The sequence below is a fragment of the Phacochoerus africanus genome, chromosome 1, assembly GCF_016906955.1.
Source record: "Phacochoerus africanus isolate WHEZ1 chromosome 1, ROS_Pafr_v1, whole genome shotgun sequence".
NCBI classification, from domain to species: domain Eukaryota; kingdom Metazoa; phylum Chordata; class Mammalia; order Artiodactyla; family Suidae; genus Phacochoerus; species Phacochoerus africanus.
The window spans coordinates 117,512,502-117,584,590 of record NC_062544.1 but is presented as its reverse complement, the minus strand read 5'-3'; positions in this window follow the sequence as shown (position 1 = coordinate 117,584,590).

Below are 72,089 nucleotides of genomic sequence, written 5' to 3'. Positions count from 1 at the left end.
ACTGAGTTGCTGTAATCACATGATGAAATTTTCATAAATGAGGAGTTGCTTCTTATGGGTGAGTAAAGAAGACCATCTCTTGTGATGGAACCTACTCCTAGTGAAGATGCTGTGAAAACTGTTGAAGTGATAACAAAGAATTAAGAACATTGCATAAACTAGGTTGATAAAACAGCAGCAGGGTTTTAGAGAGTCCAATTTTTAAAGGAGTTCTTTGTAGATAAAATGCCTTCAAATAGCCTTGCAAGCTACAGAGAAATCATCCATCAAAAGGGCAAGCTGCCACAGACACCCCAACCTTCAGGAACCACCATGCCAATCAGTTAGCAGCCATCAAGAGCCAGGCAAGACCCTCTACCAGCAAAAATCAATTGACTCTGAAGGCTCAGATGATGGTTAGCATTTTTTAGTCATAAAAAATTTTATATTAAGTTATGCACTTTTTAAGGACACAGTGCCATTGCACACTTAATAGACTACTGTAGAATATAAACATAACTTTGATATGTACTGGGAAACCAAAAAAATTCCTGTGACTTGCTTTACTACAACATTTGTGTTATTGCTGTGATCTGGTACAGAACCTGCAGTTTCTCCAAGGTTTGCCTGTTTTGTGACTAGACAAGGGCTTTTGGATAATTCACTTGGGTTTGAAGCCTCAATCCACCTCTCAGAGCTTGTGAGCTTCAACAAGGTACTTCTAGATTTAATGAGGTAATGTTTGCAAATCCCTTTACTTGGTGCCTGAAACAATACATAATGGCAATTATAGTGATATAGACTCCTGAAAATTGTGGTCCCCAACCTTGAGCGCACACTAAGATCTGCTGGGGAATTTTGAAATCCTGGTACTTGGGCTCCACCTGGAATAATACAATCAGAAGCCCTGGAAGGTAGGGCCTGGGCATAGGTCTTTTGCAAGTTTCCCTTGGCTAAGTATTTTTAAAGCTCCTCATATTCAGCCAATGTTGAACACCCTTTGAAATACATTCAAATAGAAAATTTTTTATTCCCATTTTACAAAAGTAAAACATTGGCATTTCTGTTATAATTAGCTTGGCAACTGGCTCCCTGATCCAGGGCACACACCCTGTAGGGGCATTAACTTCAAGTCACACACAAGCCACTCTCTGTCTCTCTGGACCAAGAAGAAAACCAGACAGCACACTCTGCTCTCAAGATAGAAAAGGCAATGTGGTTCCAGAAGCTTTAGCGATATGAACCTATTTCCCCCCCCCTTTTTTCCCTGTCTTTTTAGGGCTACACCCAAGGCATATGAAAGTTCCCAGGCTGGGGGTTAAATCGGAGCTATAACTGCTGGCCATGGCCACAGCCACAGCAATGTGAGATCCAAGCCATGCCTGCAACCTACACCACACAGCTCATGGTGACACCACCAGCTCCTTAACCCACCGAGCGAGGCTAGGGAATGAACCCACATTCTCATGGACACTAGTCAGGTTTGTTACCTACCACTGAGCCACAATGGGAACTCTTGAATCTGCCCCTCTCTTGAAGGGAAGATGAAGAGAGCCAGGGAGAGATCATGGGAAAACATTAACCACAGCAAAAGATACCTGGTATTGTCCTATGACAACTGCATGTTACCTCATTTCCTCAGGGTGCATTTTCACCAGGTCTGTAGATGTAATACACACACCCACTTGCTGATACTTTTTATTTAACAACAAAAATAATAAATCAGTGAGACCAAAGAAATGGTGAGGTACCCTCCAAATTTCTAGAAGTTTGACAATTAAAGCAGCATATTAGTGGGTGAGAACTGATATAAGCAAACGTATCTCAAAGAACAAGTACTTCCAGGAAGGAGAGCTGGAAAATATGAGGGGGTTTGGTTCCATTTGTAGGTACAAGAGCTGTGACATGCATCAGTGACTCTGAACGGTCCCTGGACCAGCAGCATCCCATCACCTCAAACTAGTTAGACCTCCAGAGCCCAGCGCTGAGGGTGGGGCCAAAGCCCTTCCAGGAGATTCCGATGCTCCCTCAGATGTGAGGCCCCTGCTTCTGAGAACTGGCACGAGGCTCTGGGAGGGGTGGGGCTACAGAGACCTGGAAACTTCCCTGGCCTGTCTCCTGGCGGGGCTTCCCTGTGAGAATCCCACAGTAGCTAAGATGATATTTCCAGGAAAGCCCAATTTTAGGATTTGCAATGAAATTCCCCATTCAAAAACACTGCAATACTCTGCTGGCCCAACACCAAGCTGTCAGTGGATCTCACATTTGCCAGCCTCTGATTCTGTCAAGTTTTTCTCCCTAAGTCACAACTCTCAACAGAGATAGATAGCTTTTAAAAATCATCACAGTTGCCATCAGGCTTTTCCAGCCTGAAACAAACAAACATTTAAATCCTAAGAAGAAAACGAAAAGATGTGGTACATATATACAACAGAATACCACTCAGCCATAAAAAAGAAAGAAATAATGCTATTTGCAGCAACAAGGATGGACCTAGAGACTATTAGGTCCATCATGATATTTCATGATTATCCTCATACTTCATACATAGGAAATAAGTCAGAAAGAGAAAGACAAGGACATGATATCACTTGTATGTGGAATCTAAAACAAATTATACAAACGAACTTGTTTATGAAACAGTAGTACATCCACAGACATAAAAAACAAACTTATGCTTGCCAGTGGGAAAAGGGGTGGGGGAGGGATATTCTAGCAGTTTGCGATTAGCCGATACAAACTACTATATATTAAATAGATAACAGCACAGTCCTACTGTACAGAACATGGAACTACGTTCAATATACTGTAATAAATTATAATGGAAAAGAATATGAAAAATAATAAAGTGAATAATTTTGCTGTGTACACCTGAAACTAGCACAATATTGTAAATCAACTACATTTCAATTAAAAACAAGAATAAAAACCAAATAACCACCAACAAGACTCTCTTCCTAACGCTAGAATCAGTGTTTTTCATCTTCCCAATGCAACTTCATATTACATGGGTAAAGTCGGGATTTGCAATACCACCTAATCATTTCTAAGAAATTAATTTTTCTTGTCACAAGCCAGTGTTGTCTAAGTTTTGGTATACTGTAAATAATCCTGTTCATGTCATATAGCAACCAGAGATTTCGTAAGCCACTTACAACCCTGACATGTATTTTTAGCTTTCTGTGAATGGAATTTCTCATTAACACATATTCATCCTCTTTGGACTTTTAAAAAAAATTTCACTTTCATACACATTTTAAATAATACAGTACACACAAATGTATGAGATTGTGATTTCTTGCTGTTTTCAGTGGTTGATCATAGAGGTGGTGCTAGATGAGGTTTTTCCCTCCTATTCTATGTGGAAGAGTTTGCTGAAGAATCTATTCACATAAGTAGATTGTATGGGCTATTTCATCCTATCTAAGAGCTGATTTTCGGACTCAGTTTAGTCACACTGTAACCTGGGGGAGTGGAAGGAATGTAGACACTGGAGCCAAGTGACTTGGGTTTGAATCCTGGCTACACAGCCACACCCAAGTGATCTGGGTCACTCACAAACCCTCTCCAAGTCTCCATCTCCCTGTCTACAGAACTAAGAATAGCGTTATTTTGTAGGATATAAGATTTAATATGGCATTGCATGTGAAGAATAGGCTACCTGGAACCATCCAATATATATTGGTATGTGCTTCCTCCTTTTTCTTATCTGTTCCATAAAGCAAGGCTATTCAAACCTCCACACTATTTATTTTGCTGGCCACAAGTTAGAATCACAAATTGCAGTTAAACATACTAATAGTGCATTTCTTGAAAACAAATGTCTAATTCCAGCTGATGTCCAATTGAATAGAACATTTCTCCTACTCGTTCCCGAGCACCCAGGTTTATTTCATACCCTCCAGAGCACACCAATAGCTCAGGGATATAAAAGAATCCATCTAGAAGCCATTTTTTTTTCTTCCCAAGCAAGGACATACCAAAACAGCTAAGAGAATGCACTTGAAAGCAGAGGAAGAAGTTCTTTATCAATGGCACCTAGGAACCAGTTAACAACCAGCTCCTTTTCAAATTCAGCCTTCTTTGTCCTCAAATACCAACACACTGTGGGTCAGGACTTCAAAATATGCATTTGTTGGAGGGGGGTACTTTAACATTTAGTTCACAATACCTACGCTTACCTCTGTCTCTCTGTCATCATCACAGCATCTTCGAGAGCGTCATTGGAGACTAGAGCTGGGAAGCCACGAACGGGCCAAGGCACATCTTTCGTATTCCAGGAGCTCACAGCCTAGTGGAGAGAAGATTGGGTGCTTATTAAATACCTATTAATACCTATAGCTGTTGTTTATTGAGCACTCACTATATGGTATCCATAGGCACTATTTTAAATGCAAACCCTGTACCAACTCACTTAATCCTCATGATAACACTTATATAATCACTGGCATCTTACAAGTAAGGAAACTGAGGCACAGAGGAATTAAGAAGCTTGCACAGACGTAATTAAACTAATAAGCTCTTGCACAGCAAACAAAGCCATAAATAAAATGAAAGGACAGTCTACAGACTGGGAGAAAACATGTGCGAAAAATTCCACCAACAAGGGATTGATTTCCAAAACAAACAAATAGCTCATACAACTCAGTAACAACAACAAAAGTCAAAGAAAAAATGTGCAGAAGACCTAAACAGACATTTCTCCAAAGATGGCCAGTAGGCACATGAAAAGATGTTCAACTTCACTAATTATTAGAGAAATGCAAATACAAACTACAGTGAAGTATCATCTCACACTGGTTACAAAGGCCATAATCATAAAGTCTACAAATAATAAATCCTGGGGAGGATGTAAAGAAAAAGGAACCCTCCTACGCTGTTGGTGGAAATGTAAGTTGACACAACCAGCATGGACAATAGTATGGAGGTTCCTTAAAAAACTAAAGGTAGATGCCATATGATCCAGCAATCCTACTCCTGGATCTATCCAAAGAAAACTCTAATTTGAAAAGATACACACAGACCAATGTTCACTGTAGCACTATTTACAATAGCCAAGACATGGAAACAACCTAAATGTCCATTGACAAAGGAATGGAAAAAGAAGATGTGGTACATATATTCACAAAGGAACACTACTCAGTCATAAAAAAGAATGAAATGATATCATTTGCAGCAACATGGATAGACCTAGGTATCATCACACTAAGTGAATCAGAGAAAGACAAATATATGAAATACAAATACTGTATCACTTATATGTGGAATCTAAAATATGATACAAATGAAATTACTTACAAAACAGAAACTCTCAGACTTAGGAAACAAATTTATGGTTACCAAAGGGGAAAGCGGGTAGGGTAGGCATAATTTAGGAGTTTGGAATTAACCATTAACCAAAAAAAAAAAAAAAAAAAAGAAAAAGAAAGAAAAGCTTGCACAGTCACACACTTTGAAATGATACAGCTGAGATTCAAACCTTGGTCCATCTGTGCTCTTCTGACAACCAAAAAGAGGAGTGTGCAAGTTCAGAGTGATTTTTGGTGTTAAGCAGTTTCCTCTATCATGCTGAGCCTCAGTTTCTTCATCTGTTAAAGGCGCATGATTGCAACCACCTGGAATCACTGCAGGGATTAAACCCTACAGGTGAGTATGCTTGATGAGAATCAAAAGACTGCAGACAAGGGGCCTTCTCTCTGCACCACCAGGAAGGGCTTTTGGAGTTTTAAAGGCAAAAGAGCGCACGTGGTTAAGCTGATGGAAGGGAAGCCTGGGGTGGTGGGAGAGGGCCTTTGCAGGAGGCAGAGCCCAAACTCTTGGAGGAAGGGCAGTCAGGGACAGGCTCTCCAGCACAAGAGCTCCTTGGAGGGGAGGAGTGGTGGAAGCAGGGAGTATCCAGTTGTTGTCACTCTGCCCCAGTGTCAGTGCCAGACAGGGATACAGCCCAGGGGGTGGGGGCGGAGGCTGGGCTTGGTGAGCCCACACTTGTTGGGCATTTGCACTGGGGTGATGTGGGTGAGGTCAGGCAGCCACTGGCTCTAGACAGAGAGCAAGCCCAGGCCCATGTTTCCTGCACCCCAGGAGCCAGCAGCTCATTAAAGAGGAGGGAAGGAGCAATTACCTGCAAACTTCAGAAGGTAAAAGACCAGGAGGAGGGTTGTTCTCAATGTGGGGCCCCGGCACTATGCCAGGAAGGCAGAGGGGATGAAAGGAGGATGGAGAAGCCTTCCGGGGTCACTGGCTGAGGTCACAACAGGGCCAGTGAATCAACTAAGGTGGCCCAGAAGGCTAGGGGGAATGGCTTAGGCTTGATGTGATCTGTAATGGGGAGCCCTGGTGAGCACTGGAGCAAGGCGGGGTGGGGGCAGACTTCCACAGGAAGAAGGTGCTGCTGGTGACTGACCCAGAGGGGCTTGAGTGGTGAGGGAGAAGAAACACCAGGGCTGCCTGTGCCCTCCATCCAGGGCGATGCCATTAAATAGAAATATAATGCCAATCTCCTGCATAATTTACAATTGCCTGATAGCCCATCAGAAACAAGAAAAGAGGTTAACTCTAATAATATATTTAACCCAGTATATCAGAAATATTTATCATTTCAACATGAAATCAATGCAAACATCATTATTGAGCTAACTCACATTTTTCTTGTGCTAAATCTTCAGGATCTTGGGTGTTTCTCAGCCAGGACCCAGATTCAGACTAGCTGCATTCCAGGAGGCACAGGTGGCTTGTGGCTGGGGTATAGGACTGTGCAGGTCTAGACTGAGCAGAAGTTGGGGTGAAGTTGGCTGCAGATGTGACCTTTCTCAGGTTTCCTTCCTGTCCCCTTTTAGCACTGCCCCAGCTTGAGGACTGTGCTGTCTTTTGTCCACGAGCCACAAGCAGGGAAGTGGCCCTGGCTGGTCTCCTCTCTGCTCTGCCAAGCCCCAGCCTGATCTGGTCTTCACTGCACGCCCTGAGTTAAACATTAGCCCTGGATTTCTCAGGGGGTAAACCAAGAGAAAGAAGTTGTTTTAGAAAGTTAATTTCTCTTTATTCTTAAGTGCTCCCATCTTCTGAGGCTGGGATGGGCTGAGGAAGTGGGGTTTTGAGTCTGCTTGAGCTGCTCGCGCCAGGCTAACATGTGGAGAGATTGTTGGAAATTTGATGGGGGAGCTCTAGCCGAGGGAGAGAAGGCTGAATTTAAAACAGGAACTGGTTGTTAAGGGTTACCAGGTGCTGTGGATCAAAAGTTTTCCTCCACTTTCAAGCGCCTTCTCTTAGCTACATTTGCACCCCCTTGATTTGGGAGAAAAGGAATTGCCTTCTAGAAGGTTCTTTTACGTTCCTGGGCTATCAGTGTGCTGTGGAGGGTATAAAACAAGTTTTGGTGCTGGACAATGCTGGGTGTGAGTTTCAGCTTCCTGACCCTGAGAGAGTTGGGTCAGCTTCCCACCCCTCAGTTTCTTTATCTGTGAAGTGGGAACAGGAAGATGCAGGATAGGAGGGTAAGTGGGAGAGTGTGTATGAGGTTCTTCACCTGGAATGTGGGGGCTCAACAGATGGGAAATGATTTATGGGTTCTGATTACTGTCATTGCTATTACTGCTCATGGAGCAGGGCCTGGGCTGAGTTTGTGGTTTGCGTCAGGAGAAGCAACAGGAGAAGGATGGGGGTGGGGTGGGGAGGGGCGCTCAGAGGGATGTCTCCTTACCAAAGCAAGTCTGAAAGGGGGTCTCTGAGGGATGAAGGTACAGCTAGAGGCCTCCAGATGGGTAAGGTGGGAGTTGGGGAGGACATGGAGGCTTGTCCTGAGCTGGCAGGGGAGCAGCACTCTAGCCATAATTGTGAACTCTGTCTGGGGGTCATGTTCTTCCCCACAGGTTTCCAGCTCCACCTCCCATGTCCACAGTTACCCAAACATTTTCCAAACCAGTCTGACCCCTTTCTAATGGGTTCCAGATGCATTTGCAAGAAATTGGAAAAATGCAGAGCCAAGTGGGAAGTTGCACATTTATAGCACCGTGTTGGGCCTAAGATTTTGTGCCAGGGGTGCCTGTTTGCAGGGGACGAGTTGCCTCTCTTTTCCTCCTCCCCCCTCACCTCCCCCAGGAGGAGTTTCCCACAGCCCCTTCCCGATGGGCAGCATTTAGAGCTGCCCTTGGTAAGGTGGGGTTTGTCTTCGGCGTGCACTTGCCCCTCAGACCCATCAGTAAGGCTTGAGCTCATTCATTTTCTGAATATTTACTGAGCACCTCCTAGGATTTGCTTTACATGTTTTAAAAAGTGAGATAAAATAGACACATAACATTGTATTAGTTTCAAGTGTATGATAATTTTCTTAATAATTAATCATTTAGAAAAAGAGTTTTAATCTCACAAACTCCCTGAAAGAATCTAAGGGACCTCCTGGGGGTCCAAAGATCATACTTTGAGAACAACTTCTTTAAAGGAAAAGAAGCTCTCAGGGGGCCATGAGAGCTTGACAAGGCAACCTGACCTAGGTTAGCGGGTAGGAGACTAGATTAAAAAGGGGGACATTAGAGTACGTTTAAGACCTGGACAAAGCATGTAGAAAGGCCCAGTGGTGATGGAGAGCATGGTACCCATGAAGAACTAAAAGAAGTACTTACGAATCCTCTGCTTGGGGTACACTGGGGCTACTGCAAGCCCCCCCACTTTAAATCCATGTAACTAAAAATTTATCTAGGTCCTGTGACATACCAAGGACCAAGATCATCTCTTCTCTCTTGGAGCTGACAGTCTGGAAGGGGGCAGTATGTCCCTCTTCCCACCCAGCATTCCTGTGGCATGTGCAGAGACGGGGGAGCTGGGTCTGATACATATGCGAGCAGGAGGGGCACAAATGTCAGATTTGGAAAGCCTAGGTGCAGGGAGATTTTAAGTTCAATCTTGAAGGGTGAGTAGGGGTGATCCAGGAACAGGGGATGGTGTGCCTGTATGAAGGAGAGGAGGGCTCAAAGGTCTGGAAACAAGAGACCACATGGGCTGTGGTGGGAATGGGAAGTTTGCACCATGGAGGGGTGAGGAGACCGGGAAGGGCAATGGACCAGTGTGTGAACCAGACAGGTTGACTCTGAGCTCTAACCCAGTGTAGTTGTTGGTAAGATCACAGGCTGATTCTAAATCATGACTCCATATTTTGTGTGCAGGTCACTTCACCTCTTTGGACCATTTTCCAGAGGTGATACTGGTTGGAATTTAAGAACAGAGATTCTGGAGTCTCTCTGCTGGGCTTGGATCCCAGCTCTGCTATAAATGACTTGTGTGACCTTGGATCAGTCACTCAACTTCTCTGTGACTTAGCTTCTTCCTCCCTATAACAGGAATATTACTAATATCTACCATATATGGTTATTTTAGAGAATCAGTGAGTTATATGTATAGTTATAGGACTTAAGGATTATTCTTGACAAATTCCTCATCCTCAAGAGGGATGTTCATCCCAACTTACTCACCTCAGGTGATGCTGGGGAAGCAGCACCTCTTAGCATTGGCAGCAGCTCTGGAGGTTTATCTGGTTCAAAGTCCCATGTGATTCAGGTGATATCCAACATCCCTGTCCATCTGTGCATCCTGGACAAGTGGCTCTTTGGACTGTGATCATGCACAGTTGAGAGAGCAGGTACTCAAGCGCATGACCTTCATTCCTGGTAAGGAAGCCAGCGGGGAAAAATGCAGTTAGAAAAGTACAAATTTCACATTGGTGCTGCTTTCTTCCACTGTATGGAAGGTGATGTAAGTGTGTTTCAGCCAAAAAAGACAAGACTTTCCTACGCATCTTGACTCCATTCATTCTCCAAATCACACTGCTGAGTGAGAGCCAAAAATGGAATGAACTGGAAGACCAGCCATAACATAATCCAGCTCTGAAGAAGGAAAAAGCCACCAGAAGAAAGACAACACAGATGGGTGGACAAGCTGTAAATGATGCTGATTCTGTAGTTTCAGAGAACACAGCTGTCAGTTTCAGTGAAGAGGGCAGAGCCCTCCTACCCTGGCTGCTGCTGGGCTGGGGAGGACAAGCTGGGCACAGCCCTTCCCATCCAGTAAAACTTGCTTTCGTAGGGTTTGCAAAAGTGGGGCCCTCCCCAGACTTTGGCTGTGCTGGTCACCCAACTTGATGTCGCCTGAACTGGTGCAGCTGACAGAAGATTGTAGCATGAAGATTCCGGTGTTTTCTCACTGGCCTTCTGGGGTGCAGAGACCCCTGGGGAGGGAGGCATTCATGTTACCGAACCAAACTTGAGTCCACTAGCCAGTGTCCAGTAAAGCCAATAAAGTCAAAAATTTTTTTTCATTGTCCATTCCTCTGTTGATAGACATTAAGCTTGCTTCCATGTCTTGGCTGTTGTAAATAGTGCTGCAGTGAACATTGGGGAGCATGATCTTTTCAAATTGTGATTTTTCCCCAGATAGGTGCCCAGGGGTAGGACTTCTGGATTATATGGTATATTATTCAGCCATAAAAAAGAATGAAATAATGTCATTTGAAGCAACATGGATGAACTTAAAGATTATCATATTGAGTAAAGTTGGGCAGAGAAATAAAAATATGATATCACTTATATGTGAAATCTAATAAGATGATAGAAAAGAACTTATTTATAAAACAAAAACAAACTTTCTTTCCTTGCTGCGTGATGGAAATAATGCCTCCTATGCTTTCCTGAGGCCTGTTTTATTACAACATTGAAAAGGGGGTATGACAGAATAGCTTGGCAAAGAAAAGCGTTGGGCATCTGGGGCTGGCCTGCACAGGTTCAAATCCTGCCTTCACCAGTAAACAGCTAAGCAAATGGGGCAAGCAACTGACAATGATATGCTCATCTGAGAAGTGGTATAATAAGATCTTCCCAGGAAGTTTTTAGTAAAAGTAAAAGCACTTGGAATAGTCGGTGCTCAAAAGATACTTGCAAGGGTGCTGTTTGTCAGGTGGTGTGCTCAACCCCTTATGGGTGTCACTTAGCCTGATGAGGGTGCCACTGTGATTGTTCCTATTGGTGGGTGTCAGGTCAACTGCCTAATGTCACATAGCTAGGAAGGTCCACACCCAACTCCAACTGATTCCAAAGTTCATACTCTCAACTGGTTTCTATGTTGCCTCTGACAATCAGTGATTTCCAGCCCTCACATTGTTACTTTCTGCCTGGGAGACCTTGGTTAAACTGGTTCCTTCATCTGAGCCCTAGTGTCCTCCTCCATGAAAAGATAATACAAAGCCTGAGATTTGCAGTGGAGAAGAATGGGACCGTGAGGTTGGAATGACATTGAGGCCTGGATTTGCCTCATTCTTGATATGTATGTGTCCTTGTTGGATATGTTGCTTAGTCTTTCTAAAGTTCAGTTTCCCCATCATTAAAATGGGGTAGTAAAGCCTCCTTCACAGGATTGCTGAGGAAAAGGAGGTCAGTCATGTAATGTGCTCAGCGCTGACCACACCACGCATAGCATGTAAAGGGATGACTGTGGCCTTGAACCGTGTGCCTCATTCAGCTTACACTCTATAGTCTCCTTGAGGGAGTAGGTAACACTGCCTACCAATATTTGTATCCCCAGAGCCTAGCACAGCATCTGCCTGGGCTCATCAAATAGCTCTGAAACAGGGAGTAAACTTCCTATTACAGATTAGGAATCTGAGCCTCAGAGGGGGGAAAGTCTGTGCCCAAGTTGCCAGCTGGTGGAAAAAGCAGTATAGGAACCCCAGTTTCTAGGTTTGAGCCAGTGGTGTATCCATGGCAATGCATAAAATATGGAATTTTGTCAAGACAAGTCACTTGAAGGTTTTACTTCTACTTAAAATGTCTTCACTTAGCACTAGCATGGGGTGGGGATTTAGTGCCTTTAGGTCTGCCCTTGACCTTGGGAACTGGTAAATGCTTCTGTAAAACTGGTTCTGATCATTATATGTGGAATACAAAATATGGCACAAATGAATTTATCTATGAAACAGAAAAAAGCTCACAGACACACAGACATAGGGAACAGACTTCTGGTTGCCAAGGGGGAGGGGGTAGGGAGAGGGATGGAGTGGAAGGTTGGGGTTAGCAGATGCAAACTATTATATAGAGGATTCATAAACAACAAGGTCCTACTGTATAGCACAGGGAAATATATTCAATATCCCATGAAAAACCATAATGGAAAACAATATGAAACAGAATATATATATATCAGTTTTCTGTAAGCATAAATTAATACAACATTGTAAATCAACTATACTTCAATAAAATAAACAACAACAACAAAACAATTGATTTTGGGAGATCCTTATAGCCTGAAAGAATGCAGAGGAGATCTCTGGGGTGCAAATTGGGGATTTTATGCTTGCATACTTTCAGGATGGGGCTTGCCGAGGAAATGGGGCCAGGGCTGATGCCTGCGTTGCCTGAGAGGTGACCTTGCTAATAGTTTTTCAGTGACCCAAACAAGTCCAAAGGCTTGAGGAAGTCCGTAGAGCCCTCCTGTCTACCTAACTGCCCTGGCATTTCTAAGCTGAGCAGGTGGGTTTTCCAGGTCCAGAGCTGCTCCATGTGGAGCAGGAAGCATTTTTCATGAGCCCCGTATAATGAGGTGTGGTGACCTCTTGTAAAGAAAATTCGTCTTCTCTCTAGGGATCCTGTTTCATGCCCAGGGACAGTAGGCGCTGATGGACGTGTGTGACTTGAGGAGATAAGGGGACTAAAAAGATGCTCATACACGTCTGCCAGATGACCAGATGGATGTGCATGTAGCATCCCTCTGGCCGGGAGGGGTGGGGCAAACTTATAGCATCTGGTTGCTGGAAGCCATGGCAGCCCCGTGGCCCCTGGGCAGAGAAACAGCAGATTGACCAGTAGGATCTTCAGGGTGAGACTTTTAAACACACAGTCTCAGAGAATGGGCTTGTCAGTTTTCCTCTTTCCACCCCTAACCTTTCCCCTCAGTTCCACTTTCTTAGCTCCAACCCCCTATTTGACGTTTCTCCTTGGGTGTCTTAAAGACAAGTTCTCTATCACCCCCACTCCCAAATCCTAGGCAAACTGAAACTCTCTGGGCTCTTCATCTTCTCAATAGCGCCAACATCTGTCTAGTTTTAGCTGGACATCCAGTTCCCACCCTTCACTCTTTCCTTTCCCCTCATTCAATCCAGCGCTGAGTTTTGGGACTCCGTCTCCCAAATATATACCGATTCTCATAGGACATCGATTCTTAATCTATCTTTAGCATCTACATTTCCACACTACCACTTTGGTCTGAGCCACCTTCGTTTGTCTCCTAGGCTCCTGGAAGGGTCAGCTACCCTCTGTTCCAGCTTTACTCCTGTGTGGTCTGAGTGATCAGGTCCTGCCTAAGTCCCATCTTAGGCACCCCTGCCCCCATTTCCACCTGCTCCAACACAGGCTGGTTTTCTGAGTCTTCATACCCCAGGGTCTTTGTACTTGCTACCTCTACTGCATGGAATTGTTTTCCTCATGGCCCTTCACAGGCTACGTTTTTGTTCTCCTCGAGGGTCTCAATACAAAGCATGTTTCTTTAGTGATGCTTTCCCTGACCCACACCATCAGCCCAAGGATGTTCTCCAGAGTGTCTTGCTTAGTCTGTAATCATCTTATTTTCTTGTTTAGTCTGTCTTCTAGAACAGCAAACCTTTTCAGGAAAGGGACAGAGAATATTTTAAGCTCTGTGGCCATACTTTAAGCTCTGTCACCATGATTCAACTCTGCCCTTTTAGTATAAAAGGGCACCATTGGACAATGTGTAGCCTGTGGAAATTTGAATTTCATATAATTTTCACCTGTCCCTAAATACTCTTTTCATTAAAAAAAAAAAATCTTCAAAAATTGTGAAAACCATTCTTAGCTTCTGGACCTTACAGAAATATGCAGTGGGACAGGCTTGGCCCACAGCCTATGGTTTGCCAACCCTTGTTTTAGAATGTAAGTTCCACGAGGCCAGGGCCCAGTCTGTCTTGTCCATCACACTATCCCAACTATATAACAGTTCTTGGCATGTAAAAGATGCTCACTAAATATCTGGAGAGTAAAAGGCAGAGGAGATGACACCTGGAGCTTATTGGACACGTCTCAAAGAGGGGGCCATCATGTTTCCGAAAACAAGGAGTAAAAAAACAAGGATGAAAAGGAAGGATGATCATGAGGTACACATCTGTCAACAGGAATCTCTGGGCATCAAATCTACCCTTCTGCTTCTAGCCAGGACAATAATCGACCACCCATGATCTGTATTTTCTAGGCCCAGAGATTCTTCCAAGTCAAGCAAGAAGCCACTGCTCCCTGTGAACAATCCTCTGAACTGGCAATACGGCCAGGCTGTCAGAATTCTAACCCCTGGAAAGGTCATGGACATTATGTCCTGGCATGGGCAGTCACCATCTGAACAAATTAATACTTATGTGCTTTTAGGAGGAAAGTTATTCTTGATCTTTCAAAAGGAGAATCAACCTTTCAATCCCACCTGGCATTTGTATCTTTCTATCTCTTTTAGTTTTCACTCTGCATACAGGCTCAGAATAAATATTTCTCTGATTTTTTTTTCTGATAGTATTTGTTCCCTCTGCTATAGCTTTGAGATGAAATACTTTTCTTAATAATACTCTCAGAGGGAAAATATTTGGCTCCCTCCTCCATAATTTTTGATGGAACCTGTTTATTGCCTTGTGGTCATTTCACTGGCGGTCATTTGATGCTCTGGACTGCTGAATGAGGCCCCTTTTGGGCTGTGTCTCTGGACACCAGCAGAAACATTTGGAAAGTTTAAAGAAAAGTCAGACAATTGGTTGCCTTTGGGAAAATATAACTAGATTCTACCTCTCACCTCATATCAAAATCCTGGATGAGTTAAAATTTTACAAGGAGAAAATATGAATGAACATTTAAAATATAAAATCTGGGATACGAACATCTCTAAACATGTTACTAAAAGCAGAAACATAAGCCCCCCAAATCTCTTAAGGAATATCTTGAGAAACCACAACCTTATAGAGTTATTTGGTAACAAAAGGTCAATTCATTAAAATTGTTTTATTTACCCATTTTTTTTGGGGGGGGATGAGAAATTCTGCCTTCTTAGCATAGTTCAATTATAATATTTCAATTACAATCCAATGTTACCAACTATAGTCACCATTAGATCCTCGGACTTACTCATCTTGTAACTGAAACTTATACCCTTTTACCAACCTCTCCTTACTGCCCTCACTCCCAGCCCCTGCCTGGCAACCACTTTTTCACTCTCTGTTTCTATGAGTTTGACATTTTTTTTTAATATATCACATATAAGTGATACCATTCAGAATTTGTTTTTCTCTGTCTGGTTTATATCACCTAGTACAATACCCTCTAGTTTCATCCATGTTGTCACTAATGACAATGTCACTAAAGCCCTGATTTATCTTTCAGGGCTGAATAATAGTATATATATATATATACACACACACACACATACTCATGTATATATGATATATATGATATTGATGATCTCTATATATGTTATACATTGTCATATATATCATACCATGATATATAGATATATAGATATAATTTTCCTGATCCATTCATCTATTGATGGACACTTTGTTTCCACACCTTAACTATTGTGAATAATGCTGCAATGAACATGGGAGCACAGCTGTCTCTTCAAGATGGTGATTTTGTTTCCTTGGGATGTATATCCAGAAGAGGGATTGCTGGATCATACAGCAGTTCTATTTTTAATCTCTTCTGAGGAACCTCCATACTGTTTTCCATAGTGGCTACACCAGTTTACATTCCCACTCACGGCTCACAAGGGTTTCCTCTTCTCCACATCCTTGCCAGCATTTGTTATCTTGACCTTTGGAAAACAGCCATTCTAACAGGTGTAAGGTGATATCTCAGTGTGGTTTTGATTTGCACTTCCTTGATGATTAGTTTTGTTAGGCAGGTTTGATTTCTTTAATATGTAAAATGGTCTAATCATTGAGGGGATAAAAATCACCATTGAAAAATGTGTAGAGGCTATGCTGAGTTGTATATATAAGGATGTTGGAAAAATGATTCACAAGATACGTTCAACTAGTCACAGATATTTGAAAAAATGTTCAATCTTATCAGTAATTTAAAAAGCCCCATCAACCAACCCTGAGTTACCTTCTCCCTGACAAATTGGGAAAGATAAAGGAGTTCCCTTGTGGTGCAGCGGGTTAAGGATCTGACATTGCCACTGAGTGGCCTCAGTCACTGCTATGGCATAGATTCAATCTCTGCCTTGGGAACTTCCACTTCCACATGGGTACAGCCAAAAAATAAATAAATAAATAAAAAAGAATGATGGGAAGGAAGTGTTTGGTGGACTGTTGGTGAGGCAGTACGGCTATCTGTGTCCAAAGTTCCCAAGTCCACAGTCCCACTTCTAGAAATGAGGATTTACACAGTATTTGGAGCGTTTTGTCAACTTCCATCCCCATTCAGATGGGGAACCTGTCTGACTTAGTCACCACCTGTGAATGCCTCAGAGGGGCTCGGTAGGGACTGGTTGAATGCTGGATAATTGAGTGAAGACAGAAAGCCGTACCAAGGACGTGGGAGTGCTCTTCTCCATGTTCACCATCGCCATTGCTTACCATCATCAACTGTCTCAGTTGCCACATGCCTAGGAATTTAACCAGTTACCTACCAGCTGGTTGACTAAATGGACATGAATTCAGCGAAAATGATGCCCTGGGGGAGGAGTGCTATGTCTCTATTCAAGTGTCCATGCCAGGGACACTACTGTTGCTTCTGTGTTGGATTGAAGTCTAAGCTTATGAAACACTTTCTATGTTAAAGGGTTAAATATATTTACGATCACCGCTGCTGGATTTCTAAAGGCCTAACACACCAAGTGTAAATGTGCCTTTCTTCCAGCCTCCTCTGGTGTCAGGATCTTGTAGAAAATACTTTCTTCGACTCTAGCAGGCACCCACCGCAGACACGCTTCAGTCCTGGAGTTACATGCCGGCATCAAAAACCTTGGAGAATAACATTCCTGCTTGAGGCAATCTAATTAAACTTCTCCCGTCAACTTGAAGTGGCCCCCAATGGACAGATCCAACCTATTTTTAGGTTCCAAGTGTTATAAGAAGAAATATTTAATTAGAATGGGGGATGTTTAAAATAGCTTTCTCTCTTAACATCAGTGCCTGCTGGCTTGTTTTCCCTGATGTCATTAATCACCAGCGAGCGGATGTCAGAATTCACAGCTATAGCTCCTGCTGAAATCTGCCTTCTTAGGGTAGTTTGTTCCATAAGTCAAAATGCCATGTCTCTCCGGATTTGGGCACTTTCCTGCAAGCCCGTGGCACTGAGCGCTTGAGACAACTGAATGTTGAGCATTTCTTCAGAAGAAGAACCCCAGGCAGGGTATTTCTTCCATGGAGCTCTGTGGCTCTTGGTGTTCGTGGAGAGACGGTTGTGTTCAGACCAAGGAGATAGGAAATGTTCCATGATCCTGGGACCAAGAAGGGCTTGACGCTGCCTTGGGACCTACATGAAGAACTGAGCCATACAGAAAGTGATGGAAGGGAGATAACTCGAGCTCCGTCAGGGTTCAGATCTAATTTTGGGTATGCCTATATACTTTTTCTGGATCACCAGGTGAAAAATCGTTAAAAGTTAGAAAGCTAGATATACTTTGCTTTACCTAGGAGTCATACTATCTAGAAGATTATATAGATTAGACGTGACTTAGAAAAAAAAATCACGTAATTAATAAATGACAAACACTGTTCTAAGTGCTTTATGTGTTTTTAACTTGCCTTGTCACCACAACAGCCCTTTGAGGGGGTAGTATTATTAGTCCCAATTTACAGATGAGGACACTGAGGTGCAGGAAAAATAAATAACTTTCCCAAAGCCACTCCCTAGTGGGTGGCAGAACCAGGATTAAAATACAGTCAGTCTGGCTCTGGAGTTGGGTGCTTAGTCATGTGTTACATTTTATTACTTTATGATTAATGAGGAGTTTTGTTTGTTTGTTTGTTTGTTTGTTTTTTGCTTTTTAGGGCCGTACCTGTGGCATATGGAAGTTCCCAGTCCAGGGGCTGAATTGGAGGTACAGGTGCTGGCCTACACCACAGCCACAGCAACTTGGGATCCAAGCCATGTCTGCAACCTACACCACAGCTCACGGCAACACCAGATCTCCTAACCCACTGAGTGAGGCCAGGGATAGAACTTGCATCCTCATGGATACTAGTCAGATTCATTTCCACTGTACCACAATGGGAACTCCAAGAGTTTTTTTTTTTTTCTTTATTCCTGACAGATTTTAAGTGGTACATGTCTCCTAGACCCTCACCTGCTGGCTTCCTACAAATTATTGTCCTTCTCTCAAACTGAAAAGCTATTAGAAAGTCATTATTTGTAAGAAGAAAAAGGCACTTTTATATGGCACTTGTGGGAGTATAAATTAAATGTTTGACTTTAATCCAATGCTTCTACTTCTATTTTTATTTTATTTTTTGTCTTTTTAGGGCTGCACCCATAGCATATGGAGGTTCCCAGGCTAGAGGGTCTAATTGGAGCTGTAGCTGCCAGCCTATGCCACAGCCACAGCAATGCCAGATCTGAGCCGCGTCTGTAACGTACACCACAGCTCACGGCAACGCTGGATCCTTAACCCACTGAGTGAGGCCAGGGATCGAACCTGCAACCTCATGGTTCCTAATCGGATTCGTTAACCACTGAGCCACAACAGAAACTCCCCAATGTTTCTACTTCTAGATGTGGATCTAAGATGTATACAGAGAAATCGGTGTTAATTAAGCAGACATCTTTGTCCATCTTGTTTCTAGTATCATCGAACCTAGAACAGTTTCTGGCACATAGTTGGCATGTGGCAAAGCATTTTTCAGTGAACAAATGGCAAATTACAAAGAACAAAGATACAAACAAAACCTCAATGTCCACCCAGAGGATGAAATAATACTCTATCTGTATATGGTATGCTATACAGATACTAGAAATCATGTTTGTAGAAGAAATTTCATCAAATGCACCCTTTACATAATCTATTAAGTGAATAAATTAAGCCTCAAAAGATGAAGGACATTATTTTCTTGGGTTTCTATAGTACAACTCCTAGCAGCAAAATAGAGTGTTACCGGGTTTTTTTTTTTTTTTTTTCCAGTTCATAAATCATTTATTCACTGTAAGAGGAATGTTTAAAGATTATTCACATTTTACACTATATTGTTTTAATATGTTTACAGTTTAAAATAAGCCCATCAAATTCATTCCAAAGCATCATTAATAGTTATCTGTGGTTGGGAAGTTGTGGGTGGCTTTGGGTTTAGAATGTTTCTCACCTTTTCTACAATACACATGTACTCTTGTAATCAGAAGAAATAAATATTTACAGTTTTATCTTTCATGGGGTCAAAAGGAAGGAACAAAGATAACTAAGGACTGAAAAAAATAAGTGTTCATAGGAAAAAGGCCAAAAAGTTAATAGTGGTAGTATTTACTTAGAAGGATTAAGATTAGCATATCACTTCTTTTAATTTACATGTGCTTTCCAATTATATACTAATGAATATATATTATCTAAACAATATAAATTTTTTTTTGTCTTTTGTCTTTTTTTGTTGTTGTTGTTGTTGTTGTTGCTATTTCTTGGGCCGCTCCCGCGGCATATGGAGGTTCCCAGGCTAGGGGTCGAATCGGAGCTGTAGCCACCAGCCTACGCCAGAGCCACAGCAACGTGGGATCCAAGCCGTGTCTGCAACCTACACCACAGCTCACGGCAACGCCGGATCGTTAACCCACTGAGCAAGGGCAGGGACCGAACCCGCCACCTCATGGTTCCTAGTCGGATTTGTTAACCACTGCGCCACGACGGGAACTCCAAAACAATATAAATTTTTTTAGTGGAAAAAGTAGGGTGTGGATGGGGGAGTTTTCTTTTTTTTGTCTTTTTAGGGCTGCACCCCCGGCACATGGAGGTTCCCAGGCTAGGGGTTGAATCAGAGCTGTAGCTGACAGCCCTCACCACAGCCACAGCAATGCCAGATCCAAGCCACGTCTGCGACCTACACCACAGCTCATGGCAACGCCGGATCCTTAACCCACTGAGCGAGGCCAGGGATTGCAATCTCATGGTTCCCAGTCAGACTCGTTTCCACTGCGCCATGATGGGAACTCAGATGGGGGAGTTTTCGAATTGGCTCCAGCATCTGCCACTGGTTAGAGAGTTTCACTCTGGTTTCCACGTTTGCCACTTGTCTCTCAGGTCCCCTGTCCTTATGATCCTGCTGACCAGTTGAGGACCACCATAACCCCAGGGCCTTGGCATAGAGAGGGTGTTCATGTTTGTTTAGTGACCTAACTAAATAGCTGTGGAATGAAATATTAATTTAATATTTAAAGATGTGTTTAATTTGCTTTGTAAGGCTTGGTTTTCTTACGGTGTCACTCATCTCTAATTGTCACCTGTCTCCAGGGTCGGACATCTACTTCCTGGTGGATTTCAGGTTGCCATGAGTGATGTCCTCTTCACGTACCAAGGGTATTGGGAGCATGGGCAACCCCTGTGAGAGAGAAGCCTTTGAACCACCTGGAGGATGGTGCGCTTTCCCAGGAGACATTGCTGTTAGGCTCAGGTCCCTACCTTCTGATGGTGTCGAACCATCTATGCTGGAATTTGGGGTGGTGGGGTTGGGGGTAACAGTTAAGGCTTAAGAATAGTCACAAAGCTCAGAATGGCCACTGGGGGTCAGTCTTAGGCATGGTAGGTGCCACAGTCCCCAGCACCCCTCCTCTCCCAATATCTTCCCAGCTCACAAACTGGTCACTGAGATTCTGCCACAAGACAAACCTATTTTTAGTTTAAGATTTCTGGCAGGGCTGATAGTCAAATATTGTCAAACACTGACACTTTGGTGTGACTGGAGATTCTAAAAGCACGTTGCATAGGAAAGGGTTGGGGATGGCCTATTGCCTATTCTTTGTCAGGTTTTGTGTTAGAAGCTTTAGAGAGTGACCATGGAATTTATCCTCCAAACAGATGCTTTTGAGAGTGAAAGGCGGTGCTAACTGGATGGTTGAGGTGCCAGGGCCACAGGCAAAACCTGGGAGTGTCCGTCTTCAGCAGGCTTGCATGTTTCCTTATGTATGGATATACCTTGTTATGTTTATAGCAATGAGAAATTGTCCTGCCCATTTCAGAAACATGAGCAAACCTAAGGCTCAGAGAAGTCAAGAAAGATGTCCAAGGTCCCCGGTTTCAAAGGCCGTGTGCTCTGATATTCCCTTAAGGCTCAAGGTCAGTGGACTCCTAGAGTCAACAGGAAAGGGACATCACTGAGAGGAGAGTGGAAGAGGCTTTGAACAGGGTAAAATGAGGAACAAGCCAGTGGTACTTTGTTAACTTTGTGACTGTGCCAGGATGCAGTCTGGAAGGTGTCTGGGGTAAGGCTCATGGCTGAAGAAGTCCTCTGACTCACGACTGCTCTGCCTCAAACGTGCCTTGTCACCAGGTGTCAGGCCACCTCTCTGGGAACCCTGTGTCTCCCGTGGTGCTGTGTGTGGCCTGCTGGGAGGCCAGAGCCCTGCTTCCTGTGTGTTATTTTACCTCCATGCTGTTGCCTTTCTGTTTTGCAGGTCAAGGGTACAAGTGGGAGGGGCTCTCACATAGCTTGCCTGGTAGTTTAAGGTTTTTCTTATATTGTCAGGTTTTGAAAATTTCCCTGGGACTTTGCCTTACAAATGAGGGGAAAAGAGGAACTGGAAAGATTTTTGTCATAGATAGCCAAGGAGAGTTCGAGATCACCAAAGAGACATGACCCAAGAGGTCCTGATTGTACTAGGCCAGCCTTTTGAGAAAGTCCAAAGCTCTCACTGATACCTCTGTTCTTTCTCGGGGGCTCCCTTCCTCAAGGTCACAGCTAGACCTGAGCTCCTTCTTCTTTTGAATTTATTTTTTTAGAATGTATTAACACCCTGACTTTTCTCATTATCCCACTTTGTTCTAGGTCTAACCAGGTATGGGGTTCACCCATTTCCTTGATTTCTGCCAAACAAGACAAGACCCAATTCTAGGTTCTTTCTGGGAGCGTGGCAGCAGATGCATCTTTCTTAATCTCTCCAAATTCCTACACACAGACAGGACAGCTGGATAGCAAAGCCATAAACCAATGGTCAACACTTACCAAATATCCCAACCGCCTCTCCCAAACCAAGGTATCCCTACAAACTCCCAAATGGAAGGAGTGAGGATAAACCAGCAAGAACTGCAAGGCTCACATAGTATCAGCATCTCTGTAGCAGAAGCAGAGGGTAGCAACAGGACGTCTGATGGGCTTGAGAACCAGGGAACTTGAAAATATCCCCTAGGTGTTCCCTGGGCAACATGGCTGGCCAATTCCAGAGCAGTAGCTAAAACTGGAGGTGGGGCTCATGCTCACAGGCAGATGCTAATCACAGGTGACAGCCCTGAGTAAGGTTAAAGGGGCGGGAGCAGCCTACCCTCTGAACTCCAGAAATAGATCCAGGCAAAAACATCAGTGGCCCCTTAGTGTGTAGAGTGTTAGTCCTAGACTTTTTTCTTTCAAAAGGGAAGACATACAAAACCTGTCATAGTTTCACCCAAGCATACTTTTCCAGTATAATTTCCATCTGCATCTTTCAGTTTGCCCTCTATGCCAACTACCCTGTTCTCAGTGGTTCCATTTGCCTTCTCCAACATCTTGTGTCTTGCATTTCACACAGCCCTGACAATACGGTTTGGGTGAGTTCTGGCTAAGATCACTGAAACATGCAGGCCCAAGACACAGGTGGTGGTCCTCAGTTAACTTTTGGCACAAATTTTTTATTCATACAGATTCCTTTTGGAAGAGAATATTGCCTCTGACCAACAAAGTTTACTTAGTTCCACAAACAACAGCAGGACTCCCCTTGCTGTAGTTCTTGTTACAACACACAAGTCTCCCTTGACTTTTGACTAATTTGAAATAATTAAATAATGTGTTTATTAAAAAAACCCATCCCATATTTGGAAAAATGCTTGACTCCTGACATAATGACAGGGCATTTCCAGTTGCCCAGAGAGTGCCAGCCATGTTCAAGGTCCACACAAGGTGCCATGGAAACTACAATGGTGCTGCACACCAGTTGTGAAGATTCCCTGGGGAAATGGATGCCCATGTAGGAGGCTCTAGACAGTAAATTTGATGTCAAGGGTCCTCTGGCTGGTGTCTCCGGCTCTGCCCTGATCCATGGCCCCCGTGGAAGGTGAACAGAACTGCCCTTGTTGAGAAGGCATGGATGCAATTTATTTTCCATTTTTTTTCCATCGAATGTGAGTGTGTGGTGGGAGGCAGATTTTGATATGCAGAATCCCACCACATCCTCAGTCAGAGAAACAGATGGACCATATGATTTTGAGTGTGGCACCCAGGATTTGGGTCTAGTTCAAGCACACAGCTCATAAAAGCCCAGACAATAAAAAGTGAAGATGCAAAAGATAAAAGGGTTGCTCTCAGATGCCATAAAATATTGCTTAAATTCATTCTTAACCATAGCGTTCTAACCTTTACATTTCCATTTTTATGCATGGAAAAAAAGGGCTGTTCAGTATTTGTACTAACCGAGCCTCAGGAAACGAATATCTTCTGGCCATTAAAAGCAGGTTCTACTAGTTTAGTAATGGCCTCTGAATCCCTCTCTTTGCAATACTGGGGCTTGCCATCATATATTGGAATGCATTCATTTCCTTGTGCCCAGGACCCTGCTAATGTTTTAATTCCTAAAGGTAAATCCTATGGGAAAAAGTAATACTGCATCTGAAATTTCTGACAAAAATACATGCAAGTTTTTTTTTTTTTTTAATAACTTGAGAGGTTTGTTGTAACTCATTAAAGATAGCAACCATTGTGGAGACCTCTTGAATATAATTATGGTTAGACTTGAAACTCTAAACATTTAGTTAATGCTATTTTCCATGTATCATTTAAATTAACAGCAGAATAATAATGATATTATTATGTACTTTTTGTGGATTAAACCCTGTGCTTTTAAATGCCTTGGTCAGGTACTGATGGACAGATCCATTTTATAGGTAAGAAAAGTGAGATTAGAGGTAAAATTAACTTGCTCAAGGTCAAACAGTGCCAGAATTTTGTTCCAAATCTGTCTGGCTCAAAGGCCCAATTTCCTAATCACTTTTGATGTGTTGTATTTTGCCCACTTAAAATTTTATAAGATGCAAAATCAAGTTTCTTAAAACCAGATATTGTGTTTAAAATATAAAACTGTCCCCCTTTTGACCCTGAACTTGAGGAACCACATTGTTCCCTATGTAGAGGCAATGTATTCACAATAAATAGTTTAATCACCTGGGTTTTAGTTTTTTTCATTGGAGAATTTAGAAATGGAGCTAAATATCCTCCCAAAGCACATTTTCCTTCCTGACATTTAGTCATTGTTCAGTTAATGTTTATTTGGATTTTACTATAAGGAAAGACAGGGTGATCTTTTCATAATTATGGAATAATGAGGTGTGGTCCCTGAGTGTAAGAACTCAGTTTAATGGAAGAGAAAAACTCATCAAAAAACCCTCAGAGTGCAATGTATTCTGTGCTATAAAAGGAATGTGTGTGTGCATGTGTGAACACATACATATATACATATATAAACATGCACAATCATAATATACATGTGTAGGCCCACACACAGATGTCTGGGGGGACAGAGAGGAGGCAGGGACTTAGAAATTGGGTGTTTCACATAAGTGAGACCCTAATTCCATAAGGAGAAAGGGCTGAGTCTGTTTTGAGTGTCCCTACGTCTTGGGCCTGGCAGACCAGTCCATTATTTGTTGAATGATGGTATGAAGGAAAATGAGCTGTGGGCTGGGTTATAAAGGATTAATGGGGGGTTCACCAGGTGTAGAAGAGGGGGTAGGACATATATTCCAGGCAGCAGGCACAGCATGGATGAAAGGAGCATGTATGATTTCATGGGGGGTAGAGGCATTAGAAGCTTGGGCCCAGAAAGAGGGTGCATGTGGGGTAGCAGCAGAAAACAAGGTCACAAAAGGTGGATTGTGGCCAGGTTCACACTGGGGCCAAAGCCATGAGGTGGGGGTGATGTATGACTTTGCAGAGTTCTTTTCATGGGGAGAACCTGTGGCTCGGAAGCGTTACTTATTCACAGCTGTTGGAGCCCAAATAATTTAATATGACTACTTAAAACATAAAAGGATAACAGTCTCAACTCCACAAGGAAAAGATGTTGTGGATGGGCTCCCATTTTCAGGGAAAAAAAGACATTACCAACCTAGATTAGGGGAGAAGTGAGACTTACTGACATTAAACTACAGGTAGTCAGATTTAACCTGTTTGGATGCGGGAAGTTCTTTTGCCTGTGAAGGTCTGTCAGTCTAAGAGGAGAACTGAGAGTATGGGCAAATGTAAGGCATCCTTGGAAATGTGATTTTTCAGCCAAGCCCAGTGAGAGGTAAGAACCTATTTCCCCATCCTTGAATCTGGGCTGCCCTCATGAATTGTATTGGAATAGGAGTGACCAAGTGCCAATTTGTGCCCAGGCCTCAAGAGGACTTGCCTGCTTACATTCACTCTCCTGTAACACTGCTGCCACCATGTGAACAAGCGTGGGCTAGCTTAATGGCTGTCACCCCAAACTGAAATGCTGCCAAGGTCCAGACATGTGGTTGAGGCCATCCTAGACCAGCCAGCCCTCAGTCAGTTCACCAGCTGCACATGAACAAGCTAAGCTGAGTTCAGTCTCATTCAGCAGAACTGTCTAGGCAACCACAAGGCTCGTGAGCAAGAACAGACTGTAGTTGTTTTAAGGAAGGAAGGAAGGAGGGGAGGGAGGGAAGGGAGAAAAGAGAGGGAAGAAGAAAGGAAGGAGAGGGGGTGGAATATGATAGAAAATGGTGATAATGAGTTGCCCAGCATCTAGCTCTTACTTTGAGTTAGGTCATGGCTTATCTGCTTTACATACCTTATATCACTTAATTCGTTCTTGGTTGTGTTGTATTACATTTGTTCATAAATGCATCAAATCTCTCTTCCAAGGAAAGTCTGATTCCAAAGACTTGCCAAGCTGCACGCCAGAAGGATTTGTTCAAAGCTTTTGGAACCAGACAAATCCGGGGTTGAATTTCAAACTCGTCTCTTGCCCTCTATATCGCCTTAGGTACTGTATTTAACACAAAGACCAGTGTCAATTTCTGCATCTGAAAAGTGGGATTAAAGAAAACCTGTACTTCAGAATACTATTCAGGCATAAAAAAGAAAATTCTGCCACCCATGTTACAGCATGGATGGACTTTGAGGACATCATGTTAAGTGAAATAAGTCAGAGAAGGACAAATACCACATGATCTCACTTGTATGGGGAATGTGAAAAACAAAACCAAAAACCCCAAACTCATGGAAAATGAGATCAGATTTGTGGTTACAAGAGGCTGGAAGTGGAGGAATTAGACAAAAGTTGTCAAAAGGTACAAAATTCCAGTTACAAAATAACTGGAATGCACATGAATGGAGGCTAAAATGCACTGCATGATGGCTATAGTTAACAGTGCCGTATAGTGTATTTTTTAAATGCTAAGAGAATAGATTCTGAAAGTTCTCATCACAAGGAGAAGAACTTTTTTTTTTGGTATTTATATGCAATGAGGGACATTAACTAAACTTATTATGGTGATTGTTTTTGCAATATATGTAAGTCAAGTCGTTATGCTGTATACCATAAACTTACACAGTGCGGCCTGTCAATTATATCTCAATAACAAGAAAAGAAAAAAAAAATTCATACTTACCCCTCTTCCTACAGTGAGGATTAAATGAGCTAATGTAATCCGACTGCCTGTTTTGGTGCCTGCATGTATACATGCCCTACAGCAAGCTGCCAAGTCACTGCTGCCCATGGATTTGAACACCGTCTACACTGAGGGAAAGAATATCTACAGCAGAGGATCTCACCCTGTTTCCATGCATGACCTCATGACCTAGGGCATGACACACTCCGTGAGCATGCCCAGGCTTATGTTTAATTTTTTGGACTTCATTTTCAGAGGTATGTATCAGAGAGTGAAAGTGACATCATAGGCACAACCTGCAAACCACTCTCAATAATCAACAAACACTGAACGAGTGCACATTTGAATAGTGTATTACCTACAAATTACTGGCAGCAACCTGACATGTGTCAGGACCCAGCAGAGCTAGTAGATCCTGTGACGTCTGCAGGATTAATGAGTGCTCAGACCACCACCCCTCTCCCTCTCTGCTCCTGGACTGTGAGCATCACTCCGGTAGAGGCAGTGGCCGATCATTGTGTGTTCTTGGCATGTAGCTCATTATCTGGCACATAAATAGTAACTGATAAGTATTTGCTGAGTGAACAACTGTACTCTTCCACCCCAAGGGAGCAGCAGAGCAAAGGTTTCCCCACCCCCAGTAAATCAGTGAGCCCTCTGGAATTGGAAGGGAGAAATTGGACAGAATGTCATGACATTAAGGATAAACAGCAGCTTCCTGTCAGCAGCTTGACTATCTTTTTTGGCTTTATCAGCTTAATAAGAGTGAAAGAATGGAGCCCTGTTACCCAAGTGGATCACTACCAAAGGCTCGGTTCCCACTCTAAAGCTAAAGGGGATGGGGTAGCACCTTCTCAAATTTGCATCTGACTTTATCTTGAATTTGAAGTCCTGGAGTCTTCTTTCTTTACTGAAAAATCTCCTGGTATAAAGAGGGGTGCAACAGCTTGAAATGAGATAAGTAAATACTGAGAATATTAGATGGTGAGGAATATTAAGCAAAAACGAAAGTGGGGAATGGAGATTGACAGTATTAAGAGGGAGAGCAATTTTGCATAAGATGCAGATTCCTTAATCAAGTGATTTGAGTGAAGATCTGAAGTGGGTGAGCCAGGAACAAGGGGATATCTAATGCAGAATGTCCCAGGCAGAAGGAACAGCGAGTGCCAAGGTCCTGAGATCATGGAAGCATGCCTAGCACGACTGAAAATCCTCAGCCTGATGATGCCTGTGGCTGCGTCAGAGTGAGGCAGGCCAGCCCAGTGGGAGGTGAGGCCAGGGAGGTAGTGGGCTGTCAGGTCATGGAGATCTTGGTGGGCTAGGGCAAGGATAGGGGCCTTTGCTCTGCATGAGATGGGGGGATTTGAGCAGAGGAGTCCTGTGGTCTGATGTGGGGTTTGCTGTTATCACTCTGGCTGCTCTGTTGACAATGCATTGAAGGAAGACAAAGGTGAACCTGGAGAGTCCAGTTACGAGGCCACCAGGTGAAGGAGGCTAATGACTTGGATGATGAGAAGCAGCTGGATTCCATATGAGCTTTGAAAGTAGAGTTGAAGGCTTTGCTGGTAGCACAGAGGTGGGGTAGGATGTGGAAGCCACTTGGAATAGCATGCCCTCCTCTCAAGGTCAGCTCTGTGATACATGGAGGGGAGTGGCATGATATCATGAGGTAGACACCTATCCAATTTCACAAATCCTGTAACCAATGGACTTGATCTTCCTTTCCGAAACCATTTCCAAGTTTACATCTATTTGTAGCTTTCACTGAGGTGCAACCTTCTATCAGAAAGTCATAGCTTGTCAGCTGGGAGGCAACTTTGAGAGCAAATTAGCCAGTGTGTCCCATGGTATCAGATGGTCCCTAGTGCTCAGCCAGTGGATTTCAGATGATATAGTGTGATGGAAGTTACCTCATTACATTTGGAGAAAGAAATTTCCTTTTCAATTCTATTTTCATTATATATCCAGAAGCAATCTCAGCTTGGTAGTAAATCTTAAGTGCTTCTTGAACTCCTTTTTTAACTAAGAGACACTAAGCCTTGGGCTCAGAGATTTAGCAGGCAACAGAATCTCAGTAGTTTTTTTTTTTTTTTTTTTTTGTCTTTTTAGGGCCTCACCTGAGGCATGTAGAGATTCCTAGGCTAGGGGTCGAATTGTAGCTTACTAGAATTTAATACCATGGTTTTGAATGTACTAAGTATATTTATTTTTTTCCAAAAGTGTATTTATTTGTGGACTCACATTTATTTCTTTCTTGGGCTCATATTAGCATAGGACAGCAAATGATTCTAACATTTGATCAAAATAATTCTTAAAAGCTTTAGGATGATTGCATATTCTTTTGTGTTTAATTAAAAAACATATTTATTGAAGTATGCCTTCATACAGAATAACACTCATAGAAACATGACTTGGAGATTTTTCAAAAGTCAACATGCACATGTAACCACTGCTCAGATTAAGACATGCAGTAGTAGAAGCAACTCAGAAGTTCCATTTTCCATAACAGTCTCCCCCAGCCAACCCTCAACAAAAGGGACCGCTATCTTGACTTCTAATACCTTAGATAAGCTTTGCCATTTGGAAATTTATGTAACTGAAATTATTTGTTATAAACTCTTTTGTATTAGGCTTCTTTTGTGCCCTTTTACATTTCAGAGTTTCATCTCTGTTGTTTATGTAACACTAATTTATTCTTTTTTCATTGTTGTGTATTAGTTCATATATTAATACATCACACTTTATTTACCCATTCTATGGTGGATGGACTCTGTTTCCAGTTTTTGGTTAGTAGTTATAAGTGGCTATGAAAATTTTTTTGCATATCTATGCATTTCTATTAGATACATAATTTTCAGCCATTCTTGTAGGTGTGTAGTTAAATTGCATTGTGGTTTATAAATTGATTTATAGATTTGCATTTCTCTGGTGATTAATGGAAGTGAATACCATGCTTCTGTTTATTGGTCATTTGGATATTCTCTTTTTGAACTACCTGGTCAAGGTTTTTCTATTGGGCTGTCAGTCTTTTAAAAATTTTTTTTACTAAAGTACATTTGATTTACAATGTTCCTCTAATTTCTGCTGTACCATAAAGTGACCTAGCCACCCATACATACACATTATTTTTTCTTTTTTCCATCATGTTCTAAACCAAGACACCAGACACAGTCCCCTGTGCTGTACAGCAGCACCCCATCACCCATCTATTCTAAATTTAGCAGTCTGCATCTACCAACCCAAATCTCCCTATCTGTTCCCCTCTCTCTCTGATTGCCCCCTGGCAAACACCAGTCTTCCCTCCATGTCCATGAGCTGTTTCTGTTTGGTACATATACATGTAGCTTTTTTTGTTTTGTTTTGTTTTTTGGGGTTTTTTGTTTTTGTTTTTGTTTTTGTTTTTTTTGCTTTTTAGGGCCACACCTGCAGCATATGGAAGTTCCCAGGCTAGGGGTCAAATCAGAGCTACAGCCACTGGCCTAAGACATAGCCACAGCAGTGTGGGATCTGAGCCGCATCTGTGACCTACACCATAGCTCATGGCAATGCTGGATCCTTAACCCACTGAGCTAGGCCAGCTGTCGAGCCTGCACCCTCCTGTGACCTAGTCAGGTTTGTTAACCACTGAGCCACAAAGGGAACTCTTATATATATTGTTTTTTAGGGCTGCAGCTGCTGCATGTGGAAGTTCCCAAGCTAGGGGTCAAATCGGAGCTGTAGCAGCCAGCCTACATCACCATCATTGGTGACAACAGATCCAGATCCAAACCAAGTCTGTGATCTATACCACAGCTCATGGGAACAATGGATCCTTAACCCACTAATAAGGCCAGCAATCAAACCTGCATCCTCATGGATACTAGTCAGGTTCATTACCACTGAGCCACAACAGGAACTCCTGTAGGTAGATCATTTGTATCATATTTTAGATTCTACATATGGTGTTTGTCTTTCTCTTTCTGACTTATTTCAGTTAGTATCAGAATCCCTAGTTCCATTCATGTTGCTGCAAATGGCATTATTATGTCCTTTTTATGGCTGAATAGTATTCCATTGTTTATGTGTACCACATTTTCTTAATCCATTCATTTCTTGATGGACATTTAAGTTATTTCCATGCCTTAGCTATTGTGAATAGTGCTGCCACGAACATATGGGTGCATGTCTCTTTTTAAGTGAAAGTTTTGTCTGGATATATGCCCAGGAGTGGGATTGCTGGATCATATGGTAGTTCTATACTTAGTTTTCTGAGGTACCTCCATACTGTTTTCCATTGTGGTTGTACCAATTGACATTCCCACCAACAGTGAAGGAGGGGTCCCTCTTCTCCATATCCTCTCCAGCATGTGTTTGTTGACTTGTTAAGGGTGGCCACTCTAACTGGTATGAGGTGGTATCTCACTGTAGTTTTGATTTTTATTTCTCTATTAGTGATGTTGAGCATTTTTTTCATGTGCCTGCTGGCCATCTGTATGTCTTCATTGGAGAAGTATCTGTTTAGGTCTTCTGTCCATTTTTTGATTGGGTTGTTTTTTGTTGTTGTTGAGTTGTATGAGTTGTTTGTATATTTTGGAGATTAAGCCTTTGTCAGTTTCATCATTTGGAAAGATTTCCTTCCATTCTGTGGGTAGTCTTCTCATTTTTTTTTTTTTCGTTTAATGGGTTCTTTTGCTATGCAAAACCTTTGAATTTAATTAGGTCCCATTCATTTATTTTTCTTTATTGTTATTATTCTAGGAGATGGATCAAACAAGATGTTGCTGTGATTTATGTCAAAGAGCATACTGCCTATGTTTTCTACTAGGAGTTTTATAGTATCTTGAACTTACATTTCGTTCTTTAATCCATTTTGAGCTTATTTTTGTATATGGTGTTAGAGAATGTTCTATTTTCATTCTTTTACATGCAGCTTGGAAAACTGGAGGTACCGTCCAGTTTTCCCAGCACCTCTTATTGAAGAGACCATCTTTCCTCCACTGTATGCTCTTGCCTCCTTTTTCATAGATTAGTTGAACATAGGTACTTGAGTTTATTTCTGGGTTTTCTATCTTGTTCCATTGATCTATATTTCTGTTTTTGTGTCAGTGCCATACTGTTTTGATGACTGTAGCTTTATAGTATGGTCTGAAGACAGCAAGCCTGATTCCTATAGTTCCATTTTTTTTTTTCTTTTCAGTATTACTTTGCTATTCAGGGTCTTTGTGTTTACATAAAAATTTTAAATTATTTTCTTCTAGTTATGTAAAGAATGTCATTGATAATTTGGTGGAGATTACATTGAATCTGTAGATTGCCCAGGTGGTATTGTTGTTTTGATTATATCAATTCTTCCAATTCAAGAGCAATGTATGTTTTTCCATATATTTGTGTCATATTTGATTTCTTTCATCAAAGTCTTATAGTTTTCAGAGTACAGGTCTTTTGTCTCTTTAGTTAGGTTTATTCCTAGGTATTTTATTGTTTTCAATGTGATTGTAAATGGTATGGTTTCCCTAATTTCTCTTTTTGACCTTTCATTGTTAGTATATAGAAATATAATAGATTTTTGTGTATTAATTTTGTATCCTGCAACTTTCCCAAATTCATCAATGAGCTCTGGTAGTGTTTTTAGGATTTACTAGGTATGGTATCATATCAGCTACAAACGGTGATAGTTTTACTTCTTCTTTTCCAATTTAGATTTCTTTTATTTCTTTTTCTTCTCTGATCACCCTGGCTAGGACTTCCAAAACTATGTTGAATAACATTGGTGAAAGTGGACATCCTTGTCTTTTTCCTGATCTTAGTGGAAATGCTTTCAGTTTTTCACTGTTGAGAATGATGTTAGCTGTGTGTTTGTTATAAGTGGCTTTTATTATATTGAGGTAGTTCCCCTCTATGCCTACTCTCTCGGGAGTTTTTTTTATTAAATCAGGAATGGGTGTTGAATTTTATCAGATTTTTCTGCATCCATTGAGATGATCATATCGTTTTTATTTTTCAGCTTGTTGATGTGGTGTATCACACTGATAGATTTGCAGATATTAAAGAATTCTTGCATCTCTGGGATAAATCCTATTTGGTCATGGTGTATGATCTTTTTAATATATATTTGGATGCAATTTGCTAACACTTTGTTGAGGAATTTTGCATCTATGTTCATCAGTGATATTGGCCTGTAATTTTCTTTTTTTGTGGTATCTTTTTCAGGGTTTGGTTTCAGGGTGATGGTGGCTTCATAGAATGAGCTTGGAAGTGGGTCTTTAAAAAAATTGACTCATAAGCATTCTTTATACATTCTGTACACCAGGTCTTTTTTAGGTAATTGCATTGTATATTTCTTCTTTCACTCTGTGGATTCCTTTTTGAAGTGGTGGTCCAATTTATCAATATTTTTCTTTTTGGTTGATGTGGGATGTCTTAGTCTTATTTAAGGAAATTTTGTCTACTCTAAGTTTAAAAAGATATTCTTTTATGTTATCTAATAGAAGAAGCTTTATTGTTTTACCTTTCCAGTTCATGTCTAAAATCTATCTGGAATTGATTTTAGTATTTACAGTGTACACATTTTCTACTCCTTGGTTAAATTTATTCTTAACATTTAATTCTTGCTGACGTTATTGTAAATGAAATTGTTTTCTTAATTTTATTGTTTCCATGTTTGGCTTCTAACTAACAGCTATCCAGTCATAAATTTTGTTGTTTTAAGCCTCTAAGTCTGTGGCAATTTGTTACTGCAGCAAGAGAAAACTAATATACTCTATATGATTCCAATTCTGTGATGTTTATGGTGATGGGTCTTATGGCCCAACACAAGGTCAATTTTAGTAAATGTTCCATGTGTAGTTGAAAAAATATGTATTCTGTATTTTCTGAGACTTGAACAACGTAAGTTTAAACTGTGGGTGCACTTATGTGGACTTTTTTTAATACATATGGGACTATTGTACTATACCATGCATGGTTGGTTGAATCTGCCAATACAGAACCTTTGATACAGAGGGTTTACTGTAAAGTTATATGTGAATTTTCAACTGGGCCTGTGCCCTAACCTCCACTCTCCACCCTTGTCACCTCTGGCAACTATCAATCTGTTTCTTTTTTTTTTTTCTATGAGTTCAGGATTTGGGGCAGTTTTTCTGTGTTTTGTTGTTAATATTACATATGTAAGTGAGATCATATGACATTTATCTTCCTCTGTGTGACTTATTTCACTTAGCACAATGCCCTCAAGTTCTGTCCATGTTGTTGTAACTGGCAAGATTTCTTCTTTTTTTATGACTAAATGATATTCCATTATAAATATATGCCACATTTTCTTTGTCCATTAATCTATCAATAGACACTCAGGGTGTCTTCATATCTTGGCTATTACCCTCCACATTCTTGTGTCATTGTTGTACCTATTTTAGTTCTACATATATTTTACATGGCACAATAAATTATTATTATGCTGTGGAGTTAACATTTTATTTTGACCCACATGTGTGTACTTTGTATATTCATCATTTTTTGACATTTTCATGCATCCATTTGATCTCATTTTCTTCTGACCCAAAGAATTCTCTGCAGTATTTCTTTTAATGTATTTCTGTTGAATATGAATTCTCTCAGGTTTTGTTTGTTTGAAAATGTCTTTATTTCATGTACATTTTGAAAGATGTTTTCAATAAGTATAGAGTTCTAAGTTGACAGTTTTTTCTTTCAGTACCTTTTAGATGTCATTTCACTGTTTCTTGGCTGCCATCATTTTTGTTTAAAAGTCAGCTTCCATTATTACTGTTGTTCTTTTGGAGGTAATATGTTTCTTTTCTTTGATTGATTTCAAAATTTTCTGGCTTTGTCTTTGCTATGACAAAGACTAAAAAACCTAGTTGTTTTCTTTATCCTGTTTGAAACTGTAAAATTTAACAAACTTTAGCTTGATGTCTTTGGTAAATTTTGGAAAAATTTCAACTAATATCTATTCAAGTATCATATCTGCTCAATATTCTCTTGTTTCTCCTTCAGGATCTCCAAATACATACATATTAGAATTTTTCACTAAATCCCATATCTTTTGTGCATTAACTATACTTTTTTTGGGGCCAGGGGACTTTCCATTCTCAGCCTAAATATTTTTTGCTGTCGGATATTCCAGTTTTCAGATTCTCTTTTCTGCATTGTCTAATCTACCAATAAACTCCATCTGTTGAATTCTCGTTTTTGGTTATTACATATTTCCATTCCAGAATTGAATTTTTCAATTTTTAAAGATTCTAGTTCTCTTGAAATTCTCCACCTTGTCATCTACTTTCTTAAACTTATCAATCATGGATATTTTAAAGTCTGCATTTGATAACTCCAATTTCTGACTCACATATGGATCTGATTTTTTGTTTGCTTTTAGTAATCTGTTTGCATCTCTTGGCATGCCTGGTAATTTTTGGTAAATGTCGGACATAGTCTGTGACAAACTGTAGAGCCAGTTTGAATATCTTTTGGCTTATGTTACCTTCTTCCAGAGAAAACTGCATTTTCGTTTGCTTCTGTCAGATGTTTCGAGTACTGATAGGTTGTCTTGTTTCACCTGTGTTTGAACTGGCTCAAAATTGGATTTTAGTCTTTGTGAGGGTTGAGCTACTTCTGCTTCACTCTCACTTCTAATGTGTATACTTTTCATGGTTCCTGTTGGAAATTTGAAATGTTTACCAGGGCTCTTCTCTTTGGTGGACCCCAAACTTCCATTTTGATCAGAAGACTGACTGTTGACTTTTGAGCCTCTGGGTCCTATGAAGTTTACAAATCAGCAAATGCCTGGAGGAAAACAGTCCTTTAAATACTGGACTTAGTTCAATGTTCTCTCCTTGTCTCTTGGCTCTTGGATCTTCAGATCCTAGCTGCCTTAGTATCTCCCCAATGTCTTCAAACAGAAGTTCTTTGTTTTTATTTTTATATTTAATATACTTTATCTGGATTTTTAAGTTATTCTTGGCAAAGGGGTTGGTCCGAAGCAAACTAGTTAGTCATGACTAAAAGTAGGAGTCTATTGTACTTATTTTCATCATTACTTTCTATTTTAAGACCAGAGATTTTGGCTTTCCTTTTATATTAGTGAAATAATTTCCTTCCTAAGTAAATTTATTTATCATGAGAAATGTACAAGTAGCAAAACTCAGCAAATAATATAATACTTGTTTCCCTCCTTAGTGTGTAACCATATTCATATTAAATAAAGAGTTGAATGAAAGTAGTACATAAATAGCAGTAGTACATAAATACATAAATAGTTGGAATGTTAAAAATGGTGGTGATGGGGTTCAAACAAGTTGTTTTACATAGAGAGAAATGGAAATTCACAAAAGTTACTGTCTTCCTTAAAATCACACAGACAATGCATTGTGGAGCTGATATGATGATTCAGGTCTCTTGGTTTCCAATTTAATCCTTTGTCTGCTCTAACACAGTTCCTAGGGGCACTTTTCCCTTCCTGCCTGGTTCTCAGATAGATTTTATTTCTGTAGTTTATTTTCTGTTTTGGCTTGAATTCTTCCATGTGTATCCTAAACTTATTTTTATAATTATTTTTTAGTTATTAGACTGTAAAGTAGGTAGGTCTAGGCCCAACCTGTGAGTGTGTTTCTATGGGGTGTGTATGCATGCATGTGCATGCACACACGCGCGCGCACACACACACACACACACACACACACGAGTATGTATGTTGCAAATCCCCCTCAGTTTCTACTAGCAATTTCTATATAATGTTTGAGCCCATGAGATTCAGGGTGATTGATCCTTCTAAATGTTCTGCTCCTTTTAAAACTGAATGCAAAAGAATGACCAGCTCTGTGGAATTTATTGTTACTAAATCTCCTCTCCATTTGCTTAATTGTATTATTTGCCTGGGGGATGCTGTTTAAATATGGAGCCAAGTCAGCTAAATGAAACATGATCCTGGCGCAAGAAAATAATGATGTATCTCTTTTGCTAAATAACAGTCTCCCCCCTCATCTCCAGATGCTTGGAACCACACCCTCATTTTTTGCAGGCAAGAGAGGGTGGTGCCTGTCTTGGCCTTGGCTGTCGAGGGCATTGGGCAGGGAGTGGGCAGACCATGCAGCAGGAGCTGGAGCTCAGAGCTGGACAGTGAGCAGACAATGAGGACACTGTGAGTGACTGGAGAGGTGGGATCCCTGGATTTCTCTATGTTCCTGGATTTAGGCCAGTTCTCATCCCATGCCCAACCAAGCAGCTGAAAACCAAAGCTATTGGTTAGCCATTTAGTTGAGAAAATTGTCAAGGTTGGACAAGGTTCGAGGTGAGCATCTGCTTCTTTATTATCTTAAAAGATCGCTGGGACTCAGTACTTAAGATTTCCAGATTAGTGTTTTTTTAAGCATGTCATTATATAACACTTCATAGACTACCTTTCTCATTTTTTTTTGACCTTCCCTTTCGGGGCCCTCTGAGGTCAAATGAGAGCATGAGATGCAGCAAAGACCACTCTAATAATATTTATTGGGTGCCCCCCAGTGTATCAGGTGCTGGTCTAGTCTCTCAGGATGTGGCAGTGAACATTCAGGGAGTTGACATTCAGGGCCAGGTGGGTAAGAAAAAAGAAATAAATCAATCATGTGGATGGGATTATGAATGGAAAGTATTATGGAAAAAAATAAAATGGAGATAAGGAGGGCTGGGTAGGAGTAGGGCTGCTGTGTTCATTAGGGTGGTCAGGGAAGGCTTCTTGGAGGAGGTGAAGTGGATGAACCTTGCGGTTTGGGTGTAGGGAGAGGTTACGCGTGGCTGCTAAACTGATGGTCTCCAATGCTAGTGGGTGTCAGAGTGGTAGTAACAAAAGTCTGCCAGGCCCCAGCCCCCAAGATTCCAACTCATTAGGTCTAAGGCAGGGCCTGGAAATCTGCTTTCCAGAAAGCCTCTGTGCAATTCTGATTTGAGAGGTGAAAACCAAATTTTGTTTTTTAAATATGACTTTGAACTTCCTGTACTTTGAAAGCCTAAAAAAGAATTCTTCTGAGGACAAGCGATCCTAACATCCCAGAAAGGATGTTCCTGCAGACTGCCATCTTGATGGCAAATGCAGACCCCAGTGCAAGAAAGAAGGAATCAGGCAGTTATGGAGAGCCTGCTCTATGCTGGGCACATTACCTGTTTACTTCTGTCTTATATGGTCTTCCTGAAGCTCTCTGGGACTAAGCCTCAAAGAAGGAGAAAAGGCCAGGTGGCTCACTGCTTTAAAGGTGAAGACTCTATGTTTAGCTCTCAGCCCACTTCACTGTGAGTTTTGGGCATGGAGAAATGAGCCTGAAGTTCTTCTGGGTCTCCTGTCTACACCAGGGCTGGCAACTTCACATCTGCAACCTCAGCTTTTGCCAAGGCTAGTTGGACTTTTAGTGGAAATTTTTCCCAAGAAAAGTTTCTGGAACAACTCTTGCGTATTATGCATTTTGAAAAACTGCTGCCTCTGAGTTAAAAGGGACCTCAGAGACCACGTGGCTGCCCAGGAGGAGGAGAAACGTGTTGTGTCTGCCACCATTCTTTCCCTTCCCTCTGGACCCATGGAAAGCATCAGGAATGGATGGCATCATCCTTTCTTAAAGAACCTAGAGGCAAACTCAGGGCCCTCTTCAACAGAGTTAAGAGCTACTGATTCATCCAGTGTGGCCCATAAGAAGAAACCTATCTGCCCTCTCTTATCTGCACCATTCCTTCTTACCACATCAGAATGCCAGGGCTCAATGGGGTCACAGTTTGTCAAAGATACACAGTTAGTAGTAGAGCTGGATTTCATACCAGACCACTGTGTTTTTTTTGTTGTTGTTGTTGTTGTTTGTTTGTTTCTTTAACAACTTACTTTAGTAGCTTAGGAATCTCATACTTCAACTCAGGTATGTAAGATCTATAGTTTGAAACAACCATCAACTATGCTCAGTTTCTGAATCAAGCCATTTCTGTCTGGTGGCAGCAACACAGCATCAGATTGCCCTGCTTGGAGCTGCGCCAAATTCTAGGAGACAGCAGTGGGCCAAAGCATGAGTGTGGATGGCCCCACCTTGGTCATGGCTCTCTGTGCTGGCATCTTCTGGTGCTACCCCCTCCTCCAGTCTTCAGTCATCGCCCTTCTGCTGGTACGCTGGTGCCCAGGTATATGTCCCTCATCTCATCTGATCACTGGCCCAGGACTTAGAGCCTGCTGCTAAGTCATTCCATATTGCCATCCACAAGGTCCCTTCACCTCCAACTCTCCCTCCTTCAGCCACTGCCCTGTGTCCTTGTCACTCTCCAACGATATAGGATATTTCTGTTGTTGGTGTGTCCTTTGGGGATGGAGGGTATTCTGTGACAGTGTCTCAGGCTTGCTTTGCCTAGCTCACCAAGAAGACTCCTTTCTCTGGTGTTCTGTTATTTTGGGGAGGGGGGGCTCCACTCAGCATCTGTGGCCCAAGATTCATCTATGCTCAGACTCTGTACATCAGCCTGGGGGACTTGAGGTCTCTTCTCCCTCTGTAGCACCAGCTTAGGATGCGGCGGGAGAACAGATGTTGGGTCCCCTTTCCAACAGTGCACTGATGGCCAGGTCTCCACACGTCCATGTCCAGGCCTGCCATCCACCTCGGAGGCCTTTCCACCTGTCTCAGGGTGGGGACGAGGGGGCAGCCTGGCCAACAGAGACTCATTTCTCTTCTCCCACATCTATTATTACCTAGGAGTCCTCTCAGCTCTCATCTCCTCACACTGTGGAGAACTAATGACATAGATTTTTGGACTTCTAAGGCCAGGAAGAGATTCTTATTTCTTTCTCTGTTGCCTTATCTTGTCCTGATGCAATGAATATGGGGTGGCCTTACTTGAATGGAGAAAAGGCCAAGGGGGCAGCAGGGAGGAGAGAAAAAGAACATCACACTATTTCAAAACATTATCTCATCACATCAAATTGCCTCAGGAACCTAGATTTTAAAACTTGCCTATTGACTTTTGCTTTGAGGTTGGCAAAAATCGGGCCTGCTGTCTATTTTCGTACACCTGCAAACTAAGTATGTTTTTTATATTTCAAATAGTTACATTTAAAATTGTTGTAAATATAGAACATCCTCCCTTTGCTCCTTGGCCTCCAAATTCTAAAAGAGGAACCATCAAACCTTCTTAAAAAAGCTCTCAGATCCTGGTTTAGAACATGGGGTGGAAGGGGGTATATTTTCTCTCAGCTCCCCAAGGCTCCTGGGGGAAGGGATTCCTGGGTTCCCTTTGCTCAGCCACATTCCAAATCTTTAGAATAAAATGTCACTGAGCCATCTGCCCTCACCAGCTGATCTCAGTTCCAGGTCAACTGAAATGGATAAAAGTTCAGCAAAGTTGATGAGAAAGAATCTTCCTACTAATAGTCCTCTTTAGCCTTACTGTTGTCCTTAGTCGTCTCCTCAGGGAGCTGCTTTCAACTGGCTGTGACTTTTGGAAAATCTACTGTGGATATGAAGTGTCCTGCCCATCAGCTAGTATTTTAGCATTGTCCCATAAAGTACATTGGGAAACAAATGTAATTCCTACAGGTTGGTTCTCCCAACAGGAAAATATGTCACTTGAGTCAATGAATAATATATGTTGCTATATATTTTTAATAAAATGAACAAATTATTTCTGAGTATTTTGAAGACTTAATTCTTCATTTGCTACTTCATTTTGAAACCATTACAGTTCTGTATGGCTCCCTACAAAGATGTGAAATTAACCATCATATTTTCTGCTGCGGTCTGAAAGTTGAACAAGTTAATGTTTCACCCAAATTAGCTTTTTTCCTTCACATTTTCTCTATCATTAACCTTCTCTATTTGATGCAATAAAAATTACATCATAATCAAATTCAAGGAAAGGTTTTGTGTAAGCCATGCCTAACATAGATATTTATTATAGGGCTAGAGGGACAGGAGTCAGATTTATTTGGATAATTTGTTCACAATTTATGCTGTGACTATTTTAGACTCTTGAACACACAAATGCATGCTCTCATGCCAACCCACTGCCATAGTGATGAGCACATAGACTGCATCCTGAGAGCTGGGTTCTGCTAATACCTGTAATCTGAGGTCTTTGAGCAAATCATTCTAGCATGGTCAATCTTTGCTATGAGCTATGAATATTCGTCTTCTCAATTTTGATTAAGTTCCTGCCCCTACCAATTTTATTATTTCTACTTACTTATTGTACTAGCCATGGTAATAATGAAGGTTATCTTTTCTATGTGGTCAAGCTTTTATATATTTTCTCTTGCTTGATCCTTGGACTTCCTGTGGACTAAGAACCTAAATAATCCTTTTCTATTTAAAAGAAGGAAATGCCAAGACTCAGAGAGGGAAAATGGATCTGTGGAGGCCACACAGCTGATGAGGGGCCAGTTCCTCAGTCTTGCAGCTTTAACTGCACCCCCCCATTTTTGATCATGTCGTCTTCCCTGTTGGTTAGATGGTCTGCATTTGAGGGGTTCAGATGACCCCCATTATTGTTAAATAGCCTGAGTGTGTTTAAGGTGCCTGAGAGAAGCATGTTTATGGAGAGTTTAGGATAGACTTAAGCATTATAGTCCTGAATTTAGAGGCAATTTTACTTTTTTTTTTTGAGGTTTTGATCAAACTGCTTGAGGCAAAATAGAATTTCTTTGTTCAAAGGAAATAGATTTTTTAAAGTCTTGTTAAACAGACCCATAATGCTTTTGGGGACTCAAATAACTCTGACCCAAAACGTTTTAATAAATTAAACGTAAGTGGATTAGAAACAGACAGATTGTCTTTCCATGAAATACACCCAGGCTAGACCCAGAAGGAGAAGCATCAGAGAAACGTGTTTAGGGTTTCCGTGGACGCTGGCACACACACATCTTGGCTTTTCTCCTCTTTCTGATAGCAGAAGGGAGATGAAATATGGCCTTAGTCCAGAGTCTATTTCTTTGCGCCTTTCCGGTATATGTCTCTGAATGTGGCTCCATTTTACCCTTACTGTTACTGAATGGTGTCATCCCCACCTTCAATGGGTAGCCATTTAATGAGGCTCAGGGGCTGGGGGTGATGGTGCTTGACTTGGCTGTCCCCATTATCTTTGCTATGCCAACCTAAAGGATGCAAATGTAACGTCACTGACAGGGCAGTGATGGGCAGGTTCGGGTGGGTTATAAACACAGTGGCTAAGAGTACGGGATTTAGAGTCACATGGATAGGGGTTAATTCCAACCTTCCCACCCACCTATTTTATATAAGTAAGGTAGGTCATCTTTTTCTATCACAGTTTTCTTGGACGTAAAATGGAAATCATCATAGAATCTGTTATCATCGAAGGGAGTGATCTAGGTCAAGAGTGTATTTAGCTGGATGTATAACACGTAGTAGGAACCTGATAGTCTTCATTACAGCGGATGTTGGTTGCTTTTTCTCCTTTGCCTCCATAGCCCTTTCCATACTAAGAGCACCTGATTTTCCTTTGGGGAGTTCCTCTTCTCTTACCACATGGAGTCATGCTGGGATGGTCTGTTCAGGTGACCTTTCCACAACAGAGAGGGGAGTGAGAAGCTGGCCTAGGGTAGATCAATAAATTGTCCTTCATGGGATTTGATGCTGGAGCCCAGAGAGTCAAGTACCGAAAGTGGCTGAAGTTTTAAAGTGGTTTCTGCTTCGTGGGGTATGTGTATGTGTAGATGTAAATGTGTGTGTGTGTGTGTGTGTGTGTGTGTGTATACACACACATACAGTGTACTTTTAAATAGTGCAATTTTTACCCAAGGTCTGTAATAATTGTATCACTGGATTGATTTCTAACTGATAAATTTCATCAGCATTGTATCATTGCATGCCTTAAATAAAGAACTCACTTTTAAAATTACAAATCTGAACCATGGTTAAAGGACAAAAAAAGAGAAAACACCATAAAAAGAAATAAAAATCATCCATAATCTTTTAACCTGGAGATACTCCCTCTTAACATTTTTATAAATGTAATCATCTTCTCCACATAAGGGAAGTTCATATGCTTTTGTGAATTGTGAAAATAAAGCAAAAAAGACCATGTTCTGCTGAGCAATTATAGTTAGAGTCTCTGAAGCTGAGTGTGTACGTGTGCAACACCCCTGGGCTGTGCCTAGAGATATGGAATTTTAGGTCTTAACTGTAGACTCAGAGCTGCCAGTTTTGGGGCTATAACCAGAACAAGACAAGTGTGCTGAGTGGTCCACACTACCAGGGGTGCCTCAGCTCGCGGAATTGGCCTTGTCCAGTACTGACCAATTCCATCTCGTGGCCCCATTTAGGGGGTTCTTTGGTTCTTGCACATCTTGGGATACATTTTCTGGAGAGATTTAAACCCAGTTTTGTCAGACATCTATTTGGTTGTACTGAAAAAGAAACCTGTGTTATAAAGGAGGTGGCTCATCTTTATCACTTGGACCATGGATTAATAGATTCCCTGTGCGGTGCTTATGAAAGTGACGGATAGTACATTAGCAAAGTGGCCGTTTACAGGAGAGTTATCATTGCACTTTGATGCAGCCCTTTAGTAGAAATTATTTTAAAATTAGCCTCAATCTCTATCATTTAGCAGTGTTTTAAAAGATAATTTCATCAAGCTGATGGAAAGGATTGCGATATAATTCTTAGCAATTATGTGCTATTTACATGAAAAGCATTTAGCGAGATAGATCTCACTAAATGATGTCTAGGGGTGCAATCACAGCACATGTTAGTGGAAGGGCTGTGATTTTAAGAGCTAGTGCAGGGAACCATGGAGGCAGACTGCCAGGGTTCAGATTCTGGCTCTGCTGTTTGTTAACCTTGTGACCTCACATGAGTCACTTCATGTCTCTGAGCCTCAGTTTGCTTGCTTACAAAGTGGGGTTAACAGTGGGGTAAGATCATGAGCTTGTGGTGACGATGAAATAAAATATTATGCAGAGGATTTACCCACTATAAGCTGTCAAAAAATAGTGCCTGTTTATTACAGCTGGCATTGCTGAGGCTCTAAAGGATGTGGAATATATACTAGAAAGGACCACTCTAATCTTTTTAATTTGTGTGAGAAGGAAATCTTTCTTTTGCTGGATACCATTCTCTGGATTTTAGAAACTCATTTTTATCAAGTTCCTCAGTCAATAAAACACTTTCTGAGACCACCTAAACAGAAGGAGGTGAGCTATGCTTACATGATGAGCTCCACTTCCAGAGTAATTGGGAAGAATGGTGAGTATCCATCTTTGTGTGTGTGTGTGTGTGTGTGTTTTTGCCTTTTGCCTAAGGCCACACCCACGGCATATGGAGGTTCCCAGGGTAGGGGTCTAATAGGAGCTGTAGCCACCGGCCTATGCCAGAGCCACAGCAATGTGGGCTCCAAGCCTCGTCTGCGACTTACACCACAGCTCACGGCAACGCCGGATCCTTAACCCACTGAGCAAGGCCAGGGATTGAGCTACAACCTCATGGTTCCTAGTTGGATTCGTTAACCACTGAGCCATGATGGGAACTCCCAGCATGTTTTTTGATGTGTCATGTTGTAAGGCCATAGCTCCAAGAGCTGCTGTTTGGCAGCCCAGAGGAGGGAGCAGTGGCCAGGGCCAGTGCAGCTGGGGCGGGGGTGTTGGGCGGGAGGGACTTGGTTGATAAAAGAATCTTGGTCTTGAAAGATTTTTTAGACTTTAGACAGGTGGAGAGGAATAACAAAGGCATTCCAGGTAGGAAATTCCCAGATGGGGGTGTATTTGGGTGTGAGCAAGGAGGAGCTTTCATGGCACATGTAAACATGTTCAGGAGAATGTCCGGCTGCAGGCCTGCGAAATGTACATGTCCTAAAGATGCCATCAGAGTCCCGTTTCTGCTCTGTCTTCATCTCATCCCCTGCTCTCTGACAGATGTCAGTACTTGCAATGAATTGTCTTTCCTGGTGGCAAAATAAATGCAGAAGCATGGCCTTTCTTTCTGGTTCCAATGGAGTGGGGAAAAGACTTTTGGTCCTTATCCCAACAATGCAGAACATGGTCTGACTGGGTTTCACTGACTGAGTGGCTCTTGTGCCTACCCCTGAGCCAACCCCTCTGGCCAGGGAAGTGAGACATGACAGTCCCAGGTAAGAGTTGGTTGACCTAGGTTGGGGGATGGTGGATTCCCAAATGCAAAATGGAACCCACTGCTGACAGGAGCAGAGAAGTACAGAATTCCTATAGAGAGCAATGCCTTTCACCAGAGGCTATTTTTCTCATGTCTATGTTTATTCTCTTGAGTTTGATACCTGATTTACAACAATTTGAAAATTGGGAAATCTATTCTATACCTTGGAGATACTAAGTTTCATTCTCTGTACTCTTTTCGATTCAAAAATGTACAATTGGGAAGCGTTTCCCTGGTCAAAATGAGTAATACTGGATTTACCTCATGGCCCCCTGAGTCCCTTAAGAGTACTTTGTTCTTCTGTAATACAGGGACAGGATATGACTGAACAGGCCATAATTACTGCTTTAAAGTTTTTTCAGGACTGCAGCTAACATATTTTCTCTGATCTCCTTGGTTCTTTGAGTTATTTTGGAATTGGCTCTCTGAGTTTTGGTGGCCCCCGGCTTCCTCAAAGTTGAGGAAGTAGAGTCAGGGTTTTCAGAAGGCAAACACTAATGAAAAGGATTGAACTGTATTTTAAAAACACTGTTTTTACAACCAGTGAAAATTCTCCTATTGTCTCCTCCTGGGAAGGTTTATCCAGTTTCTTCTGCCTCTTCCTTGGCAAAGCTTAATCTAGTTTCTTATTCCATGGGAAGTTCTGACAATGACCCTGTGCAAGATGGCCTGGGATTCCTCTTTCACTGTCTTCAGCCTATTTTTTTTTTTTTTGGTTGAGGATGTGGTAATGAGAACAATGATGAATGCAGCTGAAGCAAGAGCTGCCATGTCTTACCCACTTGCTATGTTAAGAGTTTTATATTTATTATTTAATTTAATCATCATAATAACCCTGTTAAGTTTACCCTCGTATCTCAGTTTCACAGGTAATGAATCAATGAGTGGATAAATTATTCCTCACATGTCATAATCTCTTGGGGAGGCAGTAGACACAGAGTTGAAGAGCAGTGTGTGTTGCATTCCTGCCAACTTTTTTCAAATGGAATGCTACTCAGCGATAAAAAAGAACAAATAATGCAGTGACATGGATGGAACTAGAGACTCTCATACTGAGTGAAGTAAGTTAGAAAGAGAAAGACAAATACCATATGATATCACTTATATCTCTAATCTAATATATGGCCCAATGAATCTTTCCACAGAAAAGAAAATCATGGACATGGAGAACAGACTTGTGGTTTCCAAGGGGTAGGGACAGGGAATAGGATGGGCCAGGAATTTGGGGTTAATAGATGCAAACAATTGCCTTTGGAATGGATAAGCAATGAGATCCTGCTGTATAGCACTGGGAACTATATCTAGTCACTTATGATGGAGCATGATAATGTGAGAAAAAAAATGTATACATCTATGTGTGACTGGGTCCTCTTGCTGTACAGTAGAAAATTGACAGAACACTGTAAACCAGCTATAATGGAAAAAATAAAAATCATTATTAAAAAATATTTTCTTTACCATTTATAACACAAATAAATTGGGACAAATATTTTAATTTCAGAGTCCCAGGTTTCCTCATTTTTAAATATTAACCTTTTAAGATTTGGCTGTGATGGCTGGCTTAGAAAGTTTGCATAAGGGCTCACTCAATTCTCAATAAATGATAACTATTATTAATTAGCCCCTTTGTGCCCCAGACTAGACTTTTACACAGTCAGTTCTGCTATTATGCTTGTCTTATAATTTCACACTTAGTTCAATGAGTTTTAAATATTAAGGAACAATTTGAGAATAACACAAATATTATATTTGGGTATGCTGAATTTCATCCAAAAGAAACACTTGGTGAACTCTGGAAACCTCCCAGCACAATAAAGACATGTAGGAATACAAAAGGCATACACCCCTCAAACACCCACTACCCACCTCAAGTCACCACAGATGTTATGAAGCCTACCATCCTCATCTGGGCTGCAATGCTCCGTCTGATCTCAGATAATCTCCTTCTGCCACTGCTCAAGAAGACCTCACAGGCTGCAACCCTTCCCACACCCTCTTCCATGAGTGAACACCAGGTCTTTTTCGAGGTCTATACTTATTATAATACTATATATTACTCAACCATTTAACATGTGCCAAAATGTGCTACCATTTTTATGCAGTTCCTATCTTTTGGAAAAACGTGTCCCCCTGATGACAGTTTTGAGTGTTGTGCTTCAACGTATTTTATCCCCCATAAGTTCTGTGGCTTTTATTGCATGATTTTGCACAGCAGGGTGATTTTTAGGAATGCATGACTGTGCTACAGCAGAGCTGATGGTACTGCCCATTCATCTGTAAAATGCTGCCCCTTTTCTCAAAGGGGGGTTGCACGTGAGTAGGGGGACTAGTGCCTCTAAGGTTGGATTCAGATCATTGGTGTCCAAACCCCAAATGCTAATAGTTTAACTGGAGAACAGGTGTGCTGTGCAGAGCATGGCCAGACTCTTGCCCACAGGATCCTTGGTTTCTCAGAGAAGCTAAATAGAAGCCATGGTTGGCATAGGCTGGAAGGTACTGACCTTTCTTCACAGGAAATTGCCATCAGTAAAGCTTGCCAGCACTTTCATTTCTCTCTTTTCATCTTCTTTTCATCTCATGTGTGCTTGAATCCCTGAAGATGGGCATATGATACCATCTTTCTGCTTGAATTGGCAGCTGCTTCTGGTAGTAATGATGCCTCAAGTTGGCATAGTGTTTTAAGCTTTTTTTTTTTCAATGTACCCTTACAATTAATTAGTCTGCTTTATTATTTTAAATAGCTGAGGAAGATGGTAAGACTGTCTTCTTTTCATTATGGAACATGTGGGAATGGCACATAAGTATTTATGGCCATTTTCCATTTCATGCCACGGCAGATAGCTTTTCTTGCTAAGCTTGAAATCTTCTTGAGCCAGGACTCCACAGAGCTCCTACCAGTGGGTTGGCAATAGGAAATGGTATTTATTTGCCTTCTAAGATATAGATTTTTGAGCTCCTTCGGGCAGGATATATCTCTAGTCTCCATCACAGTACGCATGAGAAAATGTTTAATGGGGTGGACTGAGTGACTGGGGAAACAGGCAAGGCAGGTTAGGTCATGTTCTCATGGTGTAGATTCCTATGGTTTACCATACATGTTAGGCAGTGGAATATTGAGAATGTACTGTTAAAAAAGGAGCAGACTCACAGACATAGAGAACAAACTAGTGGTTATCTATGGGGAGAGGGGAGGGAGGAGCAGCTAAATAGAGGTGGGAGTTTAAGAGGTACAAATAATTATGTATAAAGTAAAGAAGCTACAAGGATGTACTGTACAACACAGAGAATATAGGCAGTATTTCATGGTAACTATAAATGAAATACAATCTTTAAAATTCTGAATTACTATGTTGTACACCTGTAACTTACGTAATATTGTAGATCAACTATACTTCAATTAAAAAAAAAAAAAGAATGTGCTGTTAACTGTAAGAGCCTCAGGCGGCCAATTCCCTAATCAGGAAGTCAGACCCAGGGCAGTGAGCCCATATTCTGATCAGAAAGCCTATTTGGCTTTCTTTAGCTCTTCTTTCCATACCATGGGCTCTAGGGATTTACATAAAGAATTCTAGAAATGGGTTTTCCTTGGTTTACCCATGAACTAAGTGGCTTGTCCATTAGCATGTGAGTGTTAGAAATGGGCTCTCACTGGTGTATCTAGTGTGGTCAATACATGGGGAGTGAAATATACTTTTCATCCCCACATTAAACCCACCTGTAGCCTATTCGTTTGGGGCTGGCCCCTGAAGCATGACCTTAAATGAGACTATGCTCAGCTACTAGGATACATATTTCTGTTTGAGGCTCACCATACAGGTAATACAAAGTTGACTACAGACTATAGGAATGTCTTCTTTGAGTCAACCTTTCATGCAAGCTATGGTCAGTGTTCTTGAGAAGCCATTGAGCTGGGATCTCATCAATTTCACAGTATAACCTGTATAAACTGTTTGGTACATCCTTGGCAATTGGTGCCTGTTTACAAAAGGTCTTCCAATGGGCCAGATTTAGGCTGAAATCTGTTTTCAGTAGGAAGGTTGTGGGGTAAAGCTAATTCTCACTCACCTTTAATCAATAAAATTATGTACAAAAAAATCTAATATTTTAGCATGATTAGCTTAGGTCAATTCAGAAGTCAAAAATTACACAGAAAATTTAGTCACATCTGGAACAACAACCCACATCAGGGCTCTTTCCCTAGAACTGCATGATAGTTTTTCATAGGCCTGCCATGTACAGTTGTGCAGGTGGTACACTGCACAAGGGTTCTATCTCTAAGAAAATAGCATTTATATCACAAATATTGTATACGTGGATATTTCTTACATACTTTTTCTAGGAGATATCAACAGAATGCTATGTTCCCCCCAAAAAGTAGTGATTATGTGATTGTGATAACTTTTAGACAAGTGGAAGTTTTGAGGGAAGGATTTGTCTTCTAATATTCACTAGTAGAATAGCAGAGGGTTGATCTCGTTCAGCATTTCATTTAATCTTTTCTTCAGGTGAAGTTGCAGGAGGGCTATCCTATCCCTCATGCCTGGATCCAAATGAGAACTCTAGAATTTGTTGAGTGAATGAGCACTTAGGAGAGAGATTTCACATCCCTTAACATAGGAAAATGTGGCTCTTTATTATAAACAAAGAACTGAGATAAGAATATAAAGCGTTTGAGGCCTGTTGTACTGGCTGTGCAGTTAGGAAAATAGGTGACAAAAGAGGAGGAGAAATAAAGGGCCTTAATATGTTTGAACCAAGAGGACCATCCAACCCTTCAGCACCCAAGCGAAGGAAGTGCCTCTCCGCCAAGTCCCACTAAATTACCTCCCCTCACCAGGCTCCCCCCTCTGCCTTTCTCACAGTGTGAAGTTGCTGTGTTCATTTGTCCCTTTGCTAGAGTATGCACTCCATGAGAGCAGGGGTTTTTAATTCATTTGTTCAGTGTTGGATCCATTTCACCAGTAGAGTATCCAGCCCTCTGTGAATAGCTGTGGGCTCAGTAAATGCAGATCTCAGTCTTCTAGCCTTGAGAACCATGAGAAAAAAATTGTATTGTGTATAAGCCACTCAGTCTGTGGTATTTTGTTTCAGTAGCCAGAATGGTCTAAGACACTATCTAAGTTCCAGTTTTACAAATGAACTAGAGGTTCAGCCAGACAATGCTGAGCATCCTCTGAGGCCTTTGTTTCTGAAGTAGACTGACTGCTCTTTAGGACCAGCTCTTCATTTTTATGCCTTTAACCCACTGTTCATGTTTGGTATCCTAAAAGCAAGTTTTCCCTCACAAACTCTCACCATATTTCTATGGAATAGGGGAGGGAACAGATAAATCTAACAAGAACCAATTTGGCAGCTACAAAATCTCGGGAACTAAGGCCATGAAACATGACTTGTCTCTCAAGTGTGTGGTACTCACACGGCCTCACCTTTGTGGTATCTTTGTATATGCTATTCTCTGTCCCTTTCTTTTGCCAAAAAATCATATCTTCGATATATGTACCATGGTTACATGAATCAGGGTTATATCCTTTTCTTGATGAGAGTAATTCATTGTATGAATGTACACCAGTTTGTTCATTCTTTCTTTTGACTGATGTGTAGTAGAGTTGCTTCTAGGTTTTGACTTTGAATGAAGCCTTTTTGTGAATTTGTGTATAAAACTTTTTGTGGACCTCTTTTCATTTCTCTCAGGTAACTGTTGAGTAGTAGAATTTCTGGGTCATACGATAAATGGATGCTTATCTTTATAAGCAACTCCCAAACTGTTTTCCAATGTTGCTTAATTATTTTGCATTGCCATCAGGGATCCAGCTGCTCCACTTTATTGCCAAGAGTGAATACTGTCAGTTTAAAAAATTCATCCATTCTGGAGTAGGCTGTGCTAGCACACTGTGGTTTTAATTTGAATTTTTTTAATAACTAAGAATATAGATTTATGTCCTAATTGGCCATTTGTATATCTATCTTTGTGAATTACATATTTAATTTGTTATTCATTTTAATTGTATTATTAAATTATTACTGAATTGTATGTGTTAATTTTGCGTATATGTATTATTGAATTGTGTACAAATACATATATATATATGCATATGTATACATGTAACATATATATTGAATATTTTCCCCAGTATGTAATCTTTTATTTTTTTTGGCTTTTGAGGACTGCACCTGCAACACATGGAGGTTCCCAGGCCAGGGGTCGAATCAGAGCTGTAGCTTCCGGCCTACACCACAGCTGTAGCAATGTAGGATCCAAGACACGTCTGCAACCTACACCACAGCTCATGGCAATGCCAGATCCCTAACCCACTGAGCAAGGCCAGGGATCAAACCCACATCCTCATGGATACCAGTTGGGCTTGTTAACTGCTGAGTTCACAGTGGGAACTCCTGCAATCTATTTTTATTTTTCTTACCGATAACTTTTAAAGAGCAGATGTTTTTAATTTTCATGAACTCCATTTTATCAGTTTCCCCCATAATTCATACTCCTTTTATCCAATCAAAAACACTTTACCTGGCCCAAACTTAGGAAAATTGTTTCCTAGATTAGGTTTTATTGTCTTAGCCCTTCCATTTAGGTCTCTGAGCCATTTTGAATTAATCTTTGTTTATGGTATGATGTAGAAGTAGATGTTCATTTTTTAAAGTAAGGTTATTCAGTTATTTCAGCACTATTTGTTGAAAAGACCACCCTTTATGCAGTCATTCACTCTGATTCCTGTGTGGTAAATCCATCGCCCATATACATGTGTCTATTTCTGTTTTAGTTCCATGTCTATACTTAGGCCTTTATTGCACTGTCTTGATTACTTTCACTTACTTGTAAGTCTTGAAATCAGGCAGTATAAATCCTCCAACTTTGTTCCTTTTTATCAAAGTTGTTTTGGCTATTCTTCTACATTTTAGAATCAGCTTGCCATTTTCTACAAAAAGACATGCCAGGATTTAGATTGGGATTATGTTGAATCAATTGATCTATTTGAGGGGGGGAAAATGACATATTAACAATGTTAAAGCTTTCAATCCATGAACATGGCATCTCTCCACTTAGGTGTTCTAAAAATGGTTGTGAGTGAGCTGTATTTTTAGTTTTCGGCATGCCAGTTTTGCTCATCTTTTATTAAATTCACAAATGTTTTGCACTTTATAAATGGGTGGCCTTTTTCTTCTTTCAAAAGCAGCCTTTTAATTTTAGAATAGTTTTAGATTTATAGGCAAGTTGGAAGGATAGTATAAAGATGCCCTTGCCATCTATCACCCAGTTTTCCCATTTATTAACATTTGACATGACCATTATGCATTTGTCACAACTCAGAAACCATTGCTGGTACATTGCTATTAACTAAACTCTGACTTTTTTCAGATGTCACCAGTTTTTCCACTAATGTCCTTTTTCAGTTCCAAGATCCCATCCAAAAGACCACATTGCATTTAGTCATCATGTCTTCTTAGAATCTTCTGGTCTACAGCAATTTCTCAGACTTGCCTTATTTTTATGACCCTGACAATTTGGACAGGGTTGGTTATTTTGTAGCACACCCTTCATTTGGGATTTGTTTGATGCTATTCTCACAACTGGATTTGAATCGGGGGAGCGAAGCACAGGGGTAACATGTCATTCTCATTCCATCAACCACTCCTCTTTGGATTTTGTTGGTTTTTGAGCTGGGAGGAGGTTGGGCTGTCATTTCAAACATTTTATCTTTGAATTCAACTTCAGCAAGATCCTTGAACCCTATTTTCTTTCCCTCCTGTATTGATGCTTTCTTGGCAAAACTTGAGGGCGTGGAAGAGGGATGAATGTTGTTGGGATGAATCATTTGTTTTTGCATTTTGATTTCATCCTGGTAGTCTATGCTTTCATCTGAGGTTTGGCTGATTTCTTTCTATCAGCACAAATTATCTTTGTTAATGGTTGGAGCCTATTCCTCTCCCTCTGCACCCAAACTGAAGCTGAGGTTCTACTCACTTTATAACAGTCTCTTTTCTCTCTGTAATTCCATTATTCAAGGCTTCCAACTGCTCTTTGCTAGCTCCTTATGATTTTTTATTTTGTCTGGTGCCTTGTAATACAAGACATATGGTCGGTCATATCCTTCTGCATCCTAAGGATTAAAGGTTATCTATGTTTGGGACTATTCTTTACCTTACTATCCGTTTATTCCTTATGCTTTTTTTCCTCTCATTCGCTTCCTTTGTCAAATTGCTTGATTTCTTTTCTTTACAATTCTTCTTTTATTCCTTCACTGGTTTGCAAGTTATATGTTTCTTTCATATATACACACACATATATATATTTTAAGAGTCAATACAATATTTTAACATGTTGCTTAATATAAAATCATAGTTATAGGTAATGTTTTAATTCTTGTTACCCCTCTTTAATGATAGATTATTGTAATCTCAGGACTTTGTCTCACCCTGCAAAATTAACCATTATCATTCATACACATAGTTATTGCTTTAGATTTTCCCAGTTTTCTCCCATTGTGTCTTCCATCCCCTTCTGCCCTAGAGAGGTGCAACTTTCTTCTCTCTGTGATCTGTTCCTTGATGGTTCTGTCAGAAGGGACTTCAAGTGCAGACTTTGTGTGAAACTATATTTATTTCCTTCTATGCTCTCGCTCTGGAATAGTAATTTAGCAGAGGGGAAAATTCCAGGCTTACTATTTATTCTGGCTATTTTGGGTATATTAGTCAACTTTCTTCTGACCTATATTGTTTTTGAGAAGTTTTCTGTCCTTTAAAGTGTCATCTTTGGGTTCATAATACTAACCTCCTGCCTACCTGCTTCCAAGATTTTTCACTTTGTCTTTCCTGTGGATTTAACATGAAGTATCTTGATGCAGACTAAGTTTTATTTAGGTTTTTACTGTTTGTATAATATTTCAATGTCTCTGTCACATAATTTGTTGAATGGGTTCATGTTAATAGACATCTAAACTCTCCTATTCTTTTATTATATCAAAAGCATGCCAGCAAACATTGTGGTAGGATATCTTTATACTTGAGTAAATGTCATATTGTTTTAGTCACCAGAGCTTTATGATGCATTTTAATATCCTAGAGTTTGATAAATCTGCCATAGCAGTACTTTCCTTTTAAAAAACATTTTCCTTGTAATTTTCACTGATTATTCTTCAAACTAAGTTTAGAACAGTTTTGTCAAGTCCCAAAGTAATGAGATGGTATTTAGTTTTCTAGTTTTCAAGAAAATTGATATAAAATTATATCTTCCTCTCCAAGGACATCTATGGTACATCTCTGAAATTATTTGTCTTTGTAATGCAGTATCTTAATTGGATAGGTCCTGAATATGTCTTATTTATTTCTAGGTCTCTTGTGTTTTCAAGGTATTTTTTGAAACATGTTTTTAAAACAGGATATTACATACAATTTTATTTATTATTGTATATCTATTATGATCCAGGGTAACTCTTTCTGACTCTGTTAGTTTTTTAAAAAATGTTTTAACTGATTCTCTTGGCTTTTCTGGGTTAAAAAAATAACCCACAAGAAATAATAGCTATGTTCTTCCTTTCTAATGCCTTTACTGTTTTTGTAATATTATCTTCCAATTTCATTGATTATATTGTAAAAAATGTTAAATAATAGTAATGACATCACCATCTTCTTAGTTTCATTAGAAAGTATAGCATTTCTTCAATGAGTATAGTACTGCTGGTTGATTTAAGAAATTTAAAACACACATTAAAAAAGAATCGGGCTTCTTTTCGAAATCTTTTTAAAGTTGAGGAAAATACTCCATAGTTTTATTAAATGCCCTTTTGATTGTAAAAATGTCATATATACAAAAATTCATAAAATGTATTTGCACAGTTTAAAGAAAAATAACTACCTCCATGAATTAAACACACACTACACACACACACACACTTGCACTTCCTTTAAAGCTCTCTCTTGATACTTCCTTATTGCATATCATTTTCCCCCTCCACCTACAATGACCAATATTGAAAACATGCCTATAAAGCCTCTGAGTCCAATCTTTTCTTTTGTAACATTTTAAGCTTTTGATATATTTTTTAAAATAATTCTAGGATTATCCCTACATTCTCTTCTTTCTTGAGTCAATTTTGATAGGTCGTGTGTGCTGGTCAGATTCGTTTCCACTGAGCCACGACGAGAACTCCATCCATGTAGTTTTAATTCACATTTATCTCATTACTAATTGAGATCAACTTTTAAGAAGTCTATGATGTTTACTTCCTCCCTATTAAATGACTGTGAATTTTTTTACTTTTGTGTTATGGCTTTTTATAGGAAAACCTCATCCCTTGATACTAATTATCTATTGGTTACAGGTTGCAAAAATCTTCTCACAGTTTGCTGTTTTTCAGAATGCTTTCTTTACAGCAGTAGTAAAGTTATTCTTCTATATTGGTTTCAAAAAATATTGAGAGCTATACTACTTTATCTAGCCCAAACTTAGGAAAATTGTTTCCTAGATTTGATTTTATTGTCTTAGCTTTTCCATTTAGGTTTCTGAGCCATTTTGAATTAAACTTTGTTTATGGTATGATGTAGTTTTTCTAGGAATTTATTCATTCCATCAAAATGTATAAGTTTATATAAAATTTTTGTAGGTTTTTATCTTAAAGTTGACAATAATAATCTGCTACGAACTATTAATCTCTGTAGCATCTGTAGTTGTCTTTTCTTTCACTCCTAATGTTGCTTATTTGCATATTATCTCTGGTTCCATTGACTAATATTGATGACAATTTTCTACTTTTAGTCTTTTCAAATAATCAATGTCTGAGTTTATTGATCTTCACTCTTGTGCATTCATTTTCTATTTATTAATTTTTGCTTTTATCTTTTTATTATTTTCCTTCTATTTTCTTTGGCTCTATCTTGGTATTTTCTTCCCTCCATCTGTCTGTTGAATGTTTAGTTCATCAATTTGGAGAACTTATTTCCTAATGGAGCACTGACAGTAAAATTCCCCTGTAATACTGTTTTAGAGTCTTCTCACAGAAGTATTTTCTTTTTAAAAAAAATTAATTATAGTTGATTTATAATGTTTCTTCAATTTGTTGTACAGCAATGTGACCCAGTCATGCACAGTTCCCTGTACCGGACAGTAGGACCCCATTGCCCATCCATTCCAAGCATAACAGTTTACATCCACCAACCTCAAACTCCCCATGCATAAGTATTTTCTGATTTCCATGATTATTTTTCTTTGACACATGTGTTTTTTTAAATTTCCAAATATGCACAGTTTTCCTAGTTTTTCTTTTCCTCCCACATTTTCTTACTTCAGTGCATATAGGTCAGAGAAGGTAGCACTAGATTTCTATACTTTCTGAGGCTAGCTTTATGGCATGATCCGTGGCCAGATCTTGTGCTGGAAAAAGTGTGTATTCTCCAATTGGTTGGCTCAGTGTTCTACGTAACCCATTAAATCAGGATTGTTAATTTTCTTTTTCAGTTGGTTTTTTTTTTTTTTGTCTTTTTATGGCTGCACCCGCGGCATGTGGAGGTTCCCAGGCTAGGTGTGTAATTGGAGCTGTAGCCGCCAGCCTACACCACAGCCATAGCAATGCCAGATTCCCAACCCACTGAGCAAAGCCAGGGATCGAACCCTCAACCTCATGATTCCTAGTTGGATTTGTTTCCACTGCACCATGATGGGAACTCCAGTCTTTTTCAGTTTTTAATGGTTTCTTGGTCTGCTTGACCTGTTAATTATTGAGAAGTGTGTTAAGGCAATTTCTGTTATATTGGTGGATTTACCCAATTCTTGTAGGTCTGTTATTTTTGTTTTTATATACAGCATATAATTGAACTTTTTAAAATTCCAACTGCCTGCCAGTTTTTGTCTTTTACCTGTAGATATCAATCCATTTATATTCATTGTGAATGCTGACATGTTTAAACTTATTTCTTTTACCTCATTATGTGCTTTGGGTTTGTCCTACTTCTTTCTTCTTCTGGATTTTGTTTTTTCTTTTTTTTTTACATATTTTTAAAAATTAAAGTATAGTTGATTTACAATGTCGTGCCAATTTCTGCTATATAGCAAAGTGACCCAGTCATATATATATATATATATATATATATATATATATATATATATATATTCCCTTTCTCATATTATTTTCCATCATGGTCTGTCCCAAGAGACAGGATGTAGTTCCCTGAACTATTATGCAGTAGGACCTCATTGCTTTTGTTTGTTTTTTCATTTCACTTTTCTCTGCTTCTTCTTTGGTGGACATATGCTCTATGCTTATTCTTACAGTAATTATACTGGCAGTTTTAACAAGTATAGTTAATTTAGCAAAGCCCAAATTTAATTAACATATTTCCCATCCCTCCTGAAGCATCCACAAGACTTAGGAGAACTTGGCTCCCAGCTAACCCCCCTTCCAACTATTATTGCCCATTATTATTGTCTCAGCTGAAGTTCTTTTACTATTGTAAGGCAGTGTTTTTGTTTCAACTGTTATTTTTGCTTTGTTCCATCCACTTAGTTTTATTTTTTATTATCACTTTATGCAATCATTTGATTAGTCCACATACTTACTAATGTCTTTGCTTACTCTTTTTACTGACATTAGATTCTCATCCATCTGGACTCATTTTTCTTTTCTCTTTTTGGCTGTAACTGCCGCATGCTGAAGTTCCCGGGCCAGGAGTCAAACTCTTGCCACAGCAGTGACATCACTGGATCCTAAACCCTCTGTGCCACAGGGGAAACCCCTGAACTAATTTTTCTTCTGTCTAATATATATCCTTTAGAATTTAACTTTTAAGGATATTTTGTAGGTTACTAATTTGTGGATAAATACTCAGTTTGATCATCACTGTTGAAAGAGTCTCACTGGGTACTGATCTCTAAGCTGACAGTAACTTGTCTCAGCCCATGGAAGAGATTCTACTCCTTTGGGCTCCCTTTGGGTTGAGAAGTCAGCAGCCGTTCTAAAGGCTGTTTCTTTGCAGGCAATCTGTGTTTTATCACTGCCTGCTTTAAAGATCATTTCGTTTTCTTTGGTTTTCGTCAGTTTCACTCGTGATACCTCTATGGTAAATCCTAAATCTGAAAATTGGTAACATTATCTCTTTGATAGTATGTCTCCCTTACTTTGTCTTTTATCACTTTCCAGAACTTGGCTTAGATTTGTGTTAAACCTTCTCTCTCCCTCTTCTACATGTCTTAGCCTCTTGGGCTTCGTCATCCATCTTTTTATTCATCTCACTACATTTGGAAGACACTCTGCCTTCCATTTTATTAATTCCCTCTACAACTCCGAGGCTCTGGCTCAAATGTGGCCACATGCTGCTACCTTTAATTGTTGAGTAATGTGCCCCCATTAGGAGAAGTTATAGACCTTAACCATCAACAGCCCTGTCATTCTCTAGAGGAAGAGCTGGTCTTTCTCTTTGAGACCTAGAAATAATAGATTTCTAAGAGAAACATAGACTCTACTTGGTAATACAGTTACAGCCTTGATGGATCACTCGCCACACCACCTCATGCTTATCCTAGTTTCCTAATAGATACCCGAGTATTTCTAATCAACTCTTGGGTAGTTGAAGCCAAGAGCCCAAATGAATTACTACCAATATATGTATCCATAATTGGCTACATCAGAGGATGAAATCAACAATTATAGGCTTCATTCTTACAGCAAAGAATATAATTTTATCATAACATTGATAACCTTTCCACACTCCATCCAATTTGACCACTAGGAAATGATTTTCCCCCAAGGGGAAGAGGCAAGCCTGTCTGGTCTAGTGGGCATTGTAGTCTCTGTTCCCTCTTCCAGTCCATCTTGGTCAGACGCTGGCAGTCTTCTTTGAGCTGCTATCCCTGGCACAGTACCCTTTTGGTGCTAAAAGGTATTAATCAGAACCTACAGAGTGGTTTATGCTACCATGGAATTTGTAAACCAAGTAGATTATCCTAAGTGATTTGTTTTGTAACTGCCAGAGAAGATACAAAGCATAGTACAGCTCCGCTGACCCCTGTCCCATTTTTCTTCTATTGCTGTATTTGGTGGAGCATTTGGTTTCTAATGGAACAGATGGCTTGGGGTAGATATTCTGAAGCAAATGTTGAAGGCTTCCATAGAGGAAAACATACTGAAGTGGTTGGGACTTTGGAGGTCTTTAGGGAGGACAGGTGTCCTGCTCAGGGTCACTCAGCAAGTCAGGGCTACGCTTATCACTCCCAAGGAGGACTGCTGTAATGTGTTTGATTCTTCAGGCTCAAGCCCTCTTGAGCAGTACTGATTCTGGGCAGTATTGCTTTTGGTTTCAAATGGTCACTGTGGTTTTGGCTGGCATGATCCATTTTCCTATCCCTATCCCTCCCCTAACAGCATGATGCAGTCCTCCAAGTGGAGTATCATGTTCCTGTGGCCTTGGTGACTGGCTAAGGAATGGCATATGATCCAGTCACAAACACACTGAGACTTTTTTTGGAGCTGTCCAAAAAGAGACATATCCTCTTTTCCATTGGACTAGCACCTAAAAGGATAAAGGTAGAAACTGAAGTGGCCATCTTGCTACCATGAAGGTAATTCTTTGTGAGAATGGATCCAACACAAGGACTAGAGTAGATAAATTGAAAGACAAAAGATACTGGTGATACTTTCTGAACACCTGGATTCAGCCATGCCTGAAGTCATATCTCCTCTGGATTTTTCAGTTTCATAACTTAATCAAACCATGCCTTAGAGAGTCTTGCTATGTTTTGGTCAAGCCATCTCTATATTCTAATCAAGGGACCACATGACCCCAGCTCTTAAGAACTTTGTCAGGGATTAATTGCTATAATGGTTAATTTTGTATGTCAACTTGACTGGGCTTAGGGATGCTCAGAGAGCTGGTAAACGTCATCTCTGGGTGTTTCTATGAGGGTTTTCTGGAAGAGATTAGCATTTGAACTGGTGGACTGAATAAAGAAGATGACCCTCACCAGTGCAGGTGGGCATCATTCAATTGGCTGAAGGCCTGACTAGAACAAAAAGAAAAACAAATATGCTCTTTGTTTGCACTGGAATGTCAATTTTCTCCTTCCCTCTGACATCTGTGTTCCTGGTTGGCAGGTCTTTGAACTCAGGCTGGGACTTATACTCTCAGACCCCTGATTCTATTTGGGCTGAAATATACCACCAGCTTTCCTGGTTCTCCAGCTAGTAGACAGCAGATCCTGGAACTTCTCAGCCTCCTGATCATGTGAGCCAATTCCTAGCATCAATCTCCTCTTATCTATCTCTATCTCTATATTTACATCTACATCTATACCTATATCTATATATGTCCTATTGGTTCTGTTTCTCTGGAGAACTCCAATAACATGATTGCTTAATTTTTATCTAATAATTGTATTAGCCTTAGATGATCAACAGACCTGGTAGGGAGACTCAAATATTATCTTGGTTGGAAGATGTTTCTCAGGCCTATTTTGAGTGGGTATCACATGCTTATAAATTAATTAGAGAAAATCATTCGAACTAATAAAAAACAAAGGGTGCATGGCGAGTAGCAAGAACTGGTTTATATTTCCTACATGCTATTATTCTTGGTTGGTATTAAAATACTCTCTCTGGCAGAAAGTCAGTAGGCTTTGAAGGTGAGTGTAAACCATGATAGTCCAATGGATCCACTTACCCCAGCAACGACTCTGGTTTTACCTTAAATAAGAGAAAGTTAGTAATTACTTGGAAGATTTTTCTTAACAAATAATATGGACACTGTATGAGTCTCACTGTTCATAGAAAATGCCAGAGTTCTGGGAACAAAGTAAAAATATTACTGCCCATAGGAGAGTGATCGTAAGCCGATCCCAGCTAGGCATTTGCAAGGAGAGCTCTGTACTTACCCTGGAGATAGGGTAGGGTCTTTCTCTAATTCTCCGCTTCTCAACTCCAGCATTAATGACATTTGAGATGGAATAGTTCTCTGCCCTGTGCATCTTAGGATGCTCAGTATTATCCCCAGCTTCTACTTAGAAGATGCCAGTAGCATCCCCTGCCTTAGCTGTTACAAGCAAAAATGTCTGCAGAGGTCAAGTGTCCCTGGAGTGCAAATTCACCCCCAACTGAGAACCACTATCATACCCAACATTCTCCTGAAATTGCCCTCCATCTACAGCAAGATAGCAAACCAGGCCTGAAATGGAAATGACTAGTAGCTCGTGACAGGTAGCCAGGCGCAACCTGTGCTAAATATTTATAGGGTGACAGTTATACATCAGAAAGAATGTGGGCTTGAGAAACAGGTAGGTTCAAATCCTAGATATGCCCAGCAGGCACATGTTGTTTCACTGTACTGAGTTACAGTCTCCTCATCTGTAAGATGGGAATGATAAATCCCTAATCAAAATGTTGGTTTGGATTGAGGTGAGAGTTGTTCAGTGTTTAGAACTTAGATACTTAGATTTGTTCCTTGTTAAGCATTGAAGATGTCTTAAGTTTCAGAGATGGCTCATAGTCAGTGCCCAGTAAAAAGTGTGTTAATTTTGGTCACTGTACCCAGTGTTTGGGACTAGACGTAGATGTGATAAGGAAGGTATTAGTGTGTTAGAGAGGGTGGGAAAGGGGCAGAATTACAAAGGAGAATTGAACATGCTTCTGGTCCTATGCCATTTATAATCTTGATAGGAAGAAAAGATGAACACATTAGAAAATGGTGGTTACAGTACCAAGGCAATCGTTGATGACATCTGAAGAGGAGAAATAAAGGACTTGAGAGAGATGTACCTAGGGCTCTACTTAGCATCTGACTAGGAAGCACAGAGCAGCCGCCTCTGGGACTCAGCTCAGGCAGGCACCCAGCCAGTACTGGCAGGGAAGGGATTTGGGCTCCAGCCTCGAGATGCACCTTGAACTGGCAGAGGTTGTGTGCAGCTGCCTCTGACTTTCCTCAAAGTAACTGATGACCGCCCCTCCTTCCCAAATCCTAGGGATTTGTTTTATGTTTTCCTCAAAGGATCCAGGGTGAGCGTGAAGCGGGCATATAAATCTCAGTCAAGAGGGAGGGCCAGTGGGAGGACAGATCAGAACGAGAAAGCTCAAACCCGCACAGGGAGGGCGGCCGGTTCACATAACCTCTGTTTGGGGCAGCCCAAGGCCACGGGCTGCCTCCCCATGGCCACTATCCAGGGCCAGGTATTGGGGGTGGCAGGTCTCCAGCCCTGAGAGAGGCAGCATCCTCAGCTGCTGCTAAAAAAAGAGGAAAATCCCCATCAAGAGATGCTGCGGCGCACTCATCTGTCAGAGTCTTTTAGCACTGACTCAGTTTCCTAGATATTTCTGGAATCAATGCCCCAGCAGGGCGGTGTTCTCTCGAACTGTGAGGTCGGCACACCTCCCACCAGTGTTACTCCTCAGTCTCTCACTGCCAAAATCTGACAGCTGTCTGCCCTTTACCACCCTAAACACTTTAACCAAAAAGAAAGAAATTCAGCTGAAGTGGTCTGTGTATAGATACAGCCCTGAACTACCAACAAACACTGCTGGTTAGAAACAGAGTAAGGAGCTCAGGTTTGAAACCTTGGGAAACAATTTTAATAAACTGGTCCCAGGACCCCTAACGTTCTGTGTGGATCACTCTTCCCCTCCTTCGAGTTAGAGTCCAATGTCTCATTGCCAGGTCGGCCCACCTAGACCACCTGTTTATAACAGTAAAACTGAGCCCTTGATTGCTCTTAGACAACTCTGTTTTTTTCCCATGGTCCTTGCCACCATCTACTCCTCCACGTAATTTAATATCATTATGTTTATTGTCAATGGCCTATCTTCTGCCTCTAGAATGGAAGCTTCATGAGTCAGGGGTTTAATCTATTTTGTTCTCATGTCTCTTAAATACCTGGACCGGTGCCTGACACATGGAAACCACTAACAAACCTTTACTGAATGTGTGAAGAAATGAATGCATGAACAAATGTGTGGACAAACAATGCTTGCTGAAGGGTGGAGTTCAGAATGTAGGGTTCAGACTTAATGCCACCTCTCTCCTTGAAAGTTTGAGTTACTGAAGAATTTTGAATAATCAGAGCTGGTGGATTTGGAGATGATATTCCTTGGAGGATGGCAAGCCTCCCAGCCCTGGGACATTCAGACAGCAAAGAAGAAGGAACAAAAGTCCAAGCTCCAGATGCCCACTTGGTTCCTAAGTCCTTTAAAGCTCATCTACCTCAGTGGCGTTAAGACTTTCACTGCATTAGCTAGTGCTTTCTCCAGTTCAAAGAGTGATGTCAGCCCTGTAAGTTCCCAAAAGCAGGCCAAGGCAAGGTTGGCACAGTGGTCAGCCTGGACATTCTTTTCCTGAGATCCATGACATTGAAGAATTAGAGGAATGCACCAGAATAGGTACTGCCTTAAGTCTTATTCTCTTGGTTGCACATAGCAGAACACCCAGTTCAGACCAGTACAAGCAAAAAAAGGAGTTTTACTTATAATGGAGTGGGACAAGTGGAGTAGAAGTACTCGAGCTCACTCTCTCACGAGCACACCAAAATAAAACCACCTGCTGAACAACCACCGATAAAGACGGAACCTACCAAAAAAGATATCCTACATCCAAAGATATAAAAAAGAAACACAATGAGATAGTAGGAGGGGCACACTTACCATATAATCAAATCCCATAATACCTGGGTAGGTGACCCACAAACTGGAGAACAATTACATGACAGAGGTTCTCCCACAGGAGTGAGTTCTGAGCCTTACATCAGGCTCCCCAGCCTAGGGGTCTGGCATAGGGAGGAGGATCCCCCAGAGCACTTGGCTTTATGGCCAGCAGGGCTTGACTACAGGAGCTCCACAGGACTGGGGGAACCAGAGACCCCACTCAAAATCTTGTACATACCAGGGTGAGGGCATAAGCTGTGACTCCGTAGAAGCCTGGACCAGGCCTACCTGCTGGTCTTGGGGATGGTATTCTGGAGAGGCTGGGGCAGAGGGGAAGCTGTGTCTTTCTCTGGGGTCATCATATAGTTGGTGGCAAAAAATATCAGGGAGTGTTGATCTACTTGGACTCTTACTGGAGGCTATCTTGCTTAGGTCATTAGCACCAAGACCTGGACCCACCCAGCTGCCTAAAAGCTCCAGTGCTGAGATGCCTTAGGCCAAACAACCAACAGGGTGGAACACAGCCCAACTCATCAGCAGAAAGGCTGCTTAAAGACATCCTGAGCCCACAGCCACCTCTAGACTTGCCCCTTGACATAGCCCTGCCCAACAGAGGGCCAAGACCCAGCTCCACTCACCAGGGGGTAGGCACCAGAAGCCATACTCATAATCCCACAGCTTGTGGAACCAAGTCGGCAACCAGAGAACCCATCTTGGGACCAGCTGGTCCCTGGCCCTTGGGTGATGAGAGGGGAGTGTACTGCTGGAACATATAGGACACCCCTTACAGAGGGCCACTTCTCCAACAAGAACATATCTAACCCTTTACATACATAAAAATACAAATAGAAATTTTCGCAAAATGAAATGGCAGAGGATTATGTTCCAGACAAAGGAACAAGATATATCTCCAGAAGAACAACTGAGGGATGTGGAGATAGGCCATCTACCTGAGAAAGAGTTCAGAGTAATGACTGTAAAGATGATTAAAGAACTTGGGAAAAGAACAATGCACAAAATGAGAAGTTTCTTATATGATTTGTATGAAGTTAATTCCAGGTGTGTGTAAATCCAGGAATTTAAATGATATCACTAGAATTAGCTTCTCTGCAACCTTCTGCTCTGCTACTGCCATTTTAGTTTAATTTTCAGTTACCTCAATATTTGCCTGGCTACTCTAAGCTGCTATGATTGTAACAAATGCAGAAAGTTGGCTTCCGCAGCAGCTCAACAAAAATTGAAGATCATTGGCTCTAAGTGGCTTGACTTACACTACTCCTGAACCAATCTCCATGGCCAGGGACATGGAGAGAGCCAAATGGTCATGTGCTCTGCCCTGGATCCAGAGACAGAGTCAGTGTCCCTGGATGCCAGTAAATTAGGACTGGAAGAGAAATGGATCCTGAAATGAAAATGAGAATGTTATAGGAAGAAAGAGTGGGTGCCCAGGAGGAAAAACAACAAGGGGCTATTCCAATAGTGTAAAATGAAACCCATGTAGAGCAGAGAGACAGAGTGGTTCCACCTCAAAAGCCAACTCCAATGGACTATCAGTGGTTCTTTGGAATGCCATGTTGAGAAATAGTCTGAGACTGAGCCAAGGGAAAAAAAAACAGTGTCATGATTGATTGTAAATATATGCTATGTGCTCAGAAAACAGTTGGGTGCCAGATATTTGTTCTTATTTATTTAGGCATTAGCCAGCAAAACCGATTACAAAGTAAAACATGCAGAAAGTGACAATTATGCTATGTCAGGTCAATTTTGAGACTTGCAATGAGCTTATTTATTAAAGTCCTTGTTGCTTTATCTTTCATACACTCATGGGGACAAAGAGTGGAACTCTAATTAACAAGGCCGCTCATCATCATGGAAGTCAACCTGTGATGCTGAAACAAGGTGATGTTTAATTTTACATTTTTCATTGGTGGCACTGCCAAGACTATCCATGATGTGACCCTGACCACGTCTTGCCAGCTGGCATTTGGTCAGTAATCACTTGCTTGTTCTTTCTTCCTCTTGCTCAACAAAGCCTAATCAAGCCCTTACCTGTGAGGGGCACCAGACCAGGCACCACAAAAACAGTGGTGATCAAAGCAGATCTTGCCCCTATCCTCAATGAGTTTACACTTCATTGAGAGCAGCCCTGTTGGACTGTAGCTCCTTACAATGTCTCTTTTTGTCCCTAACTTTTCATCTTCAAAGAAATCATGTTCGGGTTTATTCCATTCCAGCCAATGAAACTTCTGCCTAGAAATGTCACCATGGCTACATTTGGGAGAGAACACCTGGTAGCTAAGGCATACCTGTTCTCCCCAGTCTCCATAGGACCATCAGTTCCAAGAAGATGCTTCTCAACAAAGCCACCATGATCATGTTGTAGACATGATCTCACTCAACACTGCCATCAGTCCCAACGGGCAGGTGCTATTATTAACACCACTCTCTTGCCAATAAGAAAGCCTAGACTCAGAGAAGTTAAGTGACTTTCTAAACTCCACACAAGTAACAAATCTTTGTTTGCTCATTCCAAGGACTAGGCTCCTAACCACTAGGCAGTACTGTCAGGCCAGGAACTCCTGGGAATGGAGGTGATATGGTTTGATTATTCATAGGACCCCAGTGGTCTTCATGGGAGGAGGAGGAACTTAAATGTGGGGTAATTAATGATTGCATTTACATGTCCCCTCCTTGTATTTGTCAGCTTGGGCTGCTATAGCAAAATACCAGACTAGGTGACATAAACAATAAAAATTTGTTTTCTCACAGTTCTAGAGACTGGAAGTCCATCTACATGCTGGCAAAGTTGGTTTCCGATGAGAGCTCTCTTCCTGGTTTGTAGATGGCTGCATTTTAGTTGAGTGGTCATACAGCCTTTTCTCTGTGCATGCAGGGAGATGCGGAGAGAAAGAGGTACCGAGTGAATGGTCTGGTGTCTCTTCTTTAAGGACACTAATCCTATCAGATAAGGGTCCTACCCCTATGATCTCATTTAACCTTAATTATTTTCCTAGAGGTCCCAACCCCAAATATGGCCATCTGGGGGTTAGGGCTTAAACATCTGAATTGGGCAGGGGCATAAATTTCAATCCATGACATTCCAAAGGTGTCTCTCAGGTTGTTTATTTTTTTATTTTTATTTTTTTTATTACATTTTATTTTTTTTCCCACTGTATAGCATGGGGACCCAGTTACACATACATGTATACATAATTTTTGCTCCCATTGTCGTGTTGCATTGTAAGTATCTAGACATGGGTGTCTCCAGTGGTGGGCTATTAACTTTGCTAATAACATTGCAGAAGGTCAAGGCATTTTGTGCCATAAATTAGCCACTAATGAATTACAGGAGGTGAAGAATCTAATGATGTTTGCATTTACTTTAAGTGGATAAGGCCCAAGCCCTGGGTCCATTTTTATGCCTTTCTCTCTTCTCATGTTGAATATAATGCCCAGAGATAATAACCATCCCAAGGCTGTCTGGCAGAGTCCTATGTCACATAATTTTCTTCTTTCTAGTAAAGTAACTCCCGATGAGCTTAACTGAATGGGATTTAATTTTTACATCTTTGTAAAAACTTTTGTAAAAATAACCAGACCAGAAAAGTTCACTCTGCCATTTTACGCTCTTTGCTTTAGCGAGTCTGTGTGTGTGTGTGTGGGGGGGGGGTGTACACGAAACCGTGTCACTATATTTATGGGGCCCTTTTGAATTGAGCTAGGTTTCATAGGTGTAGCAGACGATTGGAAAATTTTCCTTTTCTAATTCCTCATGTAGGTGTCTTTCTGCCAAACAGATCATTGTGGGTCAATGGAATTAGAGATGTGGTTATTTCCTTACTGATTTTTATAATCTCTTCCCAGAGCTTCCCATCCAAATACAACATCCATGGTTTTCCTTGAGGCAGCAACCTTACCTGGAAGGGCTTAAACTCATATGGATGGGCCAGCAGTGGTCATGAGGACTCAGCCCAATGGGTCTGCATCACAGAGACTCAGGAATTTAGGGATGAAATTAAAATTTTGTAAGCATTATGTTTCAGAACTGAAAGAATGTAAAAGCCCTGTAGGGAAGAGATTCGCAAGTTCCCTCCCTGACCAGGAATGTCTGGCAAAGTTGCTTTTGAAGGGGCCGCCTGTAAATGTTTCTCACAGCCGAGTGGAAGATCATTATCCTGATACACAGTCATGAATTCTGAGGGAAGATAAGCCTTTTCTTCTGGGTGAGTCCATATTTTCCATTCCTCTGAGGTCTTGGTGTCATGAAGGGAGAGGCCATCTGATGTGAAATTTCTTAGGGAGTGAGCCATCACTGGTCCAGATGCCCTGTGATCAGTTCACACTTGGCTTTACAAGAAGGAGCAAGGGCTGGAGAGGCATCTAGGAAGGATCCCTTGATTGGGGTCCTGTCCCTGACCACACCCACCACATTGCACAAAATGGAATAAATGCGAGAGGTGATTCTAGGTGATAAAAATCCAAGTCAAACCAAATTACGAAAATCAGGATTTCATAACTGAAAGTTATGAAAGTGAAAAGTTCATGATCACGGGTAGAACTGCTGTAGATAAACCTGAGTCAACAGGCTCATACAGAGCTGTGATGAATCCGTCTCTCTCCAGTTCTTGGCTCTGCCTTCCTTTGCGCTGTCTTCAGTCTCAGGTAGGCTTTTCCCACGTGGAAGCAAGATGGATCTCAGCCCCCCCAGACTTCATTCTATCAACTCAGCAACCCCAGTTGAAAGATAAATTCCCTTGCCCAGTAATCCCAGCAAAAAACTCAAGGCTCACTCCCATTAACCCGACCTGGGTCTTGTTTCCACTTGTGTAAGTAAAGGATGGAAACAGCCTTGTTTAATCCACACGGCCTGAGAGAGGAGGTTAAGCGTAATTTCATAAATGGAAATCTGGATGTTGTATCCAGAAGAGAGAATGAAAAAAAAAAATCTTCTGATACTTATGGACAAATGACCAAAATCTTGAAAATGGGATATGGGATATCGGAGTAAAAGTAGAATTTTAAGAAACTGCAAGATTGGAAGGTCAAAATGGGTAAAATATATCTGGGTAAATGTCTGCTTCGCAGAACAATTCTTTACCCTTACATAAAGTTGTATTTACAGATCTATAGATGTCAAGATTAGAGCTCATGAGGGTCCAAAAAGTACAACTAAAGCATAAAGAGACACTGAAATGCAAGTTAGTGGGAAAAAAAAGTGTGCTTTAGTCGATGAATGACAAAGCAGAGTTTTACTTATTAGGGTCAGGTTTACATGGATTAAAAAAAAATCCTCCCTTGAGATTTCAGCAATTTTTAATCATTGTAGTGTAAAAGCTAAATGTTTTAGTTGAAGGAAAAAAATGAGTCGAGTTTTCCAGCTGTGTGTCGGCTCAGCTGGTCAGGGACAGTAGGAGGGAGGGTTGATAAAAGCACAAATCAACAGTGTTATCTCTCAGGCCTGGGAAGCTACTAGTGGCTGATTGGGCGGTTCTGTTGATGGTCGATCCATCTATAGCAGCATCTGAAATGGGGCATTTGCCCTGAGCACCCCCTGCTAAGTAAGTCCTGTAAAGGAACACATCTGAAATCAGGACCTGGACACCACTTGTGGGATGAAATTACTTCATTTCACTATCTTTGAAATTGTCACCAGAAATCCAAACATATGATACTGAAGATTTTTCTTTTAAAAAGCTGAAAGAATCGATTCCTGGATGTTGGCTAGCTCTTCCTTCCCGGGGCTTGAGGTCACTAGCCAATGCAATATAAGGGTGTGATTGATTGCCATGATATCATATATAATAATAATAAAAGACATGTTACTGATACCCTGATACCGTAAGAGCTATTTTTATCTTGTTCTTCCCTTATTTTTCATCTGTATCAGTGTGGTTTATGTAAACCTGACACATTTGTGTATGTGAAACAGATGCAGGGTAAAGCACAGTTGTGTCTGTTTGAAACGTATTTTTTTTAATCATAGGCATGATTTATGAAAATGTTCTTTGTGTATGAGTTTTTTTCTCCCTCTCTCAAACAAAACACACAGTAATTATAAATCTAACATTCAATTGTTCTGGTACTTAGAGGGCTAGAAGAAGTAAAGGGTTTTTTTTGTTTGTTTTTTTTTTTTTTTTTTTTTTTGCTTTTTAAGGCCGCACCCGTGACACATGGAGGTTCCCAGGCTAGTGTCCAATTGGAGCTACAGCTGCCAGCCTATGCCTCAGCCACATCTGTGACCTATATCACAGCTCACAGCAACTCCAGATCCTTAACCTACTGAGTGAGGCCAGGGATCGAACCCGAAACCTCACGGTTCCTAGTTGGGTTGGTTTCTGCTGTGCCACAACGGGAACTCCAAGAAGTAAAGTTTTTAAGATGTTTTGCCTAATCTGTCTTCATTAGGTGTTGTAAGAGAAACAGTCTGAGTTTTCTGCAGATGCACATCAGAACTTGAGAAGAGAACTTACTTTCCAAGTGCATGATATAGAATCTTTTCAACCACACTGAGCCACATGACCCACAACACACTCCACTGCTGAGGTGCTCAGTTCTGCGTCCTCTGCCGTCTCTTAGTGAATGGCAGAGAGAGAGGACTTTTCCCAGCCTCCACTCCAGTGGATTAACTCACATAGTGAGTTTCTACAAGAGAGCCGATTGAATCCAAGTGTTCCCTACCATTGCAAAGGGCCTGTCATCCATTGGGTTTCTTAGACCTACAACCTGGACGTCTTCTTCTTCAACCTCAAGTCCAATCCACGACCAGCCCATGACTATGGGTTGCAAACAGTTTACCTCCTTAACATTTTCAGAATCTAGCTACATCTCTGTACTACAAATCCTAGACCAAACCACCATCACCTACCTCTTGGACACAGAAAAGCCCTCAGCCAATCTCAGGAAATCTACTCTTATCCTCCTCGATTTGAACCATTTTCTTCTATAGCCAGAACTTAGCAAGTTCTAGAGCTGGAGAAAGGGCTACCTGCCAGGAGCTGTGGCTTTCCATAGGATGGATGGGTGGATGAATGATGAAGAAATACCCCTATGTCCCTCTCCTCTCTTGTTTCCATATCCTATGGCACCTTCCACTGACTGAACCCAACTCAAAGGTAGACAGCAGGAAGGCTCAGAGGATGATCTTTGTAGAGGTCGACCTTTGTGGGATACAGAGCAGGATGGAGAAGGGCAGAGAGTGGATCTGGAGGCACAGAGAGATCATCCCCCACAAAGCCCCTCTGCTTAAATCCTTCCAATGGCACCCCGTTGTGCTTAGGCCTGATGCCTGCTGGACCATCACAAGCAGTACAGAGTTGAAGTGTTAGAATGAAAGAAAAAAGAATTATAGTTTTCTTACTTTTCCTAGCTATAGTAAGAAGCTAATGCCAAGACCTGTTTTATGAGAAGATTTTCTGAGATTAGCACATTGTTCAAATGGATGCTGTTAAATTAATGTTATTTAAGGAGATTGTAGGTGGTCTCTGCCATCTTCTTTATGCAGCTACTCTCTCTTAAGTTTCCTACATTTCTTCCACTATGGCCTGTGCAAAATGCAAATGTCACACCAGTCCCATCTGGGTGATCCTGAATCTGATTTCCTTCCCATCAAGGGAACTGGCCTGTCCCTGGGATTCATGCAAAGATGAATCAAGTCTGTTTGCATAAAACAAACATAGTTAATAGTTTGATCTAGCATATTTTCTTGGCCTTTATGAAAAGGTAGATGTTTGCAATACTAGCTATAAACTAATGAGTGCACCTACTATGCACAGGCAGACATCACTTTAAATGCACACTTTTAAATGAAATAATGAGCTGTTTCTATCATCGATTTTGTACCATGGCTTTGTTCTGTGTTTTCTTCTTACCCTCCTTTCCTGCCCTCTCTTCTTGCCTTTTTCCTCCCTTCTTTTATTCTTTAATATATTCTCCTCTTTTCTAGAATTTTTCATCTTTTACTAACAATATCTTTTTAAATTTTTTTTTAATATAGCAAAGTGCAATTTAAAAAATACTCAGAGTTCCAGTCCTTGGAATTAACTACTATTAATGTAACTACTATTAATGTACATATAATGCTTCTAGTCTTTTTTCCACAGTTGGATGTTAGGAGAGAACCCATTCTGTCTCATTTAGCAAAGAGCCCAGCAGTATGTAATGCCTGTTGTTTGGGGGACACTGCAGACAATGGGAAGAAAGAATTGCACTTAATATCTTAGACTACTTAGAAAAATTGTACTGGATCCCCTCAGCAGGACATGCAAACCAGGTAGCTGAGGATGTTTTACAACTTTTTTTTTTTTGTCTTTTTGCTATTTCTTGGGCCGCTCCTGCGGCATATGGAGGTTCCCAGGCTAGGGGTTGAATCGGAGCTGTAACCACCGGCCTACGCCAGAGCCACAGCAACTCGGGATCCGAGCCGCATCTGCAACCTACACCACAGCTCACGGCAACGCCAGATCGTTAACCCACTGAGCAAGGCCAGGGACCGAACCCGCAACCTCATGGTTCCTAGTCGGGTTCGTTAACCGCTGCGCCACGACGGGAACTCCCTGTTTTACAACTT